The 72089-nt window shown below is 33.7% G+C and overlaps 4 protein-coding genes across 7 annotated transcripts; 3 read left to right on the top strand and 1 right to left on the bottom strand.

Annotated features, from left to right (window-relative positions):
* Positions 1-20530: 20530 nt before the first annotated feature.
* LOC123715403 (RNA polymerase II-associated protein 3-like) lies at positions 20531-30251 on the bottom strand. Of its 4 annotated transcripts, XM_045670395.1 has the most exons (11): positions 30149-30165; positions 29985-30049; positions 29628-29741; positions 29426-29545; positions 28853-28980; positions 27521-27653; positions 26548-26625; positions 24678-24869; positions 23518-23796; positions 22142-22334; positions 20531-21851 (listed from the first exon to the last, which is right to left on the bottom strand). In XM_045670395.1, the coding sequence occupies exons 2-11, from the start codon at positions 30024-30026 to the stop codon at positions 21763-21765; spliced, it is 1368 nt and encodes a 455-aa protein (XP_045526351.1). In that variant the 5' UTR covers positions 30027-30049; positions 30149-30165; the 3' UTR covers positions 20531-21762. The 4 variants fall into 4 exon arrangements, with proteins under 4 accessions (XP_045526351.1, XP_045526352.1, XP_045526350.1 ...); XM_045670396.1 differs by lacking the exon at positions 29985-30049 and having other exon boundaries at positions 30149-30251; XM_045670394.1 differs by having other exon boundaries at positions 29985-30216.
* An 11568-nt stretch (positions 30252-41819) lies between these two features.
* On the top strand, positions 41820-47375 carry LOC123715103. The gene is made up of 3 exons (XM_045669929.1): positions 41820-41828; positions 42015-42678; positions 44698-47375. Exons 1-3 carry the CDS (start codon positions 41820-41822, stop codon positions 47352-47354), a joined length of 3330 nt encoding a protein of 1109 aa, XP_045525885.1. The 3' UTR covers positions 47355-47375.
* A 7807-nt stretch (positions 47376-55182) lies between these two features.
* Positions 55183-57919, top strand: LOC123715102. The gene is made up of 4 exons (XM_045669928.1): positions 55183-55204; positions 55318-56170; positions 56382-57179; positions 57780-57919. Exons 1-4 carry the CDS (start codon positions 55196-55198, stop codon positions 57917-57919), a joined length of 1800 nt encoding a protein of 599 aa, XP_045525884.1. The 5' UTR covers positions 55183-55195.
* Positions 57920-63891: 5972 nt separating this feature from the next.
* LOC123715262 (cuticle protein 3-like) lies at positions 63892-65349 on the top strand. Its single transcript, XM_045670211.1, has 4 exons — positions 63892-63942; positions 64222-64610; positions 64817-64947; positions 65143-65349. Exons 1-4 carry the CDS (start codon positions 63934-63936, stop codon positions 65346-65348), a joined length of 735 nt encoding a protein of 244 aa, XP_045526167.1. The 5' UTR covers positions 63892-63933; the 3' UTR covers position 65349.
* Positions 65350-72089: the final 6740 nt, after the last annotated feature.

Raw genomic sequence — 72089 nt, 5'->3', positions numbered from 1 at the left:
GCGACCTCATTGCTTCGAGGGTTCATTGGTAAGACACAGCTACATTGAAGGAATACGTAGGTGACTGATTCCTCTTGCAGCTGTACAAGGGACTGTCCTGACTCTGTCAGGCGTAGGACAAAGATTATTTTTTTATTAAGAATTTATTATACTGATTACTGATTTGTCCCTATTTTTTTTATTAATTCTGTTGAGCTTTAAAATCTCTATGGATGTTTGGCGAATCCAGGATTGCACTTGCGAGAAGGACAAGTGAAGGAGCGGATACCAGCTAGCATCATTCCAGAACCTCTCATTGCAAGCTCATTGGCAGCGTCATTACCGATAGATCAACTTTATGGTAACCCTATTTGTCAGTGTTATTGCCTTCATTGCATTAAGTTATTTTGAAATATTTTCTTTAGTAGATATAGATATCTTTCATATATGTATGTATACTGAACTTAATCGCTTACCGCCTATTCGCATACCACACCACAAGCAGAAGCGGATGAGTCCACGCGAACGCCTCTCACAATCCATTACACACGATCACACGAACGTTCAACTAAACTAAAACGCTTCTTATTCGATACGACCGTCTTATTGACATCTAAGCATTACGCTCCAATGATATAAATCGCAAAATGCTTTCGTAAATAACAAAGAGCGATTTTTAAGCCGTAGTTCAATGTTATTAAACATAATATTACTACATGTTTTCTAATTTTATTCGACACATTATTGGACATTACAATCTATATAAAAAATAAAAGAGTTAGATTCAATTTCTAGAAGAAGAGACTCTTGGGCCTTGGGGTTTAAGGGCACGGACGCTAATTAAGGATTAAACTTGGCGACTGGTAGCTGGTACCTTTCCTCGGCCAACGAGTAACTATCACAATATAGGGAGGAAAGGAAATGCTGCCAGCATTTTAGGTACTCTGCCAATTTTTTTAGATATATTTTAGTTTCCTTTTTTTCATTCATTATTATTACTATGTAGGATAAGTAAACTAGTAAATGCTTAATTATCTAGATTAACTTAAGACTAATTGGTGAGTTAAGTCTAGCACAGTCATGACCACAGTCTCTGTTAAGAGGAGAATACTCTGGCGTTATGCTCCAATTGTTCAGTAAATGGTTTGATTATTCAGAAACTTAGAAATTTGCCAATTTCACAATACAGTATAAATTAAATCAATCTGATAAAAATGCTTTTGCTTAACACTTACGAAAAGTATTTATATAAAATTCTTTTCCTGTTACTGAAAATATATTGACTATTAAATATTTCGATGGGTAATTAAAAAATAATACCAATATTTAAGCTCTCAAAGGCTTCAACGGATTCAATTCAGTATGTAATTTGTGTGGTATCTGAGGTATTATCATATACATTAATCATCAAGAAAGTGCAATGTACACGATTTCAACTATTAAGAAATAGCAAAATATTTTTGTATATCTATCTATAGAAACAGAAAACTTACCAGCCTACCGATTCTTAAAAGGTCGGCAACGAACTTGTGAACCCCTATGTAAGTATCCATCACTTATCAGATAAGCCTCCTGCTCGTTGGCCACCTGTTCTGTACAGGATGGTCACAGGTAGAATCATACCAATGTGTATAACAACACTGTTTTATATTTTTAAACAGAATTTATTTTTTGCATTATATTCCACATTGAAATAAGTTATTATTGTTCTTATATTTATAATGTAAAATTCTATTTTTCGCTAACTGCACAGCATTTTATTAAAAATAATTTGATTATAAATTAAAGAATAATACTTGTTCACTCAAAAATGAATATTAAATTAAACTCGAAATTGTTTTAACTTGAAGGAAAAATTGCGCATGAAGTTTGCCATTGTAGGAATAATGTGCAACAGTCCATTACGAGCTTTTACCGCTAGAATTATTTTATGAAAGAGTTTCTATATTTATATGATATTTACTTTTAGTATATAGAAATCCTCCTCCTAAATCTCCTTGTTTATAAATGTACTCGTAGCATAGTTAAATGTAAAATCAAATGATTGTTGAATTACAAAAAAAATAACTACACTGTCATAACTAAAGACGGATATGTCTGACATTGCAATGACACATTAATAGACCGAATCAATAAATACATTTCTTGAATAATGTTTGTTATGTTTTATAATTATTACAGTTATTTCGTTACTTTTCCTATTATAATCTACTTTAATATTTAAATTCGTGTTTTATTAAGGTGTATTCTAGTACTTTTGTGTTATTTTTAGTTGTAACTCATGTATGATGAATAAATTTCTAGAATCAGAACTCTATGTTAAAACTAAATGAAAAGAAACAAATTTGTAAAGGGAAAAGTGAATTTTTAAACAGCATTCATGTTTAAAAAACATTATTACCATGTAGGTTAAGTAAATTGTAAATACTGTGTAACTAAAAACTAACTATAAAGTTTTTAAAATTAGTTACGTTTTCGGAATGTTTAATGATGTTTAAAACTAAATTAATTTTCTTTCTTTGTTTTGTTTCTCATACAGATACAACAAGCAGCAGCAGTGTTGGCCTAGTGGCTTCAGCGTGCGACTCTCATCCCTGAGGTCATGGGTTTCATCCTCGGCTGTGCACCAATGGATTTTCTTTCTATGTGCGCATTTAACATTAGCTCAAACGGTGAAGGAAAACATCGTGAGGAAACCGGGCTTGCCTTAGACCCAAAAAGTCGACGGCGTGCGTCAGGCACAGAAGGCTGATCACCTACTTGCCTATTATTAGTTTAACAAATGATCATGAAACAGATACAGCAATCTGAGACCAAGACCTAAAAAGGTTGTAGCGCCATTGATTTTTTTTAGTTTTTGTATTTTACAGATACAACAAAATACTATATAGAATCTAAAAGATCTTCGGCTTTATACAAATTGTACGTAATATCACTGACATTCTTGTTCTATTTTTGTCTTCAAATAAAATCAATACTTGTAATTAATCTTAGTAATCTGAACTTTTTCGGCCCCTTGAACGGTCATGTAATTTCACACGAGCAAGGGTCACTGTACGATTATAAAATTACTTTTATCAATATCATAGTGTAGACATTTTTTTAATAGTAGTGTACATTTATAGTAACTAAAATTCGGTGATATGATAATTTTTTTAAGATTTGCGTAATTAATACCAATACATATGGTGTAGGAAAAACAACACGAGGAATGGCTTTCCCGGGGTTGTCTGCACCTCTAAGACAAAATCCATATGTCAGGAAAAAACCAATTCAACACCTACACGCTAAAATTATTAATGTCACATGAGTATCAGATTACCGTCTATGGTTCGACGAACTAGCGCTTCATATTATGCCGCGCATTTTAATTGCAAACATTTACCTTATTAGATATTTCTAAATATTACGATATTAATTTGAAAAATGGAGTCTTACAAAAATGTACTATAACCTTACAGTTCAGCATAGTACTTGTAAACTTCTCGCCGTAGGGCAGCTGATGCGGTAGAACTCCTCAATAATATATACACCTGAATAATTATAAAATTTATTAAATATGTTGTATGATATGTCGTTTGCGTCTATAAAATGCGAAACGAAGCTAATACCAACAAAGGGTTATTTATGCATAGTAAAATAGTATACCTCGGACAATATGTAAAGTGTGTAAACATTTCAAAAAGGCAACTACTTGCAAAGATTTAGAGTAAACTAAACATTTTAGTCCAAATCTACATAAAAACCGTCAACAAAACGCCCACATGTTTACTCGGTTAATTGCTCACGCGAGTTCTTTTCAAGCGGAAAATCAATCTAAAGAACCATTTAAGCCAGTCACTTACATGGCCTCTGTAAGAGGGAGATAGATACAAAATAGCGCAACGTTAGAGGGCGATGCAGGATTTTATAAAGGTTTACAAAGGATCGGGTATTTTTGAAGTTTACTGAGCCAAAGTGCGTCCGGTTTTACTGAGTATGCAGGGCTAGGAAATTAAAGGGTGAGACATTCGATATAGTTTTCTATAAATACTAAATATTTTAAATAATTATTCTAAATTATAAATAGTTATTTATAAGAAAAGAGAAATTCTTTTTCTATAATAAAAATATCCCAGCTGTTAAAATATAACTATAGTTCATATAGTTTAAGATTTTAGTTTCGATTATAGTTTAGAGGTGGAACTTGTAGTTTAAAAATATTTTAATTTACTAAATAGTTTCAGCATTACTTTTAGTTTAGTTAGTTTCATCGTCCGATGTCAAGGCAAAATTCGAAATTCCACCCGTATAACCTCGATGTCCTGTTTTGTTTTACAACTGAGCGTTATGGCAGTTTCTGCGGCGCACAACTACTATCTGAAACTAGCTATCCACTGAATTATTTCGAAACCAATTAGATTTAGAGTCCTTCAAGAAAAGAGCGTACCAATTCTTAAATGGTTGGCAATGTACTAGCGAGAGGCTAGTACATTGCTTATCTCGCTAGTACATTGCCGACCTTTTAAGAGAGTTTATGCGCGACGGTATCACTTACCATCAGGTGAGCCTCCAGCCCGTTTGCCCCCTGTTCTATAAAAAAAACAACGTGTTGCGGTAGCCGTATGATTATGTGAGGTAGTGTATTCGAAGCCCGCTGCCCATGGACTTTTCAATCTATTCATAGTTACACAAAAATATGTTGCTAATAAATAAAAGTGGAAAGTATATATTTAAATGGATATTGACGGTTAAATTGTAGAATATTCAGAGAAAGTTTAATAGCGTAATATAAGAAACAAATACATATGGATACAAAATGTATGCAACCATGCTCCAAATACAAAGCTACCTCGTCATTATACATTGATTTTGCGTTATAAATAATTGTCGAATGCCTGAAATGTATGACCACACGCTCCGGAGAGCTCCAAAACACATTGCCAAGGACCAAGGATGGACTTGGAAATAAAGCATAATTCCAGAGGTGGATGAGCAAGTGGTAGACCTAATGGAGAAAGTCAGAGCGGCAGTACTGGCCCAAAATTCGACCATTGTTCATTTCTTACTCTTATTTATCTTTCATTATATATTTTGTACCATAACGAACGAACGAAAAGTATTTAAATTTATGCTCATACAAATCAATACATACATGTAGAAAAAACACAACATAACCTTTAACAGTAATGGATAAAATATTTACAAAAAGACTAACTTATTTATATAATCTGTGGAAATCATTAATTACAATAGAAGTGAATGTGACAATCAAGTACATATAAGAAACTGTATTTGATGATCAATCTTATCTAAACTATTTCAAGTAAGACGTATAATTACGAAATCATTCTAGAATAGTTGAAGTGACGATGCTAGACAACGTAATGTCTTTAAGATCGATGTCTGACGATAGCTTTGAGCGAAGATGTAATGAGATTTCAAAGGGTTGTTTCTTAAATACAGTTAATGTTTATCTTGAATCCTATATTAGAAGCTATATCGTAGCATAATACAGGTTTATGCAGCTATACGTCGCAATCACTTTTTATATCTCAAAAAAATGTATTAGCGCTATTTGGATCTCGGAGCTGTTATGAAGCATTTTTTTATGAACTCGGTATGTTGTTTATATATCCTTGAAGCAGTTGGAATCAAAAATTGTTCATATGTGAATAAGCTTGCCTGTATATACTGATGGATCCAACTCGACTGTGGCTTGTTCCACCACGAGGTATTAAAATTTTTTTACGCCATGGCTATCAAACTATTGAATCACCTGTCTAGAATTTATAGATCAATGCCGTGTAATGCTTTCAAAGGGAAAGAGGATTACATTTTTAAAGGCATAGTGCAATTATAGCGTGGGGGAGCATTTAGACCGTTACTTTGACAACAATTATAAGTAGCTCATTATTATGACATTGTGTCGATGTTTTTACTAAGGGATTTAATAAAAATGACTATGAAATTTGCATGCCCATTTTTATATAGCTGTTTGTATCGATTTTGATAATTGATCGATCTAAATGTATCACTTTCTTGCAAACAAATTATTGGTAATACCAACCCTGAGGCGGATTACATCTTGGAATTTTTCTATATACAAAATTATTTGCTCTAACGAAGTAAACATTGTGAGGAATCTTAAATCCAAAAACGACAAGTTTATTATAGAAAATTATCAGAAATTCATGAAATCTGGGGCCAAGACCCATATCGTGTTGTAGTGCCACTAGATTAGTATTATTATAACGTTAAATTAATGTTTACGACTCTCATCCCTGAGGTTGTACCAATGAACTTTGTTTCCATGTGCGCATCTAACATCCGCTCGAATGGAGCAAAACATCGTGAGGAAACCAGCTTGCCTTACATCTAAAACGTCGAAGGCTCGGGAGGCTGATCACCTACTTGCCTATTAGATTGATGAATCATCATGAAACAAATACAGCAATTTGAGGCTCAGACCTGAAAAGGTTTTAGCACCACTGATTTATTTTTAATTTTTAATCTTGACACATCATATGTAATATGGAACGCCCAAATACATTTTCCTCAAAAAGCTCTACAAAGCAGTTAAAATAGTCTTTTTCTAGCTTTGAACCAGCCTTAATTTGGTCATAACTTGATACACAACGTGAACCTTTTTCGATAAATGGTCTTTTTTGGACTTAAATACTACGTTAAACTAATAGTTTTATTTCTACTTAAAAACATGTTATAGTCAAGGTGTAAGATATTTGCAGTGCCTCGGGCGTGTACAAATTTACACCATTTACGCGTGTCTTGCGCACCCTAAATATTATTGCTTGTGAATTTATATAGTTCTACACTGGCTGAATTCACAAGAATTGCATTTTTTTAGTTAGTTGTATGGCTTTAGGTGTTAAGTGTTTACTTGTTTTGTATTATATTGTTTTTAGTTTAATTTTTATATTAAGAGTTTTTGGAATAATAGGAGTATTAGGAATAATAGGAAAAAAATGAATACGACGTTGTACACCATTTTATAACTTAAGTTACATAATAGAATATTTTAATTGATATTAAAATATTTTTAGGGTAGTTTTGGTTTATGTTGATTGGTCCTTATTTGGTTACAATAAAACTTCCTAATAATTCGTTGAGAAGAGGTGAAGATGGAATGTGGAATGTGTTTAATTTTTAAAAACTGTAGATTTATATACAAAAATTATCCTACCTGGCCACTAGTGGTAACATGTGGTACCAAGATGCGAAGGGTGCGTAGACAATAAAATCGAGGCGCGGCAAAAAGTTGTCCTAACGGTAACGCAATTAACTGTTCTTTTCAGAACAAATTATTGTTCCATGACGACACGTACTAATCACCTACAGGATTCCCCCTCTAGCGAAGCGTACCGGCAGGCGTATAACGCGGCCTCGGCGAGTTGTTCTTATAGGTATTGAGGTGTTCCCAGTGTCTTGTTGTTTCAGGTTGTTGTCATTTTGATGTTTCAGGGTGTTGTCATTTTGATGTTTCAGGCTATTTGATGGTTCATGTAGTTCGCTCGCACTTGATGTGTTTTGCTTGTTGCAGGTACTCGTTGTTGTATCAGTAGGCACATCTTGCTCGGTGATAGTGTAGGCAGGTTTGAGTCTGTCGATAGAGATATTCATTTCACGGTTAGGTAACTGCAGCGTGAATATCTTGCTGTCTCGTTTCAGCACGCGATAGGGTCCGTCGTAAGGTGCTTGTAATGGCTTCTTTACGGCGTCTATGCGTACAAATACGTATTCACATGATTGCAGGTCGCGGTGAAGGAATATGGGTTTTGTGTTGCTGTGTGGTTGACTCGGCATTGGTTGCAAGTTACGTATTGCGTCGCGCAGCTGATCGATGTAGCCAGAGTCCATGATGACGTCATTGCAGGTCGTTGATAACAAATCACCGGGTAAGCGTATGTTGCAACCGTAGGTAAGCTGAGCGGCGCTTACGCCGGTGTCACTTCGCATAGCGGCGCGTAATCCGAGTAGGACGGTTGGGAGCTCGTTGATCCAGCTTCTTGCGGTCTGTAGTCTTGCTTTTAATGCGGCTTTAAGGACACGGTGCCATCGTTCGATGATACCGTTACACTGTGCGTGGTATGAAGTTGTACGCGTTTTTTCGATTCCTAGTAAGCGAGAAAGAGATGCAAATACTCTGCTTTCAAATTGGCGTCCTTGGTCCGTTGTTATTGTTACAGGACAACCGAAACGGGAAATCCAACCTTCGTATACCGCTTTGGCGACGTCTTCAGCTGATATTTCGCATAATGGGTATGCTTCGGGCCATCTTGTTGCTCTGTCGATCATTGTCACGAGGTATCGATGACCGCTGGCCGCGGTAGGTAGCGGACCAACGATATCAATGTGAACGTGTTCGAATCGTTCGGTTGGTGAAAAAATTGATAATCGACTTGATGTGTGGCGTTGGATTTTGGCGCGCTGACACTGTAGGCATACTTTTGCCCACTTGCCGACGTCTGCGTTCATTGAGGGCCAAAAGTAACGTTGCGTAATTAATTTTCTCGTAGTCTTGATTCCAGGGTGGCTAACGTTATGTACTGCGTTGAATGCGGTACGTCGGTATTCTTCTGGTAGGTACGGACGTAACTGTGAGGTTGAAGTTTCGCAGTGTAATTTGATATTTGAGACGGGCAGGTTGACTTTCTTGAAACATAAGTTGCTCTGTAGACTGAGTGCTTTAATGGTATCGCTATCGCGTTCTTGAGCTTCTGCAAGTAGATTGTAGTCAATCGGCGATGGACAGGTGATTGCTTCGACACGTGATAATGCATCTGCGGCTGCATTTTGAGATCCACTGACGTGTCGTATATCAGTAGTAAATTCGCTGATATAAAGTAGCTGTCGGGTGCGTCTCGGTGATTCGCTGTTTGTATTTGTTTTTGTGTAAGCGAAAGTTAGCGGCTTGTGGTCGGTAAATATAATTATTTCTCGTCCCTCGAACATTTTGCGGAAATGTTTGACAGCCATGTAGATGGCGAGTAGCTCTCGATCGTAGGTACTGTAGCGAGTCTGTGCGTCGGTGAATTTCTTCGAGAAATAGCCGAGTGGTTGCCATGAGTTGTTGATAAATTGATTGAGTGCGGCACCAGCTGTTCTGTCGCTAGCGTCGCTGAATATAGCAAGTGTCGCCTGGTGAGACGGATGAGCAAGTAAAGCGGCGTTTTTTATGCTCTCTTTACATGCTTCATAAGCTTGCGTTGATTCAGTGGTCCAGTCGATCTTAGTTTTGTCACGCTTTTTGACGTTGTGCAGGTAGGTATTTAACGGCGCTTGTATGGTGGCGGCATCTTTGATATTTTCACGGTAAAAGTTTATCATACCGAGAAAACGTCGTAGTTCTTCTACGGTTTGTGGTTTTGGAAAATCTGTAATAGCTTGTACCTTCTCTTGGGGTGGCTGTATTCCTTCCGCTGTGACTTGGTCACCGAGGAATTTCACAGTTGGCTGGCCGAAAACACATTTTGATAGGTTGATGGTGATGCCGTATTCTTCTAGTCGCTGTAATACGATGCGTAGATGTTTTCGGTGCTCTTCCTCGTCGATTGATGCTATGAGTAGATCATCAACGAAAGGGAATACGAAGTCGAGTTCGCGCAGTACTTCATGAATAAAGCGTTGGAAAGTCTGTCCGGCGTTCTTTAGACCAGGACACATGCGCGGAAACTCGAAAAGACCAAAAGGTGTGTTGATGGCGGTTTTTCTCCACATCTTGCTCGCTGACTGGCAGTTGTTGATACGCGCGATTGAGGTCAAGTGTGGAGAAAATTTTCTTCCCTGCGAGTTGGTATGTGAAGTCACGTATACGTGGTATGGGATACCGATCGGGCTTGGTTATGGCGTTGAGTCTTCGGTAATCGCCACACACGCGTAGGTCTCCATTCTTCTTTGGCACGACGTGAAGAGGTGATGCCCAAGGGCTTTTGCTTGGTCTGCATAACCCTTGATCGATCATGTTTTGGAATTCCTTCCTGACCATTTCGTAACGATGCGGTGCAATGGGGCGTGGCTTGCAGTGAAGGGGCGGTCCATTTGTTTCAATGAAGTGTTCAACGGAATGTTTGGGACTAAGCTTCATTGAAGTGAGTCTGGTTGTGCCTGGAAAATCTGCTAGAATGCTGTGGTAATTTTGCTCAATGTCAATACTACGAACTGTAGGTATGTCTGCAGTACTGAGTTGAGCGTTTGTTACCAGTTTTGTTTTCCCGTCGATCAGTCTTCTGTTTTTTTACGTCGACAATGAGGTGGTGGTGCTGCAAGAAATCTGCTCCCAGGATTGCCTTAGACACATCTGCTACGACGAATTTCCATGTGTATGGTCTTCGGAGGTTAAGATCGAGTTGGAGTGACTTCTCTCCGTATGTTGGAATGACCGTGTTGTTGGCGGCGTAGAGTTGAAACGGCAGTGGTTTTTCGCGTGAGCCTTTTGCCTTTGGTAGCACGGAGATATTGGCTCCTGTGTCGACCAAAAACGTAAGTTTCGTTACCCTGTCGGTAACGAAAAGGCGGTGTGATGATTCGGTAACGCCGGTTCCCGCCGCGGCCAGCGTTACTTTTAGTTTTCCGACTGATTTATGGGCTTGAAACTGCATGGTGGTGTGCATTTCTTCGCGTCCATACCGTAGCGATGATGGTAATAGCAGTACGACATTGGAGATTTTTTCCGGCTTCGATCTTCCATCTGTGACTCTCGTCGGTTTTCGTTGCGCTTTGTTGATGCGTTCCGCGAGCGTGATTGTGAATGTGAATGGTGGCGAGAACGACTGTTGCGGTAGTTGTCGCGAGGTTGTGCTCGTAGCTCAGCGACTTCCAAAAATAACGTTCTTATTTCACCGATGAGGGTGTCGATGGTTGATTGTTCTGGAATTGGTGGCGATGCTACAGGTGTGAAAGGCGTTGCGACGGCAGCGATGTGTTGCGACGGCGTGTGGACTTCCATCATCTTGTCCGCGAGCAAGGTCAGGTCGTCAAGCGTCGTTTTGATTTTAAACGCTTCGCTGACGGCTAGCACGGAACGAATGTGTGGCGGCAGATGCTCGAGCCACATCATTTTGATGGTGCTCTCGGGAAATTTGTCCTTGTTAAGCTGCTTCATTTGCCTCATCAGCTGGCTGGGTTTCTGGTCTCCAAGCTCAACTTGCGACAGTAGCTTCTTCGTTTGTGCGCTGTTAGATTCTTCGTATAGCGATATTAAACGGTCTTTAATGGCGTTGTAGTAATCTGCTTCCGGCGGCGAGCAAATGAGATCAGCGATGTTTTGGATATCTTGCTTTTCAAGCTGTGCGATGACCATCTGGGCGAGTTGGGCCTGGCTTCGTTTCAGATCGGCGGTTGCTGCTTCGAAACTGCAGAACCAGAGGAGCGGCTGGTCGCGCCAGAATGGTGGCACACGGAGCGACAGTGAGATACCGGAGACTTCTTGGCTCGACGGTTGTGATGAAACTTGACGCTCTGCACCGGAATTTTCTGTGTTCGTCATCTTCAATTTTCTTGGTGTTCTTCTCGGGGTCACCACTTTAGGGTAGTTTTGGTTTATGTTGATTGGTCCTTATTTGGTTACAATAAAACTTCCTAATAATTCGTTGAGAAGAGGTGAAGATGGAATGTGGAATGTGTTTAATTTTTAAAAACTGTAGATTTATATACAAAAATTATCCTACCTGGCCACTAGTGGTAACATGTGGTACCAAGATGCGAAGGGTGCGTAGACAATAAAATCGAGGCGCGGCAAAAAGTTGTCCTAACGGTAACGCAATTAACTGTTCTTTTCAGAACAAATTATTGTTCCATGACGACACGTACTAATCACCTACATATTCAATTATATTGTTTTATATGCTTACATTTATGAATTCATAAGATAAATGTTTGTAAGTGAAATTATGCTTAAAATATACATATTTTTGCAGTTATATTGCTGACTCACGGACAAAACGTTATTATTAAATGATGAGCTCGACTACTTCTATCGGGTTGTTTGAATGAGATAATGTCGAAAACTACTGAACGGATGTTTTCACGGTTCACAACTACTGTAATTTATGAGCCTTACTCATATTTTTGCTTTTTTGTATAATTAATTATGGTTTTAAGCCGATTGACTGAAATTTAATGTATTAAAACAATTATTGTTGTCTTGTCAAAATACAGTTCTCTGTAACACAACTGTGCGAGATATTATTATTATTATTAAAGCTTCATTTATGAAGATGCTAGACAATCCGAGAACATAAATAAATTATACACATTGCACGACAACACCTCAGCACGTATAAAATGGAATGTTGAAGCTCCGTAGGTGTCTTGATATGCTACAACGTAGCCTCGGCTACGCCACCTCGTAGTTTTATAAATAGCTACGCACTTTATAAAATTAATATATTTTTTCCCTGTATATTTCGAATAATAATTGCATGCAGTTACTGGTTGATTTTTCTGTAATTGTGATTGACAATAATAAGTATTATTCACACACACTGTCAATCACATTTCCATACTTATAGAACCCTAAAGAAACGTAATACATAGAAGAAATATCTGAAATGTGATAAGACCTCCTATTTCCCTACGTATTATGCAACGAAGTATAATTATTTATTAACTAAAATCTTAAACTCGGACATATTTCTAGTACCGAGTGTTAATGATTTTCAAATTTCTACACATAAACCTAAGTGCACGATTTTATTACTAAAGATAAACTATCGAGGGTCCCATTACCGACAATTTTATCGCATCGCAAGTTATAAACAAGCCCTAATGCAATTTTAATGATGTACCGACAAGATATTGTGCTTCATTAATTATAGCTAATCTTTTGCACGTAGTCTTCAGCATGAGAACCACTTGCAAGCTCAGTAAGTTACCTTATTATGATACGTGGTCTAATTAGTTTGAGTATAACCGACTTTAAACTTACGAATAGTTATCTATTGATTCATTTGCAGTTTCTTACTTTAAACATACATATATAAAAATCTAATAATCTCTAACAAGCGATTTTTATCAAGCGAAAAGAAAAGAAAATAATAAATACCTACTGAGGGTAAAGCGCAAGACGTGTATAACTCAATTAAATTACAATTACAAGGATTATATTAGAATCTTAATTTAAAGACTGAGTTCCAAAGCAGGATACTTTGCACCGTAAAGGAGGAGTGATAGAAATTGGAATACATAGATATTAAAATCTAGAACAATAATCAAATTTTAATGACTGTAAAATAGATTTTATATATAGCTGTCAGATGTCAGATTAATTTTCTATTATTTTTGTCTACTATATTTAATATTAATGTGTAGTTAAAATATGCATAAACTGTGTGATATTTATTTTTTCGTCGTTAAATATTGTAGAATTTATAAAATAATAAGTTGATTTAAGCACTTACGATAAAAGATTATTATGACAATGTGTCATTGGTTAAAATGGACCTTTGGTCTTTAATTTTGTAACTCGTGATATTTTTTTTAAATTTAATAGAGTCATGATCAGACTTCTGTGTATGACAATGCCAATTTTTGGGTCTAAGAAAACTGGCATTTCCACACACTGAAATCCTTCAGTTAACAAGCGTTATTGGCCCATAGAAAAGTACATTGACGGACAGTCATGATTCGAACACACGACCCCAGATGTCACGTAGTCAAGCAAATAGATCAATTCTTTAGCACTATGAAGCTTTATATCGCTGGTAAAATTTTGCCAGCGATATGATATACTTTACACATGATGATGATACACTTTATGGACCGATGTATTTATTTTTCTCTTCATGTTTGTTATGCCTATAAGTCAAAGTAAAATCTTGTCAAATTAAATCTTGTATTTTATTCTTCTTAAGTACCATTGTCATACGAGCGTTGGAAATCTTTTTTAAACGAATAAATAGTCCATCTATCTAGCATTTAGTTACTCTGGTCTAGTTTGAATAATAATTATTTGCACGTCCCAAGAAATTATCTAGTTTTGTTCCAAACTTGTGACCTCCAAGTTTGGAGTTCTATTGTCTCAAACGAATTAATTTCATGTTTTGATAACTTACTCTTTGAATTAAATACGAGGGTCTTCTACCTGAGTTTCATAATTGAGAATAGCTTCGTTTCCCAGATTCAGTCGCATTTTATTGTTGTTCATAGCGTTAAAAATATTTTGTAATATTACTAATTATTTTTACAAACATCATGTAACAAAAGTTGTGTATTTTGTGACTATTTATTTTTCTACTTCAAAAAGAGGGTATTGTAGAAATTGAATTTTGAATATCTACAGACTTCACAAAAATATTTTGACAGCTCTTGAACTGGATTTAACTTTTATTGACATTAGACGGCGAAGCACGTTTGCTAAATTTCGTAAGTGTATATAAAAGGTAGTAATATTACAAAATATTTCTAATTATTTTTACAAACATCATGTAACAAAAGTTATGTATTTTGTGACTATTTATTTTTCTACTTCAAAAAGAGGGTATTTTAGAAATTGAATTTTGAATATCTATTTTAAATCACTATCTTGAGCGTCAAATACATATGTCAGACTGCACAAAAAAAGTTTGACAGCTCTTGAACTGGATTTAACTTTTATTGACATTAGAAGACGAAGCACGTTTGCTAAATTTCGTAACTGTATCCACAAGTTTCTAGGAAACTTAAACCATATCTAAAATATCTTTTTTATTCCAACTTAACAAAAGTTTCTTCCAAATGGGTTTATCAGTGTTTGAAATATGCGGAGTCACCTTGGTATATAACCTAAAGTGACTTTAATTTTTTGAAGTGTTTTTTTTTAATTAATGTTACATGTTTTTATGTGGTCCTCTTGACTATTCATCTTCTTATCTTATCATTATTTATCTTCTTTATAATTCCAATTGCCATTCACTGGCAACACCTACCATCAAAGCACGGACGCAGTAATCGAAGAAACAATATATTGTGCATTGCTGAAAGAAATCGCAAAAAAGTTGAACATTTACAGTTGATTTTATTCTTATGAATCAGGTGATTCTTATATATCTTTAAACAAATGCACCGCTGTAAAACGTTTTGTTTACTCTTCTGTATTACAATAAAATGTCTCTTAGCGGGTGATACCTCAAAGAAAATCCTTATTATTTATGGGGCATGAGGCAAACAAACAAAGGTCTTTTCGAATAAAGACATAGCCGCCGCCTATTGACACCTGCAACGCCGGTGGATAGCAACACACTCAGTGTTGCAGACCTCTCAGGCTCTCACGTTCTCTTCGTCGTCGTTATTTAAATTGTTTAAAGTACAAAGGCATTATAACCTACCTACAAAATACAAAATAGCCCAGTAATTGAACTATTACCATGCCTTGCAGTACCTCTCAACTTTTTAAATATCACCAATAAATCGAATTGAGCATTGAGTGGTTGAACCAAGTCTAAATATTTAAACGACCACGGAACTAGATGGTAGTTTATGTTCGATGTAGCATTTATTAAATTAAGATTGTTTTTCAATGGATTTGATCGGAATAAAATACAGTGAGACAACTATTAGTATGTAACGTAAATCGTTAGAAGTGTGGCCCGTCGAAATCTGTTAATTTATAGACAGGAAAAACTATATAATATTGATTATAGTTGAGAAGTATTTTTTATCAGAGTTGTTAATGCAAATATAAATCATAATTTGCTCCGAAATTTTATACCGCACGTGAAGATATGAAATAAATATCTACGCGTTTATTCATTTAGAAAATGAAAAGTGGCCGAGACAACAACTTTGCTAATTAATAATTCAGTATAGACATTGCTAATGACACTTTAATGAATTCCAATTCACTAACCTTATTAAAATGAAATTTATATTTTATGAATATATATATATAATGGGTTGGAGAAAGTTTCTTGGAATTTTTTAAGAAAATTCACAACTTTTTTACTATAGTTTTTTTACATTTAACTAAAGTATGTAGGTACCATTTTGTTCGATAACTTTTTGCCATCTTGTTTTTGCTATAGAAATTTTGGAGATTCTGATCAAATTACCGCGACAATTGGTTTTGGCAGTACACTTGATGTTAACCTGACACTGTCTAAACAATTCTGAAGGTGGTGGTGGTTCCACCGAAACAGGTGGAAATCTAAAGGTGCAAGGTCAGGACTATACGGCGAATGCATTAACACCTCCCAGCCAAGCTCTCTTAATTTTTGCTGAGTCCATAAAGTCCGTAAAGCTATAAGTCTGCCTGACTCTCTAAGCCTGGTATTTAGTATTGTCTTTTGTTAACATAGCTTTTACACATTTAAAGAAAACCGCTGTAAAGCACGCGAAACGTCGGAAAAAAAAATGTGTAAAATAATCATAAGTTTAATAATACATAGCTTCAATCCGATAAAAGAGTGTTTTCTTTAAGTATGGCATTGTTTTTGGTTTGGTGGAGACGTAGTCCACGTTTGTCGGCGAACATCTTAAATATGAACATGATGTAGTTGAAATACGGGAGTCAGTTTGCGCTAAGTTTCTGAATCTCACCCTGATTTTGTAAGTGTCGAATTATCCTGAATATATTTCGAACTGAACTGCGTGTTCCGCCGGGAATCAACTCATGTATGGACCAATGTGCGTATCCCGTCCTTCGGAAACGACAAATTAAAATTGTACATAAAATGTTTATAGACTAGGAGATACATCCAAGACGAAGTATTATTCACTGTACTGCAAAAATAATGTATGTTTTGTTATTTTAAAATAATTACTGGAAATTGCTTGGCCATTTCATTTGATTATGTAATTTAAAAAAAATCACAATGCCTGGAACGAGTCTATTGTAAATTGTCGTCTGTTACACCCCTGCCCTATTAATCAACTATTTTCAGAGTATTTTTTTAGTTGACTATATTCTAGCAGTTGTTACGGAAAAAGGCATTGCTAAGAAGCTTGACCTTGCTATACCTAAACCAGTACTTACCTCTTTTCTTCCGATGTAATGAGAACGTTTGAATCATGTTTGCGCGCTGAGAATGATTTAGTATGCATCATTTCATACAAACGCTTTTAAACTATTATTAAAGATATTAATACTTAATCCCCATAGATCAGTGTTGACCTAATGACCTGAGTGACCCTCATCCCTGAGCCTCGAACCTCGGCTGTGCACCGATGTATTTTTTCTGTGTGCCAATTTAACCCTGGTTCATACAGTGGAGGAAAACATCGTAGGTAACATGGTAGACCCAAAAAAGTTGTCGGCGTGAGGTAGAAGGCTGAACACCTACTTGCCTATTTACAAAAAGGTCGCGAAACAGATATCTGCAACAGATATACGCAAAGACGAAGGTATTTTTTGTAAATTTCCATGACTAAGTAGTACGGAACTAACTTATTTTTGTTTAATACAAAACTATATAAATTACTTCCTATAGCGAAACTCCTACACTATGAGACGCTCTCATCCTATTGACCCAGAAGCGACCTAATTGCCCCCTCACCCCCTCCAATCCAAATAATTTCCTCTCCATCAAATTGTATTGTGCTCGGAATGTTATTATTTTTCTGTTTTCGCTCCATCCCTATGTCAAATCTTATATCTCCACTAATTCGTTGATTGACTAATAAAGAAATGTTACATTATATTTTCTTTGTATTTTTAGATATTAGATAAAGATAAATCTTTTGAGCAATCCAATTTTGTAGTAAATAAACATGTCTGTACTGTTTGCTAACTAGTACTTATTTAATGTGTTATTTGACAATTATAAACAAATGTTTCTATGTATAAACGACTACAAATCTGAAAAATACAAACTGTTTTACTGGAATCTTTGTTATATTAATAATGCATAATTCCTAGGTGTGTGTGATTTTGCTCAATGACGTGTTCTGGCCCTAACGCAAATTTAACCGAAGTTTCTACCATTATTATGAAGTGCTTCCGTATCAGAAAATTAACGATAAATTATTGTACCATAAGATGCGCTTGTGTGTGTATTTGAAACTAAACAAACACAAAAATACCTGAATCTATTTAAAAAAGTAGAAATAAAATCGGATTGACGTTTACGATCGTAACGTTCGAACTGATTTGCCAAAAAAAATTTGACAGTTCAGAAATATTGACGTTTCATATGATATAGGTTTGCGTATGATATGTGTGTACTTTTTTTGCATACAACGTCTATCGCTTCTATTTTATAGCATTGACAATACGATTCTACGTGCGTATAAATTAACAATACTTTAATTACTTCATTTCGGCAGACCAAAGGCTCGTGACTCACTAGCGCTAAAGTAATTTGTATGGAAATGACATTAGCTCACGCTTTGTTACGTGACCATTTTCATACAAATTCGTTTAGCGTTAGTGGGTCACGCCTGTCGAAAAGTGACGTTATCTGTTAATATTCTGTGGTGAAAGTCTTTATTTACTTTATTGTAAAATTGACCTTATTTCTTTTATAGTTTCACTTCCCGCAACCCCCAAGAAAGTACAGAAATATATCTGTTCATTGTTAATGTTTCGAAAACCATTCGTAATAAAACGAATTTTACAAACAAATCGAGAATAACAAACCTAGCTTAAATCGTGTTAGCCCGTACTATTGAAGATTCATCAAAACAAAACTTCCTATAATTTAGTTCTTTGGTTTCAAAAACACGCCAAATAATTAAGGAAAACGTAAACATCTAAGCATTGTTTTGTGATTTCTTATTCCGCTCACGGCTGATTACTAAAGCTTGTTATCGGCTAAACACTCCCTTGTTAATTTAACAAAAGATTAAATTAGCATGGGATAATTTTCTTATAAGGAAATATTTCTGGATTCAAAATGAAAGTCATAAGCTTAATTAACTTTGTAACCACATTATCGGTAAGGACACAGGATTATATAAAATGAAGTCCAAGCAAATTCTTGTAAATTTGTTTTCACCAATAGATTTTGGTATATAATTGATAAATTAACTGAAATTGTATAGGGATTATGGTTGAATAGGCCGGTAAATGTTTTGCCACGAATACAAAATCTACACAGGCGACGTTGCGGGCAGAACTAGCCGAGTTTAGAAAGTTTAGGAAAAAGTTAGGGGCTATGTTAGTCAGAAAAGATGCGATTAACACCATTATCTTGTAGTTACAATTTAGACTAAATACGCCATTAAAAATAAAATATTTTTTGAATAATAAAAGAAAATTTAATAGATCACAAAAAAACCCACAAGAGCACGCGTCGACAGATAAAACTATTAATTTGTCATAGACTAGGAATTGCGCTCTTCACAGAAAACAGTTAAATGGAAACAAACTTCGTGGAATTGACCGTTGCATTGTACTATGATGAAAACTTTATTGCTTGATTATAACTAGTCTGGCCAAAAATACTGTTACATAAAAACTTATCCTTTTTTCAACTTTTTGATAATTTTAATTTGGAACGTTATATTATTTTTAAAACTTCTTTCGATTTTGCTCCATTACTCATATTTTTGCGAGTTCATCATCAAATTACAATATGGAATGGGATGTTAAAGAAAATAGGATTGCAGTGATCACCTGTGGGCAAAGTGGGTATAAAGCCATCGTTAGTCATATTCCAGATACTTTAACAGCTTGGTATCAGCCGTATACGTACAACGTACCTACTATTAACAGATACAATACTTCTACATAAAAACGGGGCAGCCGCGTGCTGTTAGAACTACAAAGCTCACAATTCTGAATAAGCTATTTTTGTGGAAAATTAGTTAAAACTTCAGCCAAAGTGTCAAGATCAAGATACGGTCTTGGATCACGTTGTGAAACCTCTCTGCAATACGTTTTTTAAAAATCTACCGTGGAGTTTCCAGCAGAATTCTGCACCCGGTCACAAGGCACGAACTACCCAAGCCTTCTAACCAACGTTCCGGACTTTATAAGAGCTGAAGACTGGCCCTGATCTAGCCCCGACCTCAACCATTTAGACTTCAAATTATGGTCAGTTTTAGAGGACATGTCCTGCTTTAAACGACACAGCGATTAGTCTTAAAAATCTTTGGAGAAAGCAGTTGCGAAATTTCCCATGGAAACAGGGCGTAAATTCATAGATTCGTGGCCAAACAGATTAAAGGCCAGTATAAAAGCCAAAAGTGGCCATTACGAATATAATATTTTTTCTCAGACTTTTAGAATTTAGAATTTAGACAGATTTAGAATCGTTTAGACGTTCGCAATTTTCAAGTTCAAGACTAAAACTACCTTAATCCACGTTGCAAAAAAGCAAAGATTTACATGATTGTCTATGGTACATTCGTTCCGAAAGTAATGGACCGACTATAATGCTGATGTGATCGAGATGGTTGCTGTTTAAAACTCCATTCACTCATCAGCTGTGTGAGATGTGACAGCAATGTACTACAAGTCGTACTTCGGCAATAAACGTCTATCAACTTTCTTTATCGATTTTATATCGTCTCACAGTTCAGATTTCTCTATGGAGGGTTATAGACATATGGAATGCACGCACAGAACTCTTGTCTAGTGGTATACAAGACACAATACCTTTATAAATATTTTAAGGGTTAAAAATGAAACACATAATATGTACAAAACCTATATTTAGGAAATAACCCTTTTCACCATTCAAATCAAAAAACCTTTCAATGTGTTTTTGATCAACTTAAATTATACTTCTGTTAAAAAATGAAAAACTATTAACGATCATTTTATAGTCTATTACCAAGAATTGGATTTATTATCTGACGTTTGTCCATTATGACGTCACCAAACTCTTGTATGTATTAAAACGATCTACGTCATCAAAATGTATTTTTTTTTAATTTTACAAAGAAGTTTGATCATTCATGTCTTAACACAGCATATTGTTTTTGCAAAGTAGCATAATACCCAGTTTCACACCTTCCAGTAATTTACCCCATAATCCCAAATCACTACACTCTTATTCAATGGGGAAACTATTTAAGTATTATGGAGCGATCGCTTACGAATTTGTATGGACTAAGTGACGTCACAAGTGAGAATTAAACGCCGTACATCGACGCGTTTTATGACAAAATCCTATTTTCCTAAACAATAATCGCAATAAATATACAATATTCAGGGTCTTATCAAATTAATGAGCTATATATACCTAAACCTTCAAGGCCTTATAAAGGTTCGACTGAACGAAGAATGGCATTCCTGAAGGTTTAAGTTTAGTCTTATAGTAAAGCCTTGAATTTATACACCTATTAGAAACGATCATTTAGTTCAATTTTGCAAAAAAAAACTACTTATCCTAACAGTAAAGATGTTTCTTTCAGATATGCTACATTAGATAAAGGTGTTTTATTAAAAACATTAAAATTTGACTTTAATTTATTGCTTGGAGGCCATAAGAATCATCGCGTGTACCCGTTCCTAAACAGGATTCATGACTATGCGTGTATTGAAACGTAATGTCGCTATAATAAACCATATTTTGGCGCGCTTTTTGTTATCTATGACAAGTAATAGAAAACGTAAATTTGATTTAAGAACGCAATACAAATGGTATTTTTAATAATGGAATGAAGTTCAATTCGAATGCTCTGGAAGTCCATAGACTGTATGGGATTTAAATATGGAATAGATAAAAAATATTTAAGGGCGAGTGAAGACACACAAAATTTTTGACAGATGGTAACTAATATTGCGACATCTCTCATGCTTATGACACGCTTATTAATTTCGTAGGATTTCTTTTAAAAACATTGTAATTTCCACTAAAATTAGTGTAAAAAAATCACACGCATATTCCGTTATTTAAATTATTATCTACTAATAAATGCTAACTAAAGCTCGTATTTGTTCTTCAATTCATTTATCTTGTCATCGCTAAGACCCTCCTTTGTTTTACAATGGACCAGCATTTTATTGACCACTGAAAAACAAATTACAAATGAATTACAAACATTACTTCAAATACCTGTATTATTTACCCACAGACCTTTGAAGGCTATAAATAGATATACAGATTATACTTTGAAGTCAAAAATAGAATTTTGCCCCCCCCCCCCCCCACTGTTACCACAAAAACTGGATAAAAGTAACTGTTTGTATTCAAATTTTTTATGTATGTGTATTTTGATAATTGTATTAATATTATATAGATAGTTTAATGTATGTGTGTTTAATTTAAATCAAAACAAATTAAATAAAGTAAATACTTACAAAGTTTATCATTATCAGCCAAAAACATAGCTAGAGCGGAAAATCTCTTGACGCGTGTGAAGGCTTGAAGGTATAGACTCAGACCCCGTGTGTATCTGTCCTTAAATTCGTATAATACACTCAATAATTCCGATAAAACATCACTTTCTAATGCATTCGCAAATATCGACGGTATATTTGATGGGTCTATTATCTGAAAACCACATAACTTGAATTAGTATTAGAAAATAAGATAACCCCCTCCAGAATAAACTTGGAAGCCAATATGATAAAACTTGGTATGTTCCCTGAGTTGGGTATCCTGAAGGATATGGAGGAAAGGAATGATGAAACATACTAGAACTTATTTCCAAAGAAATTGTAACATAATTGTGTAAACCATCTTTTTTGAAGACGGCTTAAAGTTGCTTTTTTCCAAAAGGACATTTTTATATAGTATTATTTCAATTGTTTCAAAGACCATTTCTTTGAAACAATTGAACCAAGGCCAAGGCCATACGGAAAGGACTTTATCTGATATTAAGTGATACCGCAGCCCATGGACACTCAATGCCGGAGGGCTCGCGAGTGTAGTTCAAGCCAATCATTTTTTTTAGGATGTTATCCTAAGAAAAAAATTATATAATGATGGGAGATATTTCGCTTAATATTTTTTTTTTTAATTAAATTTGAATTTGGAAACTTGTTTCGTCCGTATAATTTTATACCTCGGCTATAAGATATTAAAATACGACTGTATTAGTTGACCTGTTGATTAGGCTAGAAATGCTGACAATGTTAGAATTGCTGATTGGGCTAGATATTCTGACCATGCTACAAATGCTGACTATGCTAGAAATGCTGACTCTATTTGCGATATTTTACAATAAGTGTTGGTTGCCATTTTTTATGATGATTTGCTATTTTAAAAGAGTACCGAGACTATTTCTCTACCGGCTTTTTCTCTCGGCCTACACCACCTGTCTTCTTTGCCGATGAGTAGGGATGTCTACCGATACAAATTTAATGACATGGAATAAGTGATACCTACCTGTATCTTATATTCCATAAATAAACATATTTTTATTTTATGCTAGAAACGCTGACTATGCTAGAATCCTGACTGTGCTATAAATACCATGACCTTCTGGCATGGTCATTATTTCTGATGGCATGGTCATGATTAAATATAAATAGACTGAATCTGAACGTTGCTTTAGTTAACCTATTAGCATCCTTGCCGAAGGACAAAACACGGTTTATAATTTAGAAACATGAAACGCGTTTATACCATGTAAAAAATATCAAAACGCTGAAACGTTTTACAATTTAAAATCAACATAACACAAGTTTTAATCCTATACAGAACGTAAATAAAATACAGTCATAATACTCACATTTAAGTAGTTACTCCTAGCCTCAACCGAACCCTTTAAACACTTCCATTCATTCATAAATTGAACACTATTGACTGGCGGGACCATTTTATCCATAGATTTAATTTCGGTTGAATTAATTTCTATGTTATCGCCTTTAGCTGACAGAGCGCAGTCTTTTGTTTCATCTGAGTTGTTATTGGTGTCGCCTTGGGCTAAATTGTCTATTGTTTTGGCTTCTACTTTGGGTACTGTGCAGCCAAGGGGAATTTCTTGTATTGTAATGTGTTTGAGGGCTCTCTGAAAGTCAAGTTAACATATTTATAAGCAACATTTCTACTGAAAAAAATTGTCTGTAAAATCGGTTTACGATAGCTTAATGTCACAACTACATAACAAAACATTTATGCATATTTAAGTCTTCGATTGGAAGAAAAGTACATGCGGCGCATGAGTAATATGAGCGTAAAAGGACAATTAGCGTAACGGGACAATGAGTCATGCTCTTTTGGGCGTTCATCGATTCATCATAAATTGTCTCGTCAAAAGTTAGCTTAATATGAGCGTAACAGGACAATTAACATAACGGGACAATGAGTCATGTTTTTTCGGGCGCTAATCGATTTATGTCAAATGTATACATGTTCTGTATTGCGGTCTACAAAAGTTATTCTTTACTAATACATACAATTAAATACAATATACAAGAAAATGTGTCATCACAATTTTTACACACACATAAATTATAATAGAGCATAAGAGAGCTAACAAGGAAACAAGCAACAATAAAAAATAATTAAAACTGAATGTAAACTCAAACTAAACAAAGTTACGGTAAGTTGAAATATTGTTGTAAAATATATCAATATTTTCATCAATATTAGTAAATAAGTTGTAAGAGCGAGATAGCCTATTCACTGGACCTCTTAAAAGTGAGAGTTTATTTTTAAGTAGCCCAACAATTACTATTATATAAAGTAATGACAATACCGAGGTTTTCTAACACCATCTAAAAATTTAACGAACGAACTTTACTGAAATGTTCGCGCATAATTTGTTAATGGTCACTTAGTCGACCAAAACAAACACTGTGCCGTACAGTTCGGCACATTGGTGGGATCGTACATTAAAATACGCAAAAGTTCGTAAACCTAGAAACAATAGCTTATATTAAACATTACCTTGGACCTCAAATGCGGTGGCTTCTTCACGGTTTTAATGACTGTAATATTTTCGCCAACACCGTTCTTCCATTTTTCCTGCGGCGTTGATTCAGCTGTAGTAATTTCCACCACTTTTGGTTTGGATTCGATAGGGGTTATGGACTTGGATTCCAACGTGGGGGTTGATAACGGCGATGACTTAGATTTCGACTGGAATCATATATCGAGATGTAAATAACTCTTGTTAAACAGGGTCAAACGAGTCTGCGGGACGTCCAAAAGGAACAGTTTTCGCAACCCATGGACACCCATCTTACTGTATGCGTTGCCTGCCTTTAAGTGAGGAGTATGCTGTTTTTTGATGTTAAACTACTTTATCGGCGTTAGAACATTTACAGTCCCATTTTTCGCTTACGCGCCATCTTTTTCTTGTCTCAACCACGGCTGATTCGAAGAGATTCGAAGCCATTAATAACAAATATAATATATATATAATAATTCTAGTAATAATTCTATTACAATTAATGAAATTCTGTAATAAACTTAGTAGTTATAAGGTAAAATGAAGTAATTGCATTATTTGTATTCATGTCAATGATAATAAAAGCCTTTTGTTAAACTTTATGTAACCAATTTCAGCAAAGTTAGTAGTAGATCATTTTTTGAAAAATAAGGTCATAAAGAATTTTCACTTCTTACGGGTGTACACTAGTACACACACACATATTTTATTTTTAAATTAGTAGGCTCTTTTCTTAATAGTTAACTTCCTAGTACTGCTAATAGTACATTAGTAAAAATTACTACCTATACGGGGTCCTGACACATGGATTTATGTGTATGACACCTGTATGTCACAAAGCCATTTCTTTTTCTGATTGGAAGTTAGTTCGCGCTTACTATTATATATATATATATATATATCTTATTCTAAAAGGTTCTATTATTTATATCATCTAAGACCTATTATTTCAAATTTATTTTATGTATGGATCTATTATTTCAAAACTACTTTAACTATTTATTTACTATAACAAATAGAATGGTAACATAGCTCTATTTGTAAATAAAAAATGTGTGAAGACATGGCGCAGTGTATATTTCGAGTGGAATATTTTCCCATACAACATTGGGGGCCATTGTTTTGTGATCATTTGGCCCAAAAAAAGCAATTATCATACAAAACATGACATGCAAAAGAACATTTTTATTGTATCACAAAAGGCAGGTAACATAGCTTCAACTATACATAGGCAGATTTTGTTCAGTATCAAAATGTATTTCGCAATTCGTACCTCATTTAATTTATAATTGTTTAGTATTTAATTATATATGAAAGCCATATTTCATATATAATTAAAATATGGGGTACAATAAAATCTACCAAGAAACCAAAATTATGACAATTGAACAGCTATATGTTTATATCTTATAAAAAAAAATTAAATAACTCTCTCCATAGTAGCCTATCCTAAAAAAAATCAAACACCACTACACGCAATACTCGTCGAGCGAGTTTGTTTATCTTGCCAAGCCGCGTACAAATTATTTGAAAAAGTTTTAAGTATGTGTAGTAGGGTGTGCAATTATTTAACCAATTACCGTCTAAAATTCGTAGTATTAGCGCGTGTCACTAATTCAATAGGGCATTTATGATACATATCATAACATATCATAAATACTAGGCTCAGTAGACTGAATTAAGCCGGCTGATAGCGACTTGTATCTCGTTCGTATATATTAAGTTTCTCATGTAAATAAAAATACATTTTTTGTAATGAGAAATAAAGTTCTTAAAACATTAAACATTTCTATACAAAATTACGTACGCAGAACCTACAAAAGATAATCAGATATAATCCTCTGTTATACAAAAAAATATACTTACGCCTTTAGTTCCCATTCTCGCTTTGATTGTTTCCAATTGTTTTCTCGCAGCTACATTGTTAGGCTCAAGCTTTAACACCTGTAATTACAATATATAGGGTTTAAACCACAATTATTTACAGATTTTTAAATAGTATAGTTAACCACTTTGAAAATGAAAGAGAATTCAATTTTAATATGGCTCATCTGTAGACTTCCAAAAGCCTAATGCCTTCATAAATAATAATAACTTAATACATGAATATCTCTTGAAATACTAGACAAATTCTAGAAATAAGAAATTTACTCTAAACTGTTTACAGCTTATACGTGGGTAACACTGAAAATGTTCAGAACAGGCCAGTTAGAAATATTACTAATGAAAACTTTTTAAAATTTCAATTATAGAACTCTATGGTAACCTAATGTTGCATTCATTTGTCATTTGATTTTGTGAATTGGCGGCAAATCTCAAACTCTTGTTACACGTGAAAATGAACTTAACGCGAGAAATGTATTTTATTATTAATCAAGCCGTTTTTCATTTTCTAAACATTTTCAGTGTTACCTAGTTATATACGACAAATTTAACCATAAGTGAACTAAACAATATATTTAGGATTTTTTTTATATACCACGGGTGAAATTTTATACAAGTAATTATGTAAAATTTTATTATCAATTGCTTTTACCAAATTTAAAATAATATTTAATAGACAGGAACAAGAACACATTAAGTTTAGTTATTTCAAAGTGGATTACTTGTATAAATCCAAAGTTTTTTTTTAATACATTTATATAAATTTAATAAACTATTCTGTTTTACATATAATATTCTACTAACACAACAATAAAAATATTATATCTGTATCTATTTCATGATATTTTTATCTTCATTAAACAAAATTGCTCTACCTCTAGGTCAAGAGGCACTCTGTCACGCCTCTAGCCCAACACTACTCTATTGAATTATATATAAATAGTTTATTTATTACCTCATAGAGATCAGCACTGGCAGATCTCAAAGACCCAAGTTTCTCCCTAGCAGTGGCTCGTCTCTGTAATGCTTTTACATATGTCGAGTCCAATTTCAAAGCTTCAGTACAGTCTTTTTCTGCTTGATGAAGGCTGAACAAATAAATATTATTATATTGTGTATTAGGTGCAAAGTTGAATTGCTTTTTATTAATGCCATTAATAATAATAAAAAAAAGAAATTGAAAAATCCCCCAGGTCCCCACAACCTAAAAATGAGACAATCAAAATTTTACTTCTGGACACACTAGCAACATTAACAAAAATATTCAATGAAATATTGGATACTGAAAGTATTATTTTAAATTTTTCTACACAATGGACACAAAGCACAATAATCCTATTCAACAAGAGACAAGGAGACAAAGAAGACCTTAGCAAGTATTGTCCTACCAGTCTTATTTCCAACATGTATAGTCTTTGCAAAAGTCATTCTCAACTACATCACCAAATTACTTGACGAACAATAACCTATTCTCCTGTGTGTTGGAACTACACTGGGACGACTGGGGCACAATTCAAAAGCTTGTGACTTGCCAGAGAAGTATGGAAAGGAGCATACTGCTACACTAAATGATAGAAAAAGAGATGCAGATCTCTGAATGATATTGGAAAATGCAATAGGATCTATTAGGCTTAAATGGTGATGGACAGGACACCTGATGAAACAAAGCCACAGAACCAATTGGTCGAAAAAAGTCACCCAATGGACACCTAGCTACAACACCAAGCAGAGAAGTGGTAGACCATACGCATGGTGGGGAGATGACTTTCAAAAAGCTACTGGTCCTCTGCGGCAAAGACTTGCCAGCGATAGGAAGCACTAGAAGCAGCTAGGGGAGGCCTTCGTGACGTGAAGGCAAGCTGTACAAGGACAGCTGTGCAACAAAACCGTTATAAAGAACTTTTTTATATACATATGTATTTTTGTTACCTTCTCGTGTACAAACTGAAATAGGGCTTTGAAATTGAAAAATGACTTTAAATATATAATTTTTTTTTCATTTAAAAAGTAATTTTTTTTTAATGTTTTCTTAGATGAATCCTTACTGTTTAACAGTAATTTGCCTAAATTGATAAACATTATCTTTAAGTAAGTTGTATTATTTGCAAAGACCTATCTACATCTAAAAAGAATTTAACATGTTCCCTTCTGTCTATAATTTTTTTTAAAACTAAATAGTATTACCAAAATATTATAGACTCACTTTATAAGAATAAAGTTACTACATTGCAGCTATCAATAGTTCTGAACTGCACTTATTGTTAAGATAATTTCAATAAATACCAACCTGTCCTTCTTAAGATAACAAAGTCCTCTATTAGCATAGTAAATAGCATCATTTTTTACTAATTCAATAGCTCTATTATAACAAGATATTGCATCATCCCATTTCTCTTGCTTCACAAATGTATTTCCCTGTTAATTAAAATATAAGAATAAGAATTACAACACTTGTATAAAAATATGGAACTTATTAAATCAATAATACTATATTGCCCATATTACTTTATTGACACAGGAATTTGTACTTAAGGTAAGTTTTTATATTATTTTGAGAGATTTAAGGAACAATAGCAGTAAATAAACTGTTAGCTTCTATTTAGTTAGTTGAACAATTTATTCAGAACTCTATTTAACAGCTTCAGTGACAAGGAGTTTCTTGTCAGTTCTTGATAATTTGAAAACTAAATGTAAATTTAAAGACATTGCTTTATTTATGTAGGTATGAGCATTACAATGTTATGTGTAAATGTATGAAATTAATTTGATTTGATTAACTGTTCCCTGTGAATTAGCAATTCTCAGTACAATGGTTATTAACTGTTAATAAATAATATAATGAACACAAAAAATCCTTTACCCTCTCTTTCTCATATTGAGCTTCCTCTCTTAACTTCTCCTGCTTCTCTTGCTCGCTCTGTTTGCTATCAAGGGACATTGGGCCCATTTCTGCCATATCTACTTCTTCACATGCTTTGTCCTACAATAAACATGTTTCATTTTTGTTTCAAGGAGGTAAAAACTTATTAAAATGCACTTAGACGTTAGACCAAAATACATACCACATCGAATTTCTCCCAAGAACTGTAGTCGGACGAGGATATTCTATTTAGTTGCTTCTTTTTCACTTGAATTGGCCTCTCTTTGCGTGTCTTGCTTCTCACTGGAGGTAAATCCTATTTCCAAAATTATGCATCAAAGTCTAAAATTAAACTTATTAATATACAGTAATCATACACTGCATAGACAAAGATACCAATTATCAAGACTTGAACTACAAAATAACGGCCAAAGTAATAAGCTAAACACATTTTACAAAGTGAATTTTATTTGTTAATTACTATTATTTTATTATATATTATAGGTCTACTGTGAGAATACGTTTTATAGTGCAAATGAACATGTAAATGGCTCTAAACCTGCTCAAAGTTTCCGTTGAGCGCGGCCTCTTTACGTTTCATCTCCGATTCCCAATTCTGCAAGTCTGTGAGATATGTTTGTAAGGACTTCACATTGTCTCGAGCATTTTTTTGGATCTCAAAAACTTTATCCATTTCTATTGCAAGAAAAAAGGGTTCTTTACCTGCGTTTTGCTTGGTCAACCTATGATACTTAGTAAAATAATGGTTTGGATTGGTAAGTTTGATCGATATTTTTTTTTGTTATTCTGTTGTCAAATTGCCAGGCAACCAACTGTCAAAACATTACATCAAAGTCATAAATAGTTTTTCGTAAATATCAATTAATTAAATAATATATGAGGAAACTTGTTTTTGTTGTATAGTTGTCTGGTGAATTAACATCAATTTTAATCCATATAAATATCTCTCATCACTTATTAACTGTCAAAGTGAAATAAATTATTTTTTCACAAGATGGCGTTTCCAACGAAATGTAACTATGATGTCACCAAAGAAAAGTTTGCATTTAAATGACTTAAGGTAAGATGACGCTTTTAGCAAAGTACTGCTGGTGAAAAAAAGACTGACTTTTATTCAGCCAGACAAGAGATAATAGTTTTCTGAGAGTTTTCGCTATTTGACAGTTGTGAATAACTAGAATCGATATTCTAATAACCATTAGTGTTTCCATGATTGCGCTATCGTAGAATTTGTCATAAGTAATGGGTTTCTCATAAACACATGAATTTCTACTAATTAAAAATTTTCAAAATCTTTGTACCTACGGTTTGACTGCAATGTAACGACGATATACTGTTTAGAAGGTAAACAATATTGACGCAATGCTAGATAGATATTTTCTTCAAATATAGCACTGATAATATCTGACCTTACTTTAGATCATGACTCACTTAGAAACATTCATCACAGCCAATCATGATATTTGCATAATCCATAAACTACGTGATTTCAATTTTCTTGCTAAAATTACACTTCCAAGGACGATGTCCTACTTTGATGAACTGTATTATTTCAATTACAATTGTATGTCAATTTATAAATTTACTTGATTAACTATAGGTAGTTATTCTGTTAGTAGTATCATTAAATCTAAGGAAACATTCAATCATTGCGAAGTATTGCTAATTTAATTTCCTAAACCTTATAAAAATTTAAACGCCTGCATCGCATACGCCCTCTGGGATTGGGAATGTCCATCACTTAAAATTAGATCGTTCGATTCTGTTCTATAAAAAATCTAACTAGTTAAATATAAATAATCTGATATCATTGACTAGTCATTTCCCGTAGTTTCACCCGACAACACGTATTCCTAAGGAGGTGGCGTGTGTACGTATATTTTTTTAGGAAACTACGACTATGCTACTTGTTATTGAACAAGCAATATATATAACGTTATGCAATTCCTCAGTGCCAAAAACCTTTCATATTTATAAATTACAAATACAATGACGATGTTATGCTTTACTAACATTGAGAAAAATGGCATAGCCGAGTATGGACGCGGGTCTTCGGTGAATTGAACACTAAACCACTAAGCTAACTCAAAACTTTTTAGATTTATATTTGCTGTCAAAAGCTATTTTTAGGTGTCAAAAGTATTGATGTTTTTATTAACACACATTTCACTTCAATGTGGTTGTTTGTCTGTGTTTTTATAATTATTCAATTTGAATCTTTAATCGGCTAATTTATCTAAAAAAAGTCTAATTATTTACAATTTTATCACCATGATAAAGTTAACTTTAATGTTAAGGCAATTTTTTATATAATTTTAATTTTTCATTCAGTTCGTTGCGAAAATTATTATAATTTTTAAAGCATATTACTATCAATAATAGCGATAATTAGATTGAGTGAACATTTTGTAGGTACCTACTTATATACAATATTTGTTTTCCAAAGGTACTTTAATAATAATAATCAATGGAGCCACAACCTTTTTTTAGGTCTGGGCCTCAGATTTCTGTATCTGTTTCATGATCATTTTGTGAATTGAATAGGCAAGTAGGTGATCAGCCTTCTGTGCCTGACACACACCGTGGACTTTTTGCTTCGAGCTAAGGTTAAATGCGCACATAGCAAGAAAATCCATTGGTGCATAGCCGGGGATCGAACCTACGACCTCAGGGATGAAAGTCGCACGCTGTGCCACTGGGCCAACACTGTTCTAGAAAAAAATGGTACTTTATACTTTTAATATATGTATTTTAGCATTGAAATCATTTTTGCTTTAGTCGCCTCCAAATATAGGCCCTTTAACGTTTGTCAAAGTTTAAGTCAAAGCGAACACCAAGAACTTAATTAAAACATATACAACATATTGATTCAAATATTGGATCGATAAACCATCAAAGTGAGGTCGCATTGTACGACCATTGAACGATTTGATCACGAATTGTTGATGCAATTTAGACAAAGTATGTAATTTGCTTTAGTATGGGCGGGTGTAAAGTAAGGTGAAAATTATAGGGCTGATGAATCTTACTAAGACTAATGTATATATGTGTAAAATTTATTTTTTTATTTTGACTAGTGTTCCGCTTCTTCTTCGTAGACGTAGTTAATTACTGAAGATCGTACCTATCTTGAAACGACGTGCTGCGTCCACGCCACTCTATCCCAGCTTTTCAATGCATTAGGGATGTTGCGAACTATAATTGTCTTTATTTGGTCCAACGTGTAGGCTCCCGACTTCTCCTGCCATCTCTCCTCCCTACCATTACCAGCTTGTCGAGACGTATTCGTTTCACTCCTGGCAATATGGCGCAACAATCTCCATCAACACAACATATCAAATGCAGAATCTTTGGAGCTGCGAATAAAGAAATACTATAATAATTTAAACCTATTATTAGTGTATTTGTACTGTCTTTTGTTAACATAGCTTTTTCACATTAAGAAAACACTTTTTAAACGGATTGAAGCTGTTTTATTATTATAAACTTATAATTATTTACATAATTTTAAATTAAACATTTTTTCCGACGTTTCGCGTGCTTTCCAGCGTGCGTGACCACGCACGTGTAAATAATTAAAAGTTTATAATAATAATACATAGCTTCAATCCGTTTAAAAAGTGTTTTCTTAGTTAAACCTCTTACTCAATTTTAGGTGTCCTAAATTTAATTAAAAGCTGTACTACACACAATAATGATGTATTTATTGCGTAACAAGAAACCAAAAATATGATTCAATTCTAATGATTGATCACTTTCAGATAACTTAGAAAAAATAAAACCCGTAAAAAAATTATTCTACGTTTGTAGAAAAAACGACACTAACAATAGAAAAAAGGTATTTAATACATTGCAAGTTTTATTATAACGCAATATCTAGTTAGATAAAGTTTATTTAAATATCACAAAAAAATATTTCTACTTTATTAAAGAAATGGACATTTTTTATTTTAAAATGTTGACTATGCTAACTTCGGAGTGTCGGTTGCGGTTGTCGGTTTTTTGTAACGGTGTGCGCGCGCATCGTAAAAATTTACCGTCATAATTTACTATAACTTAAGAAAATGACTTGTAACAACTAAAACTTTAATTGCACCGTTTTATAAAAAAAGTATATCTATTTTCATCTCAGCTTCAACACAATTGAGTGAAATAAGATAGATAGTTGTCCCCTTGTTCTTATAAATTAGATTTTAAATATTATGAGTAGGTACTTATTTTATACAGTAAGTGCAACTATTATAAATTCTACTTTAGATGTGTTTTAATAAAAATGTTATTGCATTCGTCAATCATATTTTCCATAAATACAATAAACCATTACTATGTAGAATAATGACAATCATATCACAATTAAAATATCAAAATCATTTATTTATATAGATAACACAATGTAAGTGTACATTGTGTTATCTATATAAATAAAAATGAAAGTCAAAAAAATAAATGTATATCAAATGCTTTACGCTAAGTTTTTTATTTTACAAAACGTTTGTAAGGACCTGCAATCATTACACTTTGTTCCACATGACATCTTAAGTACATAATAATATTAAAAACGAAGATTTGTCCACTATCAGCAAGAGGTATGGTGAAATAGGATTATTATGCTAAATAGCTTAGTAACAAAGTTTAGGTTCTAAGTTAATATATAAAAATACTAAGTTCCGGATTCCCAAAACAGACTTGTACTTGGGACCAATTATCCAGTCAGCGGTAATGTGCGTTCCGGACTAAAACGTGCTTTTCGGATCAGCTTCAAATAACTCGTGTGCCGTGAGAATACGCTCAATCACGTATTCACGGAAGCTCTAGAAACCTTGACCCAATCTCCATATATTTAAAGGATTCTAGAAAATAGTCCTACTAATACTAACGTGTAACCATATTTTTGGATTAATTCTAATAGAAAATACGTGTTCCTGAAATTAAGCGTTCAAGTTCGACTGTGTATGGTTTTATTTTGTCATATGCACCAATTATTTTATTTTCTAGTGAACTAGCGTTACGTTACTGTAATGTTTCTACTATTACCAATAAAAAATAAATTCTTGCTGATATGTTGAAGAATAACATACCGAAGACATCAATTGGCAAGTCCTACAACATCCACGGCGTGTAACACAAAAGATTAGACAGGGTAACAGGTTTCATCATGGTTTTGACACAACTTAGTAGTCTAATTTCTTATAAATGCAAAAAAAGATGAAAAATTTTTTTAATGCATTTGTAACAATGAAATTAAAAAAAAATGTCATACACATGATCCACAGAATTGACTGTATTTCGTTTCGACGAGGACTATTTTAATGTTGAAAATGTATATATTTGATAGTCTTTCAGGTTATATGAAGAATATATAAAAAAATATATGAATATGTGTATTAGTTGATCTTAAAAAAAAAACAAATAATAACCTTTATCAGTAAAATGTACTTATACTTTCAATAAAGGTAAATATTAAATTCCTCTTCTTTTTAAACATGATGTTAACATAGAAAAAGCCGTCATTACCTAATCGAATAGAAAATAAGATAACCAATCTGTAAAACAACATCTAAGCTTCTTTGCGAATAACTAAATCCATGAAGGCGGTTGCCGAAGACTAACCATAATTAATAATAGACTAATTTATTACTTAACTTGACAAGTTCTCAATGGTTTGATTAATTGCTCTCACAGTCCTGTCTCAGATACTAATCGCCATGAACCGTTTTAACGGTTAGTTGACAAATTTTTACAAAATGAAAGTTCGTTGCTCTTGTATTATAATAATAAACGTAGCTTTGCACACAAGGATAATTAATCTAGTGTATATTTTTTGAAGTAAATAATTTTTGTAACGCTCCGTAGCATATTAATACGGTCGTAGTAATAGCCTTAACCTTAAAAACACTTTTTAGTTGGGTAGGAACACAGTCAGAATTCCTATCTTCAACTTCGAGTTATAAAATATCTTACTTAAACTAACTAACTTTTTAGAGATTTCATGTAGCGAACATTTCATTAAAAATGGCGATTAAAATTTATTTTTTAATGTACGTAGATATTTTTATTGGAATATTATAACTTCCAGATATAAGTTAGTGTGTAACATGTAGTATATCGTTCACTATATTTTTAATCATATTTATTTTGTCATTGTAATCTGTAATACAGTGAACTGAAAAGATTTACTCATTTTTTTTCCACCGCCACATAATAAATGTTAACATAACAACATAATAATTAAAGTACATCTACTAGTAAGATTACATAGTATTTGTTATAATTATACTGATTAAGAAACTAGCTATTCTATTAGGAATGCTATAAGGTAGAGCACTAAAATAGTAGCTCAAATACACATAAACATACTCCATTAAGTTAATATTATTATTACACAGTTATATACTAAGTGGCATATAACAAGAGATTTGTAAATGTCATTGTGTGGGCTGTTATAGCTTCCCTTTCATTATAGGTCAAATAAAACACTTTTACAATTATTACTTAATTATCTATATAAATACGATCGATTAGAACCGTGTAAAATTAAAAGATTTTGACAACAAGTTGACGTAAAGTTTTTAAATTTAGAACGTTCCCATTTCATTTAAAAAAAATAACAGCGGGAATCATGGCTGGTTCATTACGTACTCTTCTTCAAAAATTGACAAATATGTATAATAAAACCTTAATTGTGTTGCTGTTAATTAGAATTTTACAAGAGATTTCACAATCAGTAGTGAATATTAATTTACAATAATTAAAAACGTCGCTTACGTATTTACGTATTTTCCTCATTCGGTGAAATAACATAATTCTGTTTTTGCGGTAATGAAAATATACGAGCGTATTAATATAAAATTTTATAACGATAACTTTTGTTTTTATATCTAAGTCCGTCTTTTTCCTTAATATATCCGGTTTACATGTGTTACGTCCCTTGTTCTAGTTATAATTTCTTAAATTTAGAGACAATTCATGTGTAATATATTTCAAAAGCTTGATCCTACTGAACATTGAACTCAGTACTCAAATGTATATTATTGGTTCACTTGTGAGCATCTGGAAATGTGAGTGTCTATGGGCGGCGCTATCACTACACATCAGATAAGCCTCCTACCCGTTTTCTATGTAAATATATATACATATATTTGTATGTATCGTGAAGGGCGCGCGCTCGCCAACCAACTTGGAGTGTGCGCGCATAATAACATACGTAGTTGTGACTTCCGCCTCAGATTCTTGCTTGGAACCCAGTCTCTCTATTTTATCCCCATCATACACCAGAATCATATCAAAAAGGCTTGGGCAGTTAGCACGTTTAACTGTTAATGATCAAAAAATCTAAATTATATAACGATTTTTGATTGGCGTCTAAATACGCCTTTCAAATGACAATTACTACTACATTTACTACTGAATAACTAACACAAATAACTTATTTATCTAGTCTAAGCTATTGTCACAACTAAAAACTATTTTTCATCACGTTTCATCATTTATTTAAAGTCAAATCTAGCAGCTTGTGCGCATAACCCTAGTTGGGTTGAACATAAATTAAAGTTAATCAACAGTAAACTTTAAATAACTTGTGATTGACAGGTACTTATAATATACAATATAGATAATTTAATCACCTCATAAATCCGGAATAAAACAATATTCTGGTGAATTTAACGCTTGTCAGTGCTCAAGGGCCTATGTGTAGCGAATCCGTATGAGATTTAACATTCAAGGAATGTTTATTTAATGAAAACTTCCGCATTCCGAGTTCGTTAACGTATGGTGTATAAATCGTAGATAAAGAGTAGCAGTTACATGTTGCATTTGAAAAACATCCTTTGTCCCTACGACTCTTTTTAAAGACACTATAACCACAGAGGTACTGAAGAGCTCCCGCCCAGAGGTGAGAACAATACTCCATGTAGGGCGAAATTTGCGATTTATACAGTAGCAAGAGGTAGCCCAAAGTGAAGTACCGTCTTGCCTTGCTTTTTGGAGGCTAAATTAGCCTTTCCCTCCAAATAACCGCGAAACTGAACGTCTTTCGATATGTCAAGAATTCCGATGATGGCTGTGGTTTTAAGAAGAGTGTCAACGAAAAGAGGAGTAGAGTGATTTTTATTGGTAAAGGGTTTGTTTTATAGGACTGTGCTTTAAAAATATACTAGCAAAACGTAACATAAGTTTATGTTTTGCTAGTTTTTTCTTTTCTACAAATAGACTTACTTACCAATGCATAATTCTTTTTTTAATGCATTTCAATGTCCTGTAAATAAATAATATTAAGTTCGTTGATATACATGCTATGTAAGTTAAATATTCTACAACGTAGGATTTGTGTTCCTTCATCAATTCCTCTGTCGATTAATGGATACATTTACAAAATAAACCTGTAATAAACACCACTGACAACCTCGAAACCGAAGGAGACGTTTAAAATCCAGCGATACGGAAATAGGCACGCAATGTAGGTCATAAAGAAATAATGAAACAAAAAATCTTTATTACACATAATAAAAAAGTATGTATAGTTAAAAGAGAAGTTGCTCTAGACCCCACACCAGCATTCCCTTTGTCGTGGGCAGTCTCTTCCATTTGACGTATGAATACTAGTTACTTCACTTAATGAATTCTATATGAAACCTACAATTATATAATTAACTACTGTGTTATAAGAAGAATACTTTCGCTTTCAGCATAGGACAGTTTGAGATGTTGCTTAAGATTGTTAGTGAATATGGGACCACAGGATAAGATTCATAGTCGAGACATCGTTAAGTTTGACTTGAATATATTAGGTCCTTACATATGAAATTGGCGTTTTGTCGTACTGGCTACTTTGACCTCAAATACCTCCTCTTTGGTTAGGAATTCCAAATTCAACTTTGTACAGCTATTTACTGATGTATTTTTGTGCTTCGATGACCGTCATTCATTTGTTTTTTTTAAATGTTTTTTATGTTTGCATCACTCATTTTACAAAATGGAAAACTTAAAGTATCGCATTATTTACGAGTACGAGTTCCACCGTGGCACTAGTGCTGCGGAAACGACTCGAATGGTGAATGATGTGTATGGCGGGCATGTTGCAAAAGAAAACACAGTTCGTTTTTGGTTCCAACGTTTTCGATCAGGAAATTTCGACCTGCAGAACAAGCCCCGTGGACGGCCTGAGACCCAAGTTGATAATGAAGTATTGAAGGCTATTGTGGAAGCGGATTCATCGCAAACCACGTCCGAGTAAGCTGCAGGCTACGGTGTTAGTTATAAAACTGTTTTAATTCACTTGAAGCAAATTGGGAAGATTAAAAAGCTTGAAAGGTGGGTACCTCACGAATTGACTGAAGCAAACTGGCAAACGCGCGTCGACTGCTGCGTTACATTACTGAACCGGCATAATAATGAAGGTACTTTAAACCTAATCATTACCTGTGATGAAAAATGGATTCTTTACGATAATCGGAAGCGCTCAGCGCAATGGTTGGATCCTGGCCAGCCAGCCAAGCGAAAATTAACCCCAAAAAAGTTACTTGTAAGCGTTTGGTGGACTAGTGCCGGTATTGTTCATTGCAGTTTTCTCAAATCTGGCCAGACTGTTACGGCTGATGTCTATTGTCAGCAATTGCAAACCATGATGGAAAAGCTAGCGACTAAATAACCAAGGCTGGTCAATCGCTCCACGCCACTGCTTCACGATAACGCTAGACTACACACTGCACAACAGTCGGCTACCAAATTAGAAGAGCTTCAAGTGGAATGTCTAAGACATCATCCGTACTCCCCGAACCTTGCCCCAACAGATTACCATTTTTTTCGAAATTTGGACAACTTCTTGCAAGGGAAAAAATTTAACTCTGATGGGGCAGTCCAAATCGCCTTCACAGATTTTATTGATTCCCGTCCGACTGTTTTTTTTAGTAAAGGGATCAATTATCATAGGTAGTTCACCTATAAGATGGCAAAAGTGCATAGAAAACAATGGTTCATACTTGAACCATTGTTTTCTATGCACTTGCAAATGATTAATTAAATATTATTTAAAAATATTCGAATTTTTGTTCCTCCCATACAAAACGCCAATTTCATATGTAAGGACCTAATATCTCAAACGTATTGGCTTTAACCTATAGGAGTAAAATCTTACTTTAAACTTATTACAATAACAGGCTAAGGTTAATTTAACTAAAATGTGTCATAATTGACATTAGCCGTCCCTCTATAGGAAGCCCATTTGATAGCCAATGTTTTCATAGAAATATATATGTTGTTAAGATAATGAAACCAACAGTTATCAGGAGATTGTTGGAGAAACATAAAAATCCCCTGAAACGGGTTTAAATATTTGGGATTCCCATTATTATTGTATCGTATTCAGTGTCAGTAATCTGATGTTTTTCGTATTGTTGGTAATCTCTTAAGTTGATTACACACTCGTCTGCATTGTATGTATGTACATATTTCTAGTATGTAATTATTATATGTAAACACTTGTAGAGGAACGAAGACCGTGTGGAGGATGGAAGGTACTGTCTTCCAAAGCAAAAGGAGGATCCTCGATCAGACTAACCACTGACTGGTCATCCCGAAGGCCCCAGTGGCTAATATCGAGAGAGAGATATATGCTTAAGGGTCGGAATAACTTCATTAACGCGTTTCAGGGTATGACGATCGCAGTGAATTGTAAGCGCAGATTGTAGGTGTCGATACAGAGGAAAGAAAAGATGACCAGTGGCTGAAGTCGAGATGTATTTAGGCTGAGTGGTGGCGATTCAGGGAATGATGTGGGCGTACCAATTGTAGCATGTTCTTGATGTCGCTAAACTAAATGGCGAACCGATTCGTCTTACAATGAAAGAGCGTACTAATTCTTAAAAGGCCGGCTACGCAATTGCGAGCCTTCTGCCAATGTAAGTGTGAGATGAGTGGGCGGGGGTATTATTTAACATCTGATCAGGTGAGCCTCCTGTCCGTTTGCATCATTTTACACAAAAAAGAATTGTTTCTTTACATATACAGTTGTAAACGTATTAAAAAGAATTAGATAATATCTTCGTAGACACAAACACACATAACTTGTGTTAAATTAAATGTTTTATGTGTGTTGTTTATGTAAAAAAAAATACTAAGTCAAAATACAAGTGCAGATGGTACGTAACCAATTAGGTTCGTACATACCATGCGCATGAGTGAAAATGTCAATGAATTGCTACCACGTTGCAGTATTATGGGACGACATTTTAATCACTTAACCATCAACGAATTAAAAAAAATACATCCGCGATGAACTATTTTTACATTTTCAAGGCGCGTGAGTGGTTTTTAATGCTACTTTCAATCTTCTGATGAATTCAGAAAATTTAAAAAGGCTGACACGGATGGCCCCGCTGTACTCTATTAATGTATTAAATACAATGAAATTATTTTACAAGCCTTTAATAAAAGGATACTTATTTATAGACAATGATTGATCATATTATAAAATAAAAGTATTAATCGTGTGTCACGCGCTGGTATAGGTCATACATACATATCACATGTGCTACATCTTACATCCTTATAAAATCATATTCCTTCTTTCTTTATGACAGGATAACCAAACGTAGTAAAATAGTATAAAGGATCTATAGTTAATATTAAAGGAATCCTTTTGTCGTAATAATGTAAATATGTTGACTAAGAAATAATAAATAATATAAGTTTTAATAGATCTGGTTTTGTTGTATAATCTACCTATACTAATATCAAACATATTTTTATAATGAATACGTTCAAAAAACTACTGTCGGATTTTAAATACTCTTTCACCATTTGAGGGCTTCATTATATCTGAGTAACATAGGTTATATTAATTTCCAACAAGCAAGCTGGGACCGGCCGGCTCAAGTCATAATAGTCAAAAGCTTGCACGGTCCTTACAGTTTTCTCTTTGTGAACAAAATTCTAATATAAACGAGAGTATAACCCATTAACAAAATATAGACAGATATTAATTATAAATATTTTTTTTATAAATTCCTTGACACAATTTTGACCTTATCCTATTAGTATAACATTTCACGACACACATAAAGGCATTTTAGATCTTCATTAAACCGATTCATTCCCAATTAAAATCGTGTGTTAATCACTGTTGTAGGCACTTGAACTTGAAGTCTATGCCTGCATCAGAATCGGAGCAGCAATGTTCAGCGAAACGATCATACTTTAAACCTTATGCTAATCGCAATAAGAAATATAGTGCGGTATGAGAATGCATTAACAAGTTGGTGAAAAGCTATAAGCACGTTTTTTTGGATGAGTTTGGTATCAATATAAAAAGCAAAAGTCGTTTTTTCTGGGCATCAGTGTGTGGTTACTCATCAGTGTGGAGCTGTGCTTAAGGATGAAAGCGGTAACGAGCTTTTGTGATTGTGTTGTGAATAAGTGCTTCCTGTGAAGCTTGGTTAATTGGAAATGGCTGTAGTATTAAAAAAATAAGATTTTTGAATATTTTTGTCAATTTTATAATAGCTAATGTATGGCTAAAACTCTGATTTTTAAAGAAATAAAAGTTAACAGTACATATTGATTTTTCCAGATTATCTTCACCGCTTTAATAGCGGTCTGCAGCTCCGCAAATCTAGACCACAGATATCTTCCGCCATCTTCAGCTAAAGCGGCTGGGGGCTCATCAGATATCCTACAACCTCCGAACCTACCTATCGGAAGTTATGAGAACGACCATCAAGGAGTCGTGGTTGATGCCGCAGTTGGAATTAGAACCTCAGATCAATCTGGGCAGACAGGTCTGGGAGCTTCAAGAATCAGCTACGGGTCCACAAACTCAAAAGTTGGAGAAGCAGCATTCAGGGACAAACATCTTCAGGGTGGAGCTTCTTTTCTTCCGCAAGGTTTTGTAGACTTTAATAGGCCAGAGAGGGTTCAGGCCAGTCGTGATCGTGCCTCCAACATACTAAGGCTTGAGAACAATTTGACCCCTGATAGCTACAACTATTTGTACCAAACGGATAATGGTATAAGCGCTGCTGAAAAGGCTGTCGCTGTCGATGGAGTAAAGGCGGAAGGAGGATATTCTTATACTGGTGATGATGGGCAAGTCTACACCGTGACGTATACAGCTGACGAGGACGGGTTCCAGCCTAAAGGAGCTCATTTGCCAACACCCCCACCAATTCCACCAGAAATTTTGAAGGCCTTGGAGCAGAATGCTAAAGATGAAGCTGCGGGTTTGATTGATGATGGTGAGTATACATATTTTTTGTTGAAAATAACACATTTGGGTTTGTAGGCATTACCTGATCAGGTACTTAACCTTAAATAATGATCAATCCAGCAAAGGAATATAATGTAAAAATTCTACAATTTTTATATAAGCTCATAAGAAAAAATAAGATAAAAAGATGTAGTTTATGTTTGACATGACAAATTATGTATTATAATATTTTCTACTGGCCATTTTACTGGGCTGGATTGATCCCATTTTATTTATTTGTCTTATTTTAAAGTGTGTGTAACTTAAAAATAGATATCAAATAAAAATTAAAAAGCTATTACTAAAAAGCCTCCATTATGCGCATGAGCACTAAACCATTATGCCAATAGGGTTTGGTTACTTTCTAGTTACTTCTAGAAATTTTCTAACGTCAGCTTTGGTATTTAACGCGAGCCTATTATTATAATAATGTAATTTCATATATTGTCACTGTTCATTATTAATCTATTATCATAAATAAAATCTTGCAGTTAAAAATTACTGTTAAAAGCGATAAACTTAAAAGTTATTGTTTATCTGATAAATATTTTATTAATGGGCGAGGTCGTTGACCGAATCTTAACTCGATTCTACGATCGATTAAATGAAATAAATGACTTGATAGCTTCCGAACATGTAATTGGGAGATGGATTTCATTATCGTGATGATATAAATTTTAATAGTTAGTTTAATTGTTGTCGATAGAAATGTATGGGAATCGAAATAGAAGCTTTGGAGCTTTTTTAATTACACTTCTTAATTCCCTGTTGTAACAGCCTCCGTGGCTCAGTAAAATGCAAGATTTATCCAAAGAATAATTAAAACAGAAATTGTTTTGGCGAATAATTATAACCGTCACAAACTGGACGATAACATTTGTCCGTTTCATTGGACGTCATAATGTACAAAACAGTTTTGCTGCGCGTTTAACACGATAATTTATAGTTGTTATGATAAACAAAAGTTTATGTGAAAGCAATTTTTATACGGAAGTAATGAAATCAATATAATATAAACCTGTTCACGAGCAGGTTCACCCACGGAAACTATGGTCACTTAATGTAAACAGCGTTTTTTTAAGAACGTAATACATTACAATATTTAAATATTACCAAACATTTACGACTCCTTTGATTTAATGCGCCGAGCAAATTACAGTGGCGCCTTAGTTTAAGTTTTAAGATTTTAGAACTCATAATTGATTAATATTATAATTAGATTATTGAGACAAATTAAAGTAGTAACCCAAAGTAAATCGATTATAAGCTAATACGCGAACAAATACCATAAAGCATGACCCATGGTTTCAGGAAGAAGCTTTCAACAGTTGTTTGTTTCAAAGATCATTTCTGTATTTTAGTACACATAAATGCCATTAATGTAATCTTCTCACATATTTTTTTCAAAAAATTTAACCTATTTTTAACGTAATATTTCCGGAAATGTCGTTATCCTGAAATTGCTTTTTATCTGACAATCCGTTGTATTAAGTGAAAGGTTTCATTAACCTTGTCATTTTGTGTAAAAAATTTAAATGTCATAACAATTATTCTAGCACAAAAACAGTTAAAAATAGACGTTTAATTGGTACTTAGCTGCCATTTTAGACTTGTTTTTATTACTTTAATCAATAATACTATATCCCCTGCTCATATTTGGATTGAAGTCCAAAGAAAGTGCAGTATATAATTATCAAACCAATAAAAAGCATTAATAGATATTGAAATTGTAATAAATAGAACGTTCAACGTTAAATGATTAAATAATTACCAAAAATTACTAACCAACATCAAATAAAATATTAACGCATTAAATTTTATAAAACTGATCTACCGATATTAGTTACTAAATCCTTTTCATTATAATTACTATTAAATCACAAGAAAATCTGCGACAAGACCGATTAGTGTAATCCCATTGTATTATTTGATGAATGTTTAAGCGGCTCATAAATACTAGTCAGAGGCGTTGACAAATGATCAACTAACTTTCATTTTCTCTTTACAGGCTCCTACGACGCGCAGAAGTACAATACCGCCGGTGATTACTCAGACAGCAGCGATAATGATGGATATAACGACAGACAATCAAATAAAGTTGCCAATCGACCTGGATCTAATTCCCCTTCAAGCTTCTTCATCAATCAGAACAATCAGGCGTTTAAACCTAACTTTGGTACACAGGCAGGTATCTTGAATAATAAGGAACAAGCTAACCAGATCAAATTTCAAACATCAGAAGGCACACCTAATCTCGCAACTGACACTACTGCAGGGCTCATTATCAAACCAGATATCACCCAAGCAAGTTTCTTTACCAGCAATAGGTTTGGAGAAACAAATCCCTCACAAAATTTTAATCAGCAAACAATCACTACAAGTCCACAGTTTTCTCAAAAAACTTTTGGCGAAAAGTTAAATGCATCGATTAATGATGGTAAACCTGCGTCATCGCAAGATATTGGAATACCTCTTTCCCAACAACCTTTGCAAAATGAGCATAACATACAAGCCGCATTTCCATCAGAAAATCCATTTAAAGTAATGAATACTATACAGCCCTCACAAACTAGTTCTTTAGTTTCAACCATAAATAACAATGGAAACATAATCAAACCATTTAAAGAGATAAAGCCATCAGGTGCTTTAAGTTCACAAGCAAGTATTATACCGGCCAACCAGCCATCAAGGGAGCTTACAACTCCATTTGAGACAACTGTAATGTCAAACGTTGGAACAGACCGTAAGCCTGTTAACACCTTTACCCCTCAGGTGATTGAATCAGCAACAGCTAACTTTTTTACATCACCTCAAGCTGGTAAGATACAAAATAACGGACAACAGAGTCAGTTGACAAATAAATTTGTAGAAAACATTGATAATTACAACAAACCATCATTGTCTCCAGACACTATATTCCAAAAGCCATCATTTCAAGGATCCGACGATAAGCAAAATGTAAATAGAATATCAGTCACTCAGCAAAACTTTTTAACACAGAAACCAATTACTTCATATGATGGCGAAATTTACCAGTACAACAAGCCAATATTGTCTCAGGGATCTTCAAATCTTCAAGGCTTTAGTCAAAAATCATCAATAGAGAGCTTTAGCCAGAATTCAAATATTAAACAACAAATATCTGCAATTCAAAGTATTCCGACAAATCAACCGGGATCAACATACGAAAGTAATATTTATGAATATAGTAGACCAACTTCAAATTCAAATCCAAAGCAGCAAAGGCCGACAACATCTTCAATACTAAACGTTAATCAGCAGCAACAAAACTTTGAGAACCAAAATCAATTACCGCCGAGTCAATCCACAAATAATATTGAAGAACTCGATCAGTACAATAAGCCGTCACTGCAACCATTTATTTTAAACCAGCAAACTTCACAGTCAACTATATCAACAATTTCTGGAGAATTTTATAATAAACCTACGTCTCCGCTTCCAAACTCGAGTGCTCAAACTCCATCCCAAAATGATTTTACTCAATCTCAACTAAATAATCAGCCACACAGCTTAGTTGGGTCTTTAGTTAGTCCAAACTCCAAACTACCAGTATTTCAAAGTCCCCAGGGCTCATTTTCACCAACAAAACCCTCCTTTGGAAGTAGCTTTCCAAGTATGTTAGAACAAAATTATAACATACAAACCCCCAATTCATTTAATGAACAGACAACCACTGAGGATTTAAACAAGAGGCCACCACAAAGTACATTTGTACAACCACGACCAACAGTACCTTCGTTCAGTCAAACTATAATTAATCAATTTAGACCACAAGTGCCCATTGGTACCTATAATTATGACATACCTTCCAAGCCCTTCCAGCAAATAAATTCATCATCTGATCAAAGTAGAATAACTCAAAGACCTCAGTCTTTTGGAAATATTAATAAAGCAACCTCGCAGCCGATTCTACCATCCACGACTGGTCAACTACCGAGTTCATTCCAAAACAATGGCATTACTCAAGCTTCAATTTCTTCATTTGCCCCAAATACTGGCTCACAATTCAACCAGCCAACGAATTCGCCATTCAATACTAGACCAAGTTCTACATTTGCCCAAGCTACTGCATCAACGGGACCATTTCCAACATTTCCAAGTTTGAAACCTCAAGAACCAATGCCTACTTCACAGTTTCAACCTTCTAATACATATGATGGTGCAATCTATCAGTACAATAAACCCGAAGAATCCTTCCCTGCTAAGCCTGAAAAAAGTCAAGAGAAAATAATAGAAACACCTCCGATAAATGGTCAACTCAATCCCCAGTTTATACTTAGTTTAGATAATAAAGGCTCTGTTATTGAAAAGTTTGAATTCAAGCCAGTATCATCACCCCAGGGGATTCCTACACTTCCTAACAGATCACAAGGCCCAACTTTTGATCAATTCAAACCAGATCAATCTGACATTGAACTGTCTAAAGAAGCTGATTCTCGTCCGATCGGTTCAACAATTCTTGGCAGTGCATGTTGTAGTGGGCATTTGCAACCGAACAAACAATTTGGTAAGCCCGAAACGAATCGTAATGAATTAAACGCACAATCGTTAACACCGCAAGAGGCAAGTTCAACAATCAAAGGGGAACAATTTGATGTTAATAGAATACCATCAACCTTCGACTCAACGGGCTATCATTATTAATTAACTGAAACGCATAGCAAATAATAGTGTGATATTATTCTTAATGTTTGGAGCAATAAATAAATTATTATTTCGTATTTTTTTATATTTGTCTCACATTACTTAGTATCTTAAGTTACAATACTAATTATATTTTTGGATAGAAGGTATGTATCAACGCAATTGAAGAGTTCCTCGTTATTGATTCAATTGGTCTATAGATTGCGCTGAAGATTATACGAGTATATATACATTTGTAACATCATCATAAGACGAATGAAGTCCATTTCTGTTAATATATTTAATAAACTTAGGTAAACATTAACAATAAACGTCACTAATCCATTTTGTCAAAAATTTACCTTCACTGTGTTACGTCGTCCATCACCTTCATTGTAACGATCTACAAATATCAAACAATTAACTCATGCACGCAACACGCCATTAAGGGCCTATCAATACATGTAGCTACTAGCTATATCAGCTGCTCTCTGTTCAAATAGTCGAGGCATAAAATGAAATGAAATAATAAAATAAACATCAAAAAAACTAAAGGCAAGATGCCTTTATAGCGTGGGCGTATATTTGGACCATAAGTTTGGTGACAATTAATTATAAATATATAATTTAACTGATGAAATTGTCTTGATGTTCTTATTATATGACTTAATAAAAATTAATTTGACATTTGCTTGCCTATCTTTATATGGCTGATTGTGCGGATTTTTACGATTGATCGATCTAAATCTACCACTTTCTTGCAAATAAATTAAAATTACACCTTAGTATTCAGTTTCATACACTTTCTCTCATATATATCTACAAATTTGATTGAAAATAAAGCCACCATAACTTGTACGTGAGTACTTTTAAAGGTGATTTAATGATTTTCCCCGGTTTTACGATTATTTATTGAACGTTTGCAGAAAATCTGTGCTGAATTTTTTTTAGGTTTACAATTAGTCTGGGTAAAAATATATATAAATTGCGTTATCTGAGCTACTGGACTTGTGCAAAAAACAATATTAATAATTTAACAAGTTTTATTGTAGGATAATATTTTTAATCGAGACAACGCTAAGTATGAATCCCATATCTGTTCTCTTTTTGAATCTTCAAATCTGCACACGTGAATAGCCCGGGAACAAATAACTGGCCACTTACAGCGTATTAAAAATTATACGTATGGTAGCCCTGACCTTAATGTAGTGAGGAGCCATAGACATAATTTTTAACTGTGGTAAAGAAAAAGTATGCCGACATTTTTTTTACGCTGTGTATTATATGTAGGTATTCTCCAAATGGTGCTCGTGGAAATCGCTATTGCCACTTCCACGCTATTGACTAACTAAATTACACTTTAATGTTGTGTCCTGTATTTGGATTTAGTCTGATTGTTTTAATCTAATTTTTTGCATATGATGAAAAAAAAGAAAAACTTTATGCAATGGATTATCAAGTGATTTGTTCCAGGCAACCCTATTTCAAGAAAACAGTAAAAACAGAAGTTTCACGAAGTGCAAAACCTTATTACACAATATATATAATTTAATATAATATAATTTTGACTTATTTATACAATATCTTTAACTGTGGTTTACTTAACGTTTTTTCGTACACTAAAAATTTATATTGATAACTCAAGTGTGAAGGGAAACTAGAAACTGTTAGTTTGAATTACCCCGAGTGTGTAGGTAGAAAGGAATGTGCGGCTTTGACCTAAAGGGAGGATCTTTGATTCTTCTAACAACTCACTGTCAGACTCGAAGGCCCCAGTGGCTAATGTCTAGAAGTTGTACATATCCGGAGTACGAGGCCGTCATAGATTGTAGGTATGACTTATCGTATGTCAAATACATTGATGCATGAAATCATAATTAAATATCATCCTAATATCACTTCAAAATAACAATAGTATCATTACGCATGTCCAAAATAGCAGTGAATAGTTAGTTTTCATAATTAGTGTGTACAACTGCTTAAAAAAGTAATGAAAGCAAACCCTTTTGTACTGTACCCAGCACATTAAGTGCTAGTGTTATTTCCGTAAATAACAATGCGTATGTTTCATTTTATTTTATTTTCCGCCTTTAGACCCGCAAAAGGTCAATGGTATTATTATAAATAAGGCTTTATTATTTATAAGATAACTTTAGTAAATCAGGATAATTAAGATTCAATTATGTGTATTAGATTTTTTTTAAACAGATTATAAAGACGACTTCATCAATTATTATTAAATTATCAGTAGCGGAACGATGGTATCATTTGGTCGTTAAACATCGCAGAATGAGTCCATAACCCAAAATCTATCCAAAGCAGATGATCACAAGTCGATATAAACCCTTTTCATTTGTTTATAAATATTCCAGTGCAAACATAAACTGTCTTGTTCAGATTTTTCTCCTGCTTTAATTCGGTCGTAGTATGATTTCAAATAACTGGTTTATTAGGATCTTGTTCTTTTACCTGTAAGTTCTATCTAAATGAAGCTATACAACATTTGTCATACCAAATATGTATAAAGAATTTCATATAAATGAATCGCTACGACAATCGACTGTTTCAGTGTATAGCAATAAAAAATACCGTGACTAGCGATATTTCTTAGGAGTACAAATGTATATAAATAAAAAAGTCTACTGATACAATGACGGCTCGAATCCTTGAAGTTAACTATCACTTTTTTTATCCCACGCCTATCCTATTTAGTATTTCTACTCATTAATATTGTGACTATAAAAATGAATTCATAAATTAACATAGAATTATATTTCTGACCAAAAAAAGGGTGCCTATACAACGCAACTATATTTAAAATAATATAGTTGCGTTTTGCGACCAAAATACAAAAACCTATGTTTGGATATCATAATCTAAATTATAACACATGACATGTTAATTTTGTAATATCGAACCAAATTGAGAATAGATGATATTAAAAATTTCCTGATTTAGTTAACGCTTTCTTAGATAAACTTCGTTTGACAAGATAAGGCAAAAGTTCTGTAGTCTCTGCCTATCTCTATGAAAGATGCATAGAAATTTATCAATTTATAGTTTGGAATATAAACTATTTTTATTCTTATCCGAACTAAACCTAATTAATAAAGCGAAAGATAACAATTGACTTTTTACTAAACAAACGAAGCTTAATATTTCTATTTACTATTTAAATTTTAAATCTGTTATAAGTGTAGCCTTCAACACGTGAAATATAAAATGTTGAACATATCAATCAATAACAAAAAACCATCAACAAATCAGGTTGATATAATTCACAGGTCGTGGTCAAAGTATCCGTACATAAACAAGTGGTTTTATCTACACGTCTTATGAGCCTTGTTCATTGATTGTTTTTTACAGTAAGAAAAACTTGGTAGCAAAAAATGCAAAGGCAATTAACATACCCAAACAATTATAGCAAATTAAATTCTTTCTATTGATTACTTATTTATTTTTTATTTTGGAAAGAATGTTCATTACTTAAAATATATTCATATCGGTCGTTATAATAACATACAATTATAACTAATAAATATTGTTTTCCTGGGAATAGTACCTATCACAATATCCACGTTGCATAAGAGTAGCCTATTAAACTACGGCGGTTATAATAAAGAGCCCATATATATTCTGGATATAATTAGAAGCAATGGTTTCGTCCCTACCAAAGGCGAGTTCAGATAATGGTCTAAAAATTAAAGCAACGAAGACAAAGATAAGTGGAACTAAAATAGAATATGTTACAAAATATACATATTTAGGAAAACAAATATCCTGTAATCGATTCATTCATGAGGAAGATGTGGTAATAAGGGAACCAAAAACTTGTAATTGGATCTGGTCATTAAAAGAAGTCTTTAAATTAAACTATATCCTAGATCTAAAAATACTGTTGTGGTCACTAACATGGGAGGACCCATACCTCGTATACGAGAGCCAAAAATTAGGCTCACGGAAAGATTGAAGTCGAAGGTAATTAGTGCCCACAGAGCAATAGAGTCTAGCATCCTAATAATAAAAAAGATCGACAAATATAATTGACCACATCAGGTTAAAAACGAAGATCACCGACGCGCTAACGGCTTGCTGAAATAGAAATAGGCGGGCCTTATTGGTGGACATATAAAAGGTGCACATATAAAAGACCGCCGAAGCCAACGCTGGAGGAACTCAAGGAAAAAGAAACGTGGGAAGACCACAAAAGCGATAGGTTGACGACTTGGTTAAGGTTTCTGGGGGGTAGCTGATGGGGGAAGCAAACAACAGATCAATATGGCAACCTTAAAGTTGTTCCACACTGCAGAACACAAAGAAACCGAAATAACAATGTTAGTTAACATAGAATAAGAGTATAATAACAAATCTACCTAGTCCTAACAAAACTATCTACTGCTACCTAGTCCCCGTGACCACGCACGCTGTAAAGCACGCGAAACGTCGGAAAAATTTAAATTTAAAATTATATAAAATAATTATAAGTTTATAATAATACAAATAGCTGTAATCCGGTTAAAAAATTGTTTTATTTCAATGTGTAAAAGCTATGGTAAGCAAAGACAAAACTATAACAAAACTAACTAAATTTGATATGTAATATTTTTTAACGGTATGAAATTAAAGTGGCTTTATTATTATAAATTCTGTATCGTATATGGTTAAAGCCAGATCGAATAACTAGCATTATAAATTAGCTCATTCACGAAATAATCGTGGGCGAGATGACCTGATGTGTTAGCGTCACTTGATGAACAGTCACGCAGACTTAAACAAATAATATGTACATTTCGTTATAGCTACCTCAATACTTTAGTTAGGGAAGGTTTTGCAATGGCAAGGTAGTGTGAGGTTCCCAGTAAGGGTTCTTAATTTGAATAAATATTGTAGAAAAATTTTGTTCGTTTTTCAAATACGCATTCTTCTCATGTCAAGTTATCTGGATCAGCAATATTACCGAAATTGTTCGCGTTTCCCAATCCTCAATGTACTTGTAGTACTTGCTCGTAGGGTGATGGAGTGTTGGCCTAGTATCGCTGGTGGCAAAGGGCCTCATAGCCTAGCGGTCTTTGTATGTGACTGCTGTGGTGAGGGGTACTGGGTTCGATTCCCGGTTCGAGTGCAAGTTTTAAAATTGCTCTCGGCCTTTGGTAGGGTTGTACGGTACCGGGCGAATGCTTAAACCGTACATGGAGGGCACGGTCGAATTTCTATAGTATGCAGTGGGCATCGAACTATAGAAGGGCGCCTTAGTTGCGGCTCTTAGCGACACCACCATAGAATGTTGTGTTTGAATTACGACAAATCTTTCAATGTATGAATTTACTCCGAAGAAACTCGTCTTCGACTTAAAAATCAAGAATCAACACAGTAGGCTGACTTAACTTACCTTTACGTATAATTGATTATTTTCTATATTTTATAGAACACTATACAAATATTCTAATTCAAAAATTATTTTGTACAAAGTTACAGTATTATCGTTGCTATGTATAATAATAAATAATAATGAAAACGTGTTTATTCATTATAACATTGCATGTGTATGTTTTGGGCACCTTTTTAATTAAAAAATATCTGTGTCAATGTTGCTCTCCCATTACTTAATAGTTAACTTAACAACTTTAACTCAAAGCATTACGCGACGCGTAACACGCGAAATATGATTTCGTAAAAATATCATGTCATTTTACCAGAAACTATTTAAATTACTATAGAAAACAATCTGAAGCCTTTGCTAAGCCTTCTTTCAATTTTTCAAATTATCGGTCGTCATGATGCGATCAACAAAACTGTCGATGCGTCTTTTTAGACACATTCACTCTTGTAAATAATGTAATTTATTTGATGTAATGTAACTAGTGTTAGATTTTATAAATAAGTGACTATATGGTTAGCTGTTGTTGTCTTTCAAAATCATTTTTAATGATTGAAAAAAAGACTTTATATATATATATATATATATATATATATATCAGGTATGGCTATTAGATCAAGCTATTTTTTAATATCTATGATTGTACAACATAAAAATAATGTTCAGTTAGAACCAGTAGGTCAAAGCTTCATACTGGTACAGAGTTAGAGTTAGTGTATACAAGTTTCACCTAAGTTTAACTACAATTAATATAAATTTTAACGAAGTACCGTCGTTAAACTAATATTAAGTGAATCTCGCCTTTGAAGGGCATTACAACAAAAACTTAAGACGAATTATGAACATGAATGACTATAATTAACACCATACTTAACATTTCACAATTGTTTAGGAATTTTAAATAGCTAAGATACTTAACCTAGAATTAAATTATTACGCCTCTAGGTGTAAATTATATGATATGTGATTACTGCCGAAGCACTCTTGGTTTAAAAAATAGATGGAGCCACTGTTCAATATATGTAAACATACTTGATCTTCAGGTTACGTCAAAGTAAGGCAACTGTCGATGTAATGTAGGTTTCTATAAACTCTGTAGTTCCATAAATTTACAAGTCGAGGATCTTTGGTCCTAACGAATGAAACAATGCCTTATGAATCAATTTAATTCAGACGCAATAACTAGGTTCCATAAATTTATTTAACGATTTTCTCACGATATTTTACTTTATAAAGATTTGAAAATTACATCAACTATGTTGCATACAAATACAACTGAGTTATGAACAATTGGAATAAAATAAATATTTATTTACAAGATTTTGTTTGGAAAAAATATGTATTCCAAAAAAAGAAAAATTGCATAGACTACACAATTTTTTTTATAACAAGTCCATCTGAATTGCTGTAATCCAATTGTACAGACACACATTTTTAAGTAAGCAACACAGCCTATTATTATTACCAATCCGAAATAATTATTATTTCGCCGGGAATTGAACCTTGGTACTATTTAAACATTTTTGTTACCTAGCTTTTTCGTAATATAATTCATGGTTACGAGATCGTGTGTTTAAGCCCGGCTAAAAGAATATATTTTCCATAATGAAAAATATGTTTGTCATTCTTTGGGTAACTAGATATCTCACAAGTTGCAATGCCTTATGTATTTGTAAGCTTTACAAATAATGCATTGGTGCTAAATAATTAATATTATTGATTAATTACCTAAATAACAAATACGGTAAATCTCGTAAAGGCTATGCTTTATTTCACTGTTAACACATGACCATTTTATGCCCTTCTGTAACGAATACCAATTACTAACTGTAATAAATATTATAATATAATGTTAAGCACTTTCATAAAGTAATTGGAATGAACTTAATTGCAACATACTTGAGAAATAGTTTCGGTAGGCTATGAGGATCGTGATAATATGAATTTTTGCAGATCAAACAAAAATTTAATTAATTTAAAAATCATATTTTTTTTATATACTGGCGTAAATAACTCTGTAGATCCAAGCGCGGACTCAAGGAGGTTTTCTTCGATTTTAATCTTAATAATAATTGCATTTTTAAACATACAACAAATAGTATCACTATTATGGAATATATTATTATTTCAAACATTTTTACCAATAAAGGGAAAGCCCTGAATAATTTTCATAACTATATTTTTTTTGATTAAAGATAATTATTATTATATATCTCATTTATTATTAAAAATTATATGTATACAATGAGTCGCGTGCCTTCGCAAAATCAACAAATCGTCGATCAAAATAATTAGTGTATCAACAAAATCGATCGGAAAATTGTGTAAGACGGCACTCACACAGTGAAATGAAGATTCACCTACAGTCAAAGGTTAGGTCCGTGAGCGCTTTTAGTAACTAAGGTGAACGAATTTCGAGATATAAATATAGGATGGTTCTGACGAACGGTACATTCTGTGTCTGTCGTTACATCTAGCAACCGATATGAAGCTGGTAAATATTTAATTTTACCCATACATAAAACAAACAACTTTAACAGAACAGAAAAATGTCTTACAACCTTATTTTACGAAAATATTTGACTAAAATAATACTTTTATTTTCAGCTAATATTATTATCGATAGTAGCATGTAGCTATGGGGATAAATTAGATAGAACGTATCTTCCACCGGCAAATGCAGGCTCTGCTGGTGGTAGTCCGGGAGCGTTAACAGCTCCAGGCTTGTCGAATTTCGGGCAGACAGGACCAGCCACACAACCATTTGCACAACCTATTGGACAGCCTTCCAGACCTAATTCTTTCGGTCAAGCTAATCAACAAACACCAGGACAGCAAGAGTCAGGGTCTTTGAATTTTGAATCAAACCGGCCATTTGGTTTTACTTCTGGATCTGGTGCGAGAAAACTCAGCCCGGTGTATGGACCTGCTGACAGCAGACCAAACCAAGGAAATAATGGCATCTTTTCTGGTTTTGGACCAAGTAATTATCAAGGTGATAATCAGGCACAATCTTTGGGGATTTCCAATACCCCCAATGAATTGGGTCAGCAACCATTTGGACCCAATGCTGCTTCACCCTTAGGATACAGCCAGATAAACGGTCAAAACTTTGTAGGAAGTTCTTCACAACCTGAACGCCCTCAGGCGGCTGCTGATAGAAACGCTGAAATCCTTAGTTATGTCAACGAAAACGACGGGGACAGATTTACTTACAGGTTTGAAACATCTAACGGAATAACTGCTGAGGAAACAGGTGTAGCTTCTGGTGGTGTTAAAGCTCAAGGAGGTTATTCCTATACTGGTGATGATGGAAAATCTTACACTATTACGTATACTGCCGATGAACAAGGTTACCAACCACAAGGAGAACATTTACCCACACCTCCCCCAATTCCTGAGGAAATATTGAAGTCGATAGAAAAAAATGCGCAAGCTGCCGCAGCTGGCACACAAGAAGGTAAGAATAAATAAAATAATATATTATGTGATTAATTAACGAGTAAATAACTATAAAAATCGTTAATGTTTCAAAATTTAAAAATGCTTAACTGATATTCTGCATGCTTTTTTAGCACATGAAGATCGCTATTAAAATATGTTATAAATGGAAAAAAAGCAATAATTAAGACATTGAAAAATATAAATAATAATTGCCATTTAATTTTCAGGTGCTTACCGTCCAGAAGATTATGAAAACGAAGATAATTCCCAAGGTTATTCAGGCGCTACGTCTATAAACAAGCCTCAGGGACAAGACCAGTTTTCATCTCAACAATACACCGTCCCACTCGATAAACCAGCAAGATCTCAAATCGGATTGCAACAAACAAAACCTGAATTACAAAATGTACTGACAAGTGAGGATAGTTATAAGGATAGACTCACAAATGGAGTGTCGAGTTTTGATCCGATCAGGTCTTCCAATCAGAATGTAGGCTCAACTAACCAAGCTCAGTCACAGAGAAGACCTGGCTACGAGTACTCTCGCCCTCAGAAGACACAGGCCAATAAACAAGCGTTTGGTAGTCAGTCAGGTCAATCTGGTCCCCAGTTTAGCTCCCAAATCCCTTCAAACTCTCCATTTTCAAAATCAGGAAATGGACAGGACTTAAACCGTTTTAACGGTGTCTCCAGACCTGAGTCTCAAAGGACACCAAGTGGGCAAGACTATTTTAAACCAAGTCAATTGTCACAATATCAGCAATCTGGTTTTAAGTCTACTTCAAACCAACCAGGTCAGGGACCGCAGTCCCAATCACCTCAAGGTCAAAATTACAACCAAGAGGCTTCAGATTATCAGTATCAACCAGTAAAATCAGGTTTTGGCGTAACAGCGCGACCAAGTATCCCTAATCAGCCAAGTCTTCAAAACCAGGTAGACCAGGGTGTCACTCCTCAGGACGGAAATCAATATCAAACCAACCCATTAAACAAATTTTCGAACAGACCTTCTTCAAACAAACCAGGTCAGGGACCTCAGTCTAATTTATCTCCAGCTCAAAATTACAACCAAGAGTCTTCAGGTTATCAGTATAAACCAGTAAATTCAGGTGTTGGCATAACAGCACGACCAACTTTTCCTAATCAGCCTAGTCTTCCTAACTTAGTCCAGGGTGGTACACCTCAGGGCGGAAATCAATATCAAACCAACCCCTCAAACAAATTTTCAAACAGACCTTCTTTAAACCAACAGTATCAACAAAACACGCCAGGTGTAATCCCTTCCCCAAACGGTTTCAATAGACCTAATAGTGTTCCTCAAAATCAAGTTTCCTCAAACAACTCGCCTTTAGGATTTGCTAACTCTATTGCGAAACAAACCGCACCAATTCAAGCACCATATCAATACCAGCGGCCATCTCAACCCTTCAACCAAAATCAGGTGTCGCAAAATGGTTTCAGACAACCAGCTGCCAGTCAAGGCCAGACACCATCTGGTGCCAATAAACCAGCATTTGGTTCACCACAAACCACTTATAACCAGCCAATACAAAGCCAGGGCCCATTGCAATCTACTTTCAATCAGAACTTAGGTCAAAGCCAGACTAAACCTTCTCAAATTCAAGGATCATCGCTGCCTAGTTTCAACAGACCAACCCAAGATCAAGGATCAAAACCGGTTTTCCCATCTGCGAACCAACCGGAACAGTTCAGTGGACCTCGTCAACCACCAAGCTATAACCCAGAAGAAGGCTACAAATACTAGAATAGTTTAAGTAACAACGAAACGGGCATTAAAATGTAAAAAATAGTTTATGGAGCATTTGTAAATAGAACAATTTATTATGTTTAAGATCACCAAGCGATCGTGGCAATAAATGATTTTAAAATATTTCGTGTTTTTATACTAATTAATTCAATTGAAACTTTTATTTTTCTTCATGAACTTCTTTGCTCATTACTACATAGTGTAGCAAATATTAAACACATTCCTACGAAACATCTCAATCTATGGCTCACGCACTCGAACCTTTTTTTATAGGTGTAAAAGGTCAATCTATAGAACACGCAACGCTACTATGATATTATGACATTAGGGATCAGTAAAACGATTGAGTAAGACTAACATGTAGAGACTACTAAGAAATGTTTAAATTGCACTAAATTCTACCTTGAGGGCTTCGGGTTTGTTGTTGGCCTGTCATAAATATCATGAGATGGTGTTATTAAATCCCAAATATCAATGATACATTTGGGTAGATAGATATATTTTCATAAAAAAGGCATTTGTTATAAATATTTGACACACATGTTGTGATTCAAAAAAACAACTTTTATATTGAATTATTCTTTATTACACTCATACTGTTCGGAATAAAAAAGATTTCGACGGCCAATAGATTATCAGCTTATCTATTTATATATTTTATTATATAATGTGTAAATTGACAAGCTTATATATAATATCGAAGACATTGAATAATAGAGTTTAGAGTTTATAGATTGGATATTTAATGTCTAAACGACTCTTATCATACGGTTGTAATTGAAACACGTGAAAATAATTACTAAGGAGGGCTTTTGAGACCGCAACGGTGGCGTTTCAATTTGTCTTACCTTCTTTGGGTTCATTTGTCGTTTACTCGACTTCTTAGGATGGCACAATTTTTTTATTTGTAGAAAAAGGTTAATGTAGAACATTGTTCTTATGCTCATTGTTCAAAAGATATTATCTTTGTTTTAAACGTTAGCAATGTTTTACGTTTTCAAAAAAAATATTTATTTTACATCATGGTAAAACTAACCACCATACAAACTTTCGAATTTCAAACCACATTTTACTTGGCATATATAAGCATTGTTTTGCGAGTTTTATTTCATTGAATATACAAATTATACACAGAGCAATACAGAAAAAAATTGTATGTAACTCGATTTTTGGACCGGCATGAATGAATGTTTAGATATTTATTTTTAAAGTATTTTTAATAACCGTGGAGAAATTTACGCAATTGAAAAATAACGAGCATATGTGGGACTTGACACCAGGTAACTACAATGCTACTCAGAAAGCCTGTTGAGAAATACCTACTCTGGTGTATCCCAATCGCAAATGGAAACTCCCAAAGACTCGAATGTACTAGGGCAATCGTTATGACACGTAAAATACTAAAAGCTCATCATAACATTGAACCATAAACAAGACGGATTACATGAACATTACTTACATTGCAACGTTACATTAAAATTGTTACAAAACTAAAAACTTCACGCATGAATCTAATGAGCCATCGTTATTTCAACTTCTTCACGTATACTATTAAATTAATTTATGACTTGAAGTTTTAGGAAAGATTGAATGCTTATATGGCTTAAAATGGTTATGAAATTTTCGACTTGATACTGCTATCTGTAACAAATGATTGTAACAATCGTCTGTAACAATTGAAAAAAATATGTGATACGACAATATGCCCACCTGGAGATTTTATTGGAATTGACAAAATTCTGACTTTCTAAGCCTTTGACTAAGGATAAATTTCTATAACTGAGAAATTAAATTGGAATGGTATACATTGATTATGTTATCTTTAATTTAAGTTGATGCTATGTGTATCACAAAGAACGGTTCGGTGGCCGTCGATACACAATCTTATACTAGAATAATAAGTCCTGAGTACATACCTCGTTACAATATCTTTTTACCAGGAAGAAAGGCACACAATATTATCAGCCGTAAGGATTTGGAGAAATTCTATTAGTTTGGGAATAAAGAGAGGTTAGACTGATGCTTAATACCTTGCCTCACGATAGTTCTCAAAAACGCACTAAACACTCACTATAAAATTCTAAATAGTGGACGTAACTATTATCAATTATAATTAACAAAATGTATTTATCAAAATAAAAATGTGTCTAACGCACCCCGAGTAAATCGCAACTAATAAATGTGACGATCGGCCGAGAAAAAATATTTGGAATCACCCTCATCAAAAATTATTAAATCGAAATTATGTATTCGAAAACTATGTTTTTTTGTTGTATTTAATTTAGTACATGGAAGGCTTACATTTGGCAGCAGTGTTGAATTAATATTTAAATCCTCCGCCTAAGAATTTATCCTTCCTAGTATTGCGTGTAATGTTCCTTCTTAGTATTGTGTGAAGGTATAATCTGTGGTATTTTTAATTATTTTTATAAAATATATTCTCTATGATTCTGTGGTATAATTAAATAATAATAAAGTCATCAATTCTTCTTATATTTAGAATATTGAAATTCTTAGTTTTCTTTTTTTTTCTCTTTTTAAATAATGACTACTTTAAATGATATGAATGGAAATGTATTCCAACTTGTGAGAATATCTTGTAAAGAACTTGGCCATCAAAACTACTGGCGGTGCGCATGCGTTATGAGTTAACCCGAATCTTACCTTTTTATTAAATACTTTCATACACATTTAATTCACATACACCCTTAAACATATTCACACATGAATAACTAATCATGCTTACATTTATTTTGTTTGGTTTTTTAAAGTTTATTGTCATAATATGTAGTCGTCTCTTTGTATATTTTCTTCTGCTACCGCAAGACTACTATAGTCTTATAAAAGCACAAACTTCTTATAATAATACCTGCTGCATTTAAACCAGTTAAATGCGGTACTGTGAAGGGCCAAATAAACTTTATTATTTGATTATTATTAGCTATCCTGGTTTTGTAAACAGATTTATTATACAAAATATCTTAGAATCAGCTGAACTTAAATATAATTATTAGATTACACAAGGTAAATTCTAATAGATAGATAATATTATCTTAATAAATTTAATGATATAATTTTGATTCAATTCACGGTACTTATAGAAAGAAGAAAATATTTCCAATTATTGTCATAAAAGTTCTTACATAAATTTTACAAATAATAACAATAAAAATACGGTGGCGCTTCAACTTTATATGGGTCTTGGTTTAAGTTTACTTTTTCTTTGATCATAATCTTATTAAAGCTCATCAGCCTGCCTGATAAATGTACATTGCTGTCTGTATCCGTACCGTATTCCAATTGATTGCTTAAGTCACAATTTTCAATGTAGTATCAAATATATAATAAATCTTTGATATAATTAATGAATAAAAAAAATGTTACATATATTAATACTTCAGGGACGTCCTGGAATGCTGGTTTCCTAAACCTTCTGTGTATGTGTATGCGGATAGAAAGAAAAGTCCATTGATTCACGGCAGGGATTCACATTGGAGCAATTGAACAAAATCCTTTACAAAATAATGAACTAGCTGGATACTTCATAAATGCAAATATAAATCATGTTTCTTGTTTGCAGCAAATGCATAATGCAATTGCACGGTTCATTTGTCGCAGGTCGTCACGAATTTAATTGTATATCCTTTACACATTCATTAATAACTCACGCGTTATACTTTCATTAAATTGCATCTTTATACATATATAATTCTACTGTGTGTATGTCACTGAACTCCTCTTAAACGACTGGACCGATTTGAATGTTTTTTTTTCGTTTTAGTTTCACAAATCAGCGCGGCAGACGACACTGCAGTCGGTATTTAGGTTATTTATCTATACATCAAATAAACAACTGATATATATATATATAAATCTTCTGTGCCTCTGTTCATAATTAAACTTTTAAACGGCTGGACAGATTTAGATAAAAAAATGGTGTGTTCAAGTCGAGAATTATTTATTATTCGATATTGTTTTGTATTTAAAACGTATGTACATGGCAACGTGTTTTGGATCCGGTAGTTATTATTATTTTACCGAAAATCAATTAGATCAGGTACAGTAGCGCCACTAAGGTGAATAACGGAGGATGGCCTGGTCTGAGACGGATACTAGCTGTGTCAAGTATCTTTATCTGTTTTTCAAACTAACAATGGCCGTAGAGCGGCCTACGCAACCGCCACATCGCATGTCGGGAAGCGGATAAGGCTCTACTGTTACCGCATCTCGCATAAGGCGATTGTTGGCGGCGCCTTGGGGTTTTAGTGGGTATGCACAAGAGCGAGTCTCACATAACCCTTCCGCACTAAACAGTCGTGCTGCGAAATGCCCCATGTACAAAAAAAAATAACAGAGGTAAGTACGGAGCCAAAAATAAAAGAATCAAGTGGCAATACACAGGGAACTTATAGGGTATATATGGTCCCTGAGCTTAGGTTGCATCGTCGTAATTTTTATTAGATTTTTAGTTCTTAGACATACTGGTTTTCTCACGTCTGTCTTGCGTCGTAGAAAGATCCATTGGTGCACTGAGTAATTCGAGTACACGACCGAAGGATAAACAATAGGCCAACACTGCTCGAAAGCACAGAGCTATGAAAGAGTTCAATAATTAGTTGATTACGTTAAGAGCTAAATAAATGAACATTTAGTTATATATTGCATTCATAATTATAACATATTGCACAGTGTGATGGAAATATAAGCTAATTTCTTCCTCGAACAAAACTTAAAACTTATATACCATAAGATTAAATATATAATTATTATTTTGATGGTTTCTTCAAATGTAATAAGAGGCAAACGGGCAGGAGGCTCAGCTGATGTTAAGTGATACCGCCGCCTAAGGACACTCACAATGCCCGAAGGATCGCAAGTGCGTTGCCGGCCTTTCAAGAATTAATGGTATGGTAAGTACAAATAAGGCCATTAAAATATTTATGCATAAACTGTTCCCGGATAATAGATTTTGTAACGAAACATCTTAATGAGCATCAGACAGAGAAGGCCTATTATATCTTAACTATTATAAAAAAATGCATTAAATTATATATGCCAGGATATAATCAAAAGCAACTTTTTAATAATATATATTGTAATATAATATAAGAGAGACTTAAACCCATAAATAATACTTATTAAAGCTTTTAAGTTCAACCATTTAATATAATTGTCTAGATCAATGTATCAACACGGATTTTTAAAATCACGAGTGCTAATATACCACTAATTAAAATAAAATTAAAAATATTGAGGTCGGTTGGTATGCAAGGTCGCAAAGTCCATGAAGAAGCATGATCATAGAAGTTACGTTTGTTACTGGTTACTGATGGTGTTATGCAAACTTTAGATGGGCATTTCTAGGCATTTTTATTATGCTTAAGTTAAACAGTTACTGCAAGCATTTTCATGCAGTTTCCACTCATATATAGAGTGGTTTCTGATAAAAGTAAGTTGTAATAATTGTTGGAAAACGTTTTTATGTGCTTCATATAATATATTATTTGAAAATAACTAGGTAACATTATTTTTAATTTACCTTGTCTCGATTTATATAATATGCTATATTTATTTATTATATATTTATTAATTTCAGAGATAATGTGATAAGAGAACTCGATATTATTTTGTTACACTTACACGTTGTAAATTGTGTGGTGTATAAAAGTCAAGTTATTTATTTAAAGCACAAAGCTCATTTTTGAAAATCTTACATCAGTGAGCAAATATTTTTTGCAATTCTGAAGTAACTAAAAATATTTTAAAATCGCGTCAAAAGGTCATTCACGGTCAGTCCTATTGCCTTTATGTTCAAGTTCGTCATGCATAACACCGTCCAATAATGATACGTCCATCTTCACGTATTTAGATTACAAAATCGAGACACGATTTAATAAAGAGCAGACTATTAATGTAGATCAATATGAGGAACATTCGCTATAAATAAGCACATCATTTTTTTCTCAACACATTCGGACTTTCAGCGTTTTAGCAGTAGCAACATCTTCGCAATGAAACTGGTATAGATTTGTTGATATTACTTTGAATTTAATTCATTGCCGTTGATTGACTTTTTTAAAGATTATAATTGAGTTGTGTGTATGAAGTACTAATCACCCATGGGACTGTGAAATTTTAATACCATTGGTCTGTTAGCTCGTTAAAAATATCATTGTTTGTCCGGGAATCAAGCCTGGGACTTAAGCATCTAATAGTGTCAAATTATTCACAATATTTTTTAATGTGTAAACTCTTTTTAAGTTTCAGTTTTTACTAAAACGATTTTTAATTTTTTTTAGTTCATCATCCTAGCCGTGGCTGCCCTGTCTAGCGGAGCTAAGCTAGACAAAACGTACCTGCCTCCTTCATCAGCCCAAGCTGCAGGTGGAGACTTTTTGGATACACCGAATTTTGGTTCTGGTGATACCTTCGCTCCCAATGGCCAAGACGTCAACAGATACAACTATGAAGGCAACTCTGAGTACCGACCGGAGAGAACCCAGGCGTCTTTTGAAAGGAACGCAGCGATTCTCCGCCAAGACAATGTGAACAATGGTGATTCCTACTCATTTGCATTCGAAACCGAGAATGGTATTGTTGCTGAAGAGAGCGGTGTAGCGACAAATGGTGTAGAAGCTCAAGGCGGCTTTTCCTATATTGGTGATGACGGAAAGCAGTACAGTATTAGGTTAGTAATTCCTTGTTACGCTTTTAAAAAAAAAATATTTTTACATTTGTATTAGTTCCTATATCACTTATAAGTTTATAAAAGATTATTAATTTAGAAAATGTTAGCTTTTCAGATGTTCATTGAAGTTAAATCAGGTTTATAGAGAAAACTTTACTACCTTTATTCTCTAATCAAAACACAGAAAATAAATCTTTTTATTACAGATATACCGCTGACCAGAACGGTTTCCAACCACAAGGCGATCATCTCCCCACGTCCCCACCAATTCCAGAAGAAATCCTTAAAGCTCTAGAACAAAACGCAAGGGATGAAGCTGCGGGAATTTTTGATGATGGTACATACTATATTTTTAAATTATAACTAATAAACTTGCAACGTCTATGGAAAAGCTTTTGAAAGTATCTATTGGAAAAAATTAATTTAAGATCTTTCAATATTGGTTCAACAGGTTCCAGTGCAACTTTGCTTGCTTTGACAATTAAGCATTTAAAATTAACGCAAGTGTATTAAAGCGAAATTTGGTTTTCAGGCTCTTACAACGCGGCAAAATATGAAAGCAACGACTACAAAGAGAACTCCGGAAACTATGAAAACAGATACACGGTTGATTCATTCAACGCCCAAACAGACGATGACTCCATCATAACGGATTCCGCAGCCTTCGGAAACCCTAACTATTATCAACCGTCAAGAATTCCTTTGGTGACCAAAGCTTACTTACCTCCAAGATATTGATATAGACTGATGCTTTCCGACGGACTTAGATTTAATAAATTATAGAAGAAAATTGTTGTTTTACTATACCTACTCTAGACTACACTTGTATAACTACGTAACAAATGTTTATCAAGAAATATCATGGCCACTTCAAAGATGCAATTTTATCCAAATTTCTGAATATAAAAGCATATATTTGAAATTACTTACTAGCTTTTTGTTATTGTTAAATAAGAATCAGAATCAGAAATCAGAATGATTGCACTGTATAGTATATTTATGACGAATTTATTAAGATCTTGTTATATAATAAATAAAAAAACTGTGTATTAAAACCTTTTTAGAACTGAGCCTCAGATGTGTCTATCAGTTTCATACTCATTTGTCAATCTAATAGGCAAGTAGGTGATCAGCCTTCCTGCCTGCCTGGTTTCCTAACAATGATTTCCTTCACCGTTCAAGCGAATGTTAAATGTGCATATAGATAGAAATTCCATTGGTACACAGCCGATGATCAAAAAATAAATCAGAATAATTGCACCGTTTTATCTGCAGTATATTAATAAAATAAACATTACTTTTATTTGACTCAAACACATTACATTTTGTACTTACATTCTAAAGGGTGTAAATAACATAAACATATAATAGGCAAAGAAACGTTGAGAACATATACTTCTAGGCTTAGTTAGCCAGGACAGGACAGCACAATGGACCTATTGAGAGTCTAAAGTATATGTACAAACATACATATACTTCTAGGAGCACTAGCGCTTAAACTAAGCCTAGCCTGTATCTTAAACGCTAGTTCTTTCCATTTAATGTAATTCCTTTTTTTACAGTGTAAACACAATAATTAGCTAATAATGCAGTTAGGCTATGGAATTCACTTCCCGTCCCTATTCGCTTAGCTCCTTCTCTATATTCCTTTAAATTTCTTCTGTACAAACATTACCTGTCCACATGCTAGCTTTCTTACTAACTACTAACTGACGTGAGACATATCTTAAATTATCGTGATTTATGTGTGTTTTTACTTTCTATTTTTAATGTATAGTTTAGTTTGTTTTTTTGTTCCTTTTTAGTTTTGTCTTAATAAATGTGTATAACATGTATTTTTGCACTACTTGCCTATCTTATGTAATTTAATACATTTTTATTTTTTCTTTACTCACAGTGGTTGCCTGGAAGTGATCGCTCGTAAGCGATAAGGCCGCCAGTTGCCCTTCTTTTGATTTAATTATGTTCAATTTTTTTATATGGTAGTGTAACGAAGTGTAAATAAATAAAACTATAGACTTTACAAGTATAAAAAAAATACAATGGCTCTGCAACCGTTTTAGTTCTGGGCCTGTTTCATAAAATTTGTCAATCTAATAGACAAGTAGGTGATGAGCATCCTGTGCCTCACACCCGCTGTTGACTTTTTGGGTCTAGGCAAATGCCATTCAAGCGAATGTTGAATGCGCACCTAGACTGAAAGTCCAATCATGCACTTCCGGGGATAGAACTTTTGACCTCAGGAATGAACGTTACGTTGCCTATCTTATTTAATACATTTATTTTTTTCTTTACTCACAGTGGTTGCCTGGAAGAGATCGCTCGTAAGCGATAAGGCCGCCAGTTGCCCTCCTTTTGATTTAATTATGTTAATTTTTATTTTTATTTTGTAGTGTAACGAAGTGTAAATGAATAAAATAAATAAATAAAACGTTGCTCACTGTAGCCTCTAAGCCAAAACTGTTCAGTCTTTATAAATAGGGATTTATATAATGCAAGTAGTATCAAGATATAGTTTTATCTAAATAGACATAGACGTTAGCACTTTCACAATATTTCATGACGATGCAGATTTTTAAATTTAGAACATACTTCATATCTAGATAGAGAAAAGGTTGAACGTAAGATATTTCAAACAATTTGATCTGATCTGAATAGAATTTTATACTACATTGATTTCTTATATTCAGTCTTGCAAGATCTCTACCAGAGATAAGCTTACATATCCGACATTGTTTCTTTTTGTGAACAAAAAAAAAAGAAGCGCGGTGAAGAAATATATTCTATATTTTATAACGTTTACTTTAGTGTAAAAGTTGTAAAAACTACGAAATTCACATTAAATTTTCTCTTACACTACTTTTTTAAGATAACAAGTTATAAAACCTTTAAAAATAAATGTTTTAGTAAGGAAAAGTGCCCAAAAATTCATACTTCTAAGTGCTAATAATATATTTCACACTAGAAATTGTAAAATTAACGAAGTTTCTTACGATGAACGAACTCCTTTAATCAGTCTGACTTCGGTTTAGAACGTCCGACAATACGAATAAATTTGTTTTATAGTTAAAAATAAGATAACATAAGTTTTCTAAGCGTATATGTTTTTATGAAAAATCATTGTTTATGTGTGTATTCTTAAAAGTTATTTCAGTTAAAAGTGTTTTAAAATATGTATATAATATCTGTATGAAATTTTTTATAGCTCTCAAGAATACTTTCACATTGGTGACGTTACAATCCAATATTATCATTGCTGAATAATGATTTTACACATATAAAACGTGTTGTTGCTAGCTGCAAGCTGATGATCATAGCTGCGGCCTATTTTTAATTAATTCATGGTCGCAACAGGACGAACTGGCCCGTATAGTGAAAGTAACTTTCAGGAATACTGTAAGCGTCCTTTCCAGGAATTCCGTAAGCTAGGCGTGTAGTAGAAAATATATATGTTATATTTACTTTTATAATATAATAATAATTAAATTGTCATTATACTTCTAGAAATTATCACTGCATGCCCTACGCAATACACGCCCGTCGAAGCCTTCAACACTTAATTTGTAAGAGATGAGATCAAGCGCATTGACGTTAATTATATCGATATTGATTACAAAACTTGCCCGAGTCAAAGATCAGGCCAAATTATAATGGAGACAATGGTTGGACGATTAGATTTCGTGTCTATTTTGACCTTTCGCAAATAAATGCTCTGAATGGTAAATATTGGTTATCTATGTCCTTGCTTCAGATTAGGGGTCACGACTTACGGATGAGGATCAAATGATTGATGGTCCTAGACAATTTTGTAAAGTAGGCATGGACATAGACATAACATTTATTACTAACAAAACACACACACAGAAACACATAAAATTTGTTATAATCAAAAAATAAAAAGAATAATAATTAAATGGAGAGATAAAAAATGTTTTTAAAGAAAAAGGTTTAATTGTGTTATGCGTGTGTGCTGTGGTTGTAATTGGCCCTGGCTCAGCATTATACTGAGGAGCAGAGTTGTTCCACAGCGCTGCTCATTCTACCAGAGACCACAGCAGCTAGTTTGCGCCTCAGTCGCAAAAAAGCAAATAAGAATCTAATACTCAGTAGAAACAAATAATAATAGTAAAAGTTAGCAGTGTAAGCAAAGAATAAAAAAAATGTAAATATAATAAAATAAGAATAATTGTTAAGAAGTAGATAATACATATTATTTAGTACGCCACCAAAAAATATAGTGAAATCGCTTTCCAATATATGGTATGTTGCGGTCTCTCCATAAATTTCCAATTATTGGTTGTGCAATAAGAAATAAGTCTATCTTATTCCTTTGTTAATAGACCAAATTAATTTATAGACCTGAAATATATGGATGTTTAGTGGCTATATTATAGAATCGAAGAAATTTTCGAGTTTACCATTATTGCCTCAGTTAAACTTTTAGTTTACGCTTAAAATAACTATTGTACAGTCCATCCATAAGTCCATAATTAGTTTTGCGTACCTTGTTTCAATTGTGATGTTATAAAATAAAATTAAATAAATTTGTGTTCCTTGTTTTGGAAGTTCATATACACCTAGCATTCTTAAGGATTTTTTTTTAAATATGTTAATACATTAATGTTACATAAAACTATTATACTACAATTTCAGTTTTACTAATATTATATTAAATTTTTAGCCAATATGCCAAGGATCAATTATTACACGACTACGACAATGCGTTGACGAAATGTGAACGAAATCGTCTTCACATTAAACATTTGACAGCAACAATTAGACTTTTGTCACGTTGTCTGTCCGTCACGTCCAGTTTATAGCAATTAAATAAAGATACTATAAATATCAATTTTGGATGATACAAAGCACACATCAAATCTGGTGGCTGATCTTAAAACATCGCCATGGAGATATTTTTTGTAAGTACTTCTTAATAAAATATTAATAACCCTATAATAACACTTTCTAAAATATTAATAACCCTTTACAATTTCAGGTTATCTTCTTTCTAACCGAATCGGTGTTAGGCGACAAATTAAGTCGTGGTTATCTTCCACCTCCTGGTGCGCATTTGTCAGCAGGAGACCTTAACTACAGCGATCTACCCTTAGAATTACCAAGTCATGATGTATATATGGAATATACAGCCCTGAAAACTACCCCAGGACTTAAAGAAATGGAAAATTACTTTATTGGCCCTCACGGAGGTGAATCGGAGTCCTATGATATCGATTATAATACACCAACAAGATCAACACCTGCTTCAACAACCACTACCAACTCAGTTTCAGAGTATATTTCTACGCTATCTACACAGGCGCCTACTTCATTAACTGATTTTATTTATGACACCACGGAATCCAGATTTCCACAGGTTATCAACCAATCATACAGATTTGATGAACCCTTTAGCTTTGGCGATGTTAAGAAATTTAACAGTACAAGAGTAAATATACCAGTTTCTGGAATCGAGGACAAATATTCCTTCTCTCCAATGACATCACTATTCAACTTTGAACCAGATACCATGACCGCAAATCAAATTTCTAACATGGACTATCATTATCCTACTACAAATTCAGGTAATGAAGTTGAAATAGAAGGTGGCCAGCAACAATATGACACATACTCGCCTCGTCTATATAAACCCAATTTGTCGTCTCTAAGGAGGATTGAATCACAAAATAATGACGGAAACGCTATAATTACGAATCAAAATAATACTTTGGAATCAGAGGGCTTTTCCTATAGCTTTGATACTTCTAATGGTATACACACTGATGTTATTGGTACTGCTAAAGAGGGTATAAAATCAAAAGGATCTTTCTCTTATACCGGCGATGATGGCAAAGTCTACAAGATGGAATATACTGCAGATGAAAACGGATTTCGACCAAGTGGTGCACATTTACCTACCCCACCTCCTATTCCTAAAGAGATACAAAAAGTTATTGAACAAGCTTATATCAATAAAGCCGCAGGAATAGTCGATGACGGTAATATATTTTTTAACAAATATGTTAAACTTTACTTAAAGTGAAATTATAAAAAAAATATTTATTTCAGGGTCGTACAATGAAGAAAAGTATGGATATAAGAATTATATGCCACGGAATGATAATGAAGCTTTAAAACAAATTAAAGGGCTTCTAACAAAGAAAAATGAAGTCCAACCATCGAATATATTTGGCGATAATTTAAATAACATTAGCAGATCTAGTACAACTAGTAACGTTCCATTGAATAATGGAATAATTCCAGTGCAAGTAGTCTATGATGAGGGCTACAGCTATGATCAACCACAATACAGATTACATTCACCGAAGGCTGTTGGTAAAGAAACAGAAATTAGGTCATTTGAATCACCAAAACCTAAAATACAAATAGATAGCATCAAATCTGTAGAAAATGTTAATGATGTAAATTCATATAATAATTCTCCAAACAATGATACCAACAATACTGAAAAAACAAATCTATTTGAACCAACAGATGAAGTAAAAATTTATGAAAATAATCAGCCATTTTTTCCCAATAATTATGAAAGTGAAAATTATAAAACTACAATTTTTCCAACAACGTATTATATGAACTTAAATAATTTTAATGCTGATCCTAGTCGGGAAACTGACTTCCAGGCTAAGATAGTGACAAAGCTTCCAACAACGGCAATTCCAAATTATTCTATAGAAAATGCAAGCACGGAATCATCATACGAACATCTTGTACGAGACAAGACAACATACATGTCAGAGGACGACGAAGTAATGAGATCTACTGCAAATCCAAAATGGGCAACTGCGGCCAGTCCTCGCACGGAAACCATGCCTGTTTACATTCAAACGCAGGTTCGTGGAGAAGATTTTAGCGGACCCAAACAATTACCAACATATAATCCTAAATCTGGCTATTATTATTAAAATTGTTACTAAGATATTGTTATTAAATGTTTACAATGTATTAATGTTTTTTTAGGCCCTAATATTCAAACCTATAATATTCCTATATTATCCCACACTCCTTAAATAATACAGGGAATAATCGGTGAAAAAAATACAAATAATTATACTTTTAATATAATTTGTCTCCATCTAGTGAAAAAAAGGCAAACCAAACAAATGTATCAATACGTTCGATTGTTAATATATAAAGAGCCTTTTGTTAGTTCCCTGTATTGTTGGAGCTTCTATAGATGGCGCTGATTACAAATATTGCTTATTTTTTAATAGAGAACATTATTGACATTTACATGAGATGCATTAAGTCTTCCATAATTACTAAAATCATTAATTAATTATAAAATTAAACTGTTTAAGTAACTGAAAAAAATCAAATAATTGTCATAAATAAAAAGCCGTGTGAGCGTAGTAGGACAAACGGTCAGGAGGCTCATCTGATGTTAAGTGATACCGCCCATGGACACTCTCAATGCCAGAGGGCTCACGAGTGCGTTGCCTGCCGTTTATGAATTCATTATTT

The sequence above is a fragment of the Pieris brassicae genome, chromosome 10 (assembly GCF_905147105.1).
Source record: "Pieris brassicae chromosome 10, ilPieBrab1.1, whole genome shotgun sequence".
In the NCBI taxonomy this organism is placed as follows: domain Eukaryota; kingdom Metazoa; phylum Arthropoda; class Insecta; order Lepidoptera; family Pieridae; genus Pieris; species Pieris brassicae.
The sequence above is the reverse complement of the archived record's forward strand: the minus strand, read 5'-3'. Positions and strand labels throughout refer to the sequence as shown.

Bases quoted from the DNA above. Each gene is read 5' to 3' on its own strand.
- LOC123715102 (XM_045669928.1), top strand. The intron at 56,171-56,381 runs GTAAGAATAAAT...TTTAATTTTCAG, and splicing joins CGCAGCTGGCACACAAGAAG to GTGCTTACCGTCCAGAAGAT. The intron at 57,180-57,779 runs GTCAGGGACCTC...CTCAAATTCAAG, and splicing joins ACCTTCTTCAAACAAACCAG to GATCATCGCTGCCTAGTTTC.
- LOC123715262 (XM_045670211.1), top strand. The intron at 64,611-64,816 runs GTTAGTAATTCC...TTTTTATTACAG, and splicing joins GGAAAGCAGTACAGTATTAG to ATATACCGCTGACCAGAACG. The intron at 64,948-65,142 runs GTACATACTATA...TTTGGTTTTCAG, and splicing joins TGCGGGAATTTTTGATGATG to GCTCTTACAACGCGGCAAAA.
- LOC123715103 (XM_045669929.1), top strand. The intron at 42,679-44,697 runs GTGAGTATACAT...TTCTCTTTACAG, and splicing joins TGCGGGTTTGATTGATGATG to GCTCCTACGACGCGCAGAAG.
- LOC123715403 (XM_045670394.1), bottom strand. From the start codon at position 30,119: ATGGATAAAGTTTTTGAGATCCAAAAAAATGCTCGAGACAATGTGAAG. The intron at 29,742-29,984 runs GTTTAGAGCCAT...TTTTGGAAATAG, and splicing joins TCAACGGAAACTTTGAGCAG to GATTTACCTCCAGTGAGAAG. The intron at 27,654-28,852 runs GTTGGTATTTAT...TTATTTGTTCAG, and splicing joins TGTTATCTTAAGAAGGACAG to CCTTCATCAAGCAGAAAAAG.